General features: G+C 47.7%; 1 pseudogene; it reads left to right on the plus strand.

The window, feature by feature from the left end:
• The first annotated feature begins 22,560 nt into the window (after positions 1 to 22,560).
• LOC147101839 (uncharacterized) lies at positions 22,561 to 56,320 on the plus strand (annotated as a pseudogene).
• Positions 56,321 to 72,089: the final 15,769 nt, after the last annotated feature.

Below are 72,089 nucleotides of genomic sequence, written 5' to 3' on the forward strand. Positions count from 1 at the left end.
TAGGTGTGTGGGAAGGAAACAGAAAATAAGAATCAGTTTTGGAGCAAGCAGGAAAATAGAAACTGTGTAAAACCAATCTCCCAGGACAAGGCCTAAATTCAGAACAGGCAAGAAGGGGAAAATGGCCTCCTCCTGTGCTAAAATTATTGTTTTTCTGTTTCAAACAAGCACACTAAAAGTTATACAATTCTGGAAAAGATCACCAATAAATTTAATGTTAAAAAGAAATGCTTGAAAGAAGATTCTTCTACATAGGCCTACCTTGCAGTCTGGATCCTGGGCTTTCATTTAAAAAATTCACCTGCGCCTTCATACTTCCGCAAAAAACTGAATGCCAGGGGCATCATGGGAGTTGTAGTTTTCACATCGCAGCTCTGGAACTAGAATACCAGAGTGTACTGTGAGAATCAGATAAAAGCATTACAAACTAACTACTGTGAAGAACGAGTGGCAGAAATAAATCTCAAAAATAAAACAATTTCATTTTTTTCAGCATTTATACCATTCAAGCCAATAATATTACAACATTACAACACTGACTATACTTCAAAAGTACTTCATTGGCTGTAAAGCACTTTGGGACGTCCTGAGGTCATGAAAGGCGCAATATAAATGTAAGACTTTCTTTATTGCTGAGCTACAGGTATTGCTTAGGATATGTTTGTTTTTCATAATCAACATGAAAAAACAAGCCCAAGCTGTGATTCTAAGCTCTGATTGCCTCCAATCTGTCTACTCAGAGGCTGGAGCAGGGGAGAGATCGGAGGCCAGAGGAATGATTGGAGGCCAGGTCAGGGGAAATCGGAAGGGTCGGGGGAGATCGAAGGGTTCATGGAGGGCATCGGAAGGGTCGGGAGAGATTGGAAGGGTGGGGGGGTCCGATCGTGGGGTGTTAGTGAAGCAGGTAAACTGGATTCAGCAGTTAAGTGGAAAGGAACTTTCCTCCTCAATTAAGCAGCCCTCATCTCCCTTTAGCTGCCGGGTTTCCTGAGGCCTGGAAAACTCGGCCAGCCAGGTTAAATTTAAAATGGTGGTTAAATATTTAAATTGCCAACCTACCACCTGACAGCAGGTTTGTTGCCCCCCCCCACCCCCTGTCCCACCTCTGTTAATACCGGAAATGGGCGGGTTGGGGTCGGAATTCAGATTTTTAACATTTTGACATCCCACCTGACCCAAACCCGCCAGTTTTGGGGGGTTAAAATTCCCCCCATAGATACTGAGCATGCAATACTTATAAACAATAAAAATAGAATCAATCCACAGGGGTTTCAAATATCCTTTATACAATCTATTTTTTACACACATGGTAAGTGACAGAACTGTTAGATGAAACAGTCTTTCAAAAACCTTTACAATTCAATGTTGTATGTGGATGATGACATTTCCCACTACAACCATGGAGTGCAAATGTTCAGTTGCATCCAAAGACATGAACAAGCCATACTGAGATTTATGCTATGGGAGTCCTTGCATGTATAGACAACAGACAAAACTATAGTACAACAGTGTGCGAGGTGGGGTATCAATGTCTAGATATTCCACCAACATTTCCCTCGATGGTTTATGTTAAGTCTGTGTGTTATAGTGAGAATTACTACACAGACCACAAGAGTAAATTTTAACAGGTCTTTACTAGTCAAAGGTCAGGGCGGAACTGCCCAATAAATCATTGCACAGCACTTATATACCGGTGTGGTCACCACCGGTATTACAGTATACAGCAGCCAAGATAAAGTAGTGCAACCCTTAAAATAGTTCTCTTAAAGGTGGAACGGTTACATACACTACAATCCTCCCTTTTTAGCTTAACAATATATATTCCCCATTAAACATAACATCATAACATATATACACAACTTCATGTAAAAACAGTTCACAGATTCAGTCTCTGAGGAGGCGCCTCCTGCGCCTCCTGACTCGGTCCGGATAACGCCTCGGTGGTGTAGTAGTTCTCGGTGCTGGGGTGACTCATCTAATAGTCCTTCACTGGACTTAACAGCTTGAACTTTCGTAACTTCAGAACCAGCATTGCTGACTTCTAAAGGCTCGAGTACCTTGGGAAGTTTTTCTACTTCCAGACTGATTTGGCTCAGTTTGGAGGGACCACGTGCGTGACCTGGTAGGGGTGATAATGGTTCAGAAGAGTCATCATCTTCTGCTTCTTCTCTATTGTCTTCTATTTCCTCCATCACTTCAGCTTTTGCCTCTGCCACCAATTCCCTGAGTGGCTTATTACTGCTGACACTGCTCACAAAAGGGTGCTCTTTCTTCTTAGCTTTCAACTGATCGATGAATTTGACATATTCCCTTTCTTGCTCAGCTTTGATTCATTTGGCCTCCTCATGCAGACGGTTTGTGTGTTCCTGCTCCATTTTCTCAATCAGCTGCTTCTGCTGTCTTCCCAGATTCTCCAACTCTGTGTCAAAGAACTTTTTCTTTGCATTCATCTCTTGCTCAAAACGGCGAATCATTTGTTCTAATTGCTGTTGTAGTTTGAGATTGAGTTGAGTTCGAGCCCGGTGTTCCTCAGAAATGTGCATGTCTGTAGACTGGACAGACTCAGAATTCTCTGTCAAACTATGTTGTTGTTGTTCAGTGGAATTCTGTTCTGATACTTTGTTCTCTTCTGAAGCATTTATGCACTCCTTCGTTTTTCCATCATTAGTCTGCAAGTCCATTTTAGACTTGTCTTTTGCACATGGGCTGGTCTTACCATCATCAGTTCCAGAGTCTGAGCTGATTGTCTGCACCGAGTTCTCACTCTCTGCTTTCTCACTGTCACTGCTGCATATGCCCTCATCCAATATTCTGGACAATCGTTCAGGTTTGACATCTTTCTTTTTCCCGGAATCTACCGTTATTGCTTTTAGGGAGTACCAGTCCATATTTATTTTCCTGATCCACTCCTGTCCCAGAAGTGGTGGACCTCCCTCAGGTAGTACATATATGTCCATTCCTTGGTGTGCTTTGCCCTTGTGTACCACTTTGACTTTTATCTTTCTGATGGGGTATACTCTTTGCCCCGTGTATGTCTGCAATACTATCTCCGTATCCCGTAGGGGAATATGTTTGAATAACTTTTTGTAATCTTGCTTATTCATGACCGTCAACGCCGATCCGGTGTCCAATTCCATCTTCACGTGGACTCCTGCTATCTGCAGTGTGACCCAGATAGTTTGTCGGTCAGCTTCCTTACTCACATTGTGAATTCTCAGACTACCCAGTTCCTTGCTGTTGGAGTCTGAATCCGAATTCTGTTCATCCGAACTCTTCTCAGCCACCTTATGTACCTTTCTGCACTTTTCCTGCGGTGACTTTTTGTTGCTGGTCTTCTTTCCTGACCGGCATACTTTAGCTATGTGACCAAGCTTGCCACATTTTCTACATTCCTGGTTTTTAAACCAGCATTGATTCTGATCGTGTGTTGTCTTTCCACAACGATAACATTTCGTTGTACCCAAAGCCATTTGATCTACGCTGAGTACCGCTGCCTTCAGCTGCATTTCCGTAGTGCCTCTCGCTGCGGCTTCGTGCGATGCTGCAATAGTGACAGCCTTATCAAGTGTAAGATCATTCTCTTCAAGCAACCGCTTTTGTGTTCCTTCTTTCGACAATCCACACACGAATTTGTCTCTCAGTGCCTCTGTCAGTCTTTCCCCAAACTGACAGTATTTCGCTAACTTACGCAGTTCAATTAAATACTCTACGTTGCTTTCCTCTTTCAGTTGCGTTCTCGCATAAAATTTAAATCGTTCCGCTAACATCAGCGGTGTGGGGTTCAAATGATTCTTCAGGACAGCAACAATATTAGCGAAAGTCTGATCCGCCGGTTTAGCTGGTGATAGAAGATGCTTCAATAGCCCGTATGTCTTCGCACCCATTGAGTTTAGTAAGGTTAGTGCTTTATCTTCATTTGATATTTTATTTGCCTTACAATATATCTCTATGCGTTCTACATACGTGGCCCAATCTTCAACATCGGGATCGAAATCGTTGATGTTACCACGCTTAGGCATCCTCGCAATCTTCTTGAGAAACAAAAAGAAATTTTTCTTTAACTTTTTTTTTCAAAATGGCGGTTTCCCGCGCTTGTCTTCTTCCCCGCCTACGAAAGTGGTGGCTTCCCACGTTTGCCTTTCTCCCCCGCTGGCTGTAATGGCGATTGCCATATTGCTGCGTTCGCCCTCCCCAGCGGTTTCTCGAATCGTGCCTCCCAGCCCCTCTTGCAGTCCGGTCCTTTCCCCCCGGCTGCGGCTGAGTTCTCCGCGGTTTTTTTATTTTCTCCCGCGCCTTACGCTGTCCCTGTCGCTGAGCCTCGCGGCCTCGGTAGCTGCCCGGCCTTTTTCACCGGTCGCGGTCGAGCTCTCTCTCGACGCTGTTGCGTCTCCCAGCCCGCTTGCAGCCCGGTCTTTCGCACCGGCTGCGTTTGCATTCACCACGGCTCCCGTGCCTTACGCTGCCCCAGTCTCAGCGCCTCTGGCCCCGACTTCTGTCCGGCTCTTTTCCCCGGCCGTGGTCGAGTTCTCCACCCTTATATCCTCCGTTTTTTTTCCCTCCCCTACTTCACAGCCAACGTGGCCGACTTGCTTCTCGTCGCTGATCGGCTTACCCACCACCGTGATAGAAGGGATGATCACTGCCTGTTGCTGATGGAAGGCTTCGTGTCAGAATTCTTCCTTTGCTCTGCAGACCCGAGTCTTTTCTCAGCAGAATGATGAGGGCGGATGCCTCTTCTCGACACCCGTTAAACTGCCTTGGATATATCTCAGCCGCAGGGTAAGATCGTACTCGTCGCCACTGTTAAGTCTGTGTGTTATAGTGAGAATTACTACACAGACCACAAGAGTAAATTTTAACAGGTCTTTACTAGTCGAAGGTCAGGGCGGGACTGCCCAATAAATCATTGCACAGCACTTATATACCGGTGTGGTCACCACCGGTATTACAGTATACAGCAGCCAAGATAAAGTAGTGCAACCCTTAAAATAGTTCTCTTAAAGGTGGAACGGTTACATACACTACAGTTTAGCAATCAGAGAAGTTAGGTTTGCCACAATCTGTCAATACAAAAAAACAGATTATTTGAAATGTCGCCTGACACTACTTGAAACCACAACTTTGACTCATTGGCATGAGCTGGAGTTAACTCCTAAAATACCCATTGTCCTTCAAAAGACCAACAATTTAATTAGTGTGGCTTGAAAGGCTAGTAGGATTTTGGGACAGACACCCCATATTATTTTTTGTTAAAGGATGACAACTTTCATTTCAACTCTAGTTATTTTTGAAAACTATTTGAAATAAAGATACAGATTTCCCAACATGTTACAAAATTAACATTCTGCTTCATCAGTGACTACAATGCCCTTCTCCTAAGCACATAACAGAAGCCTATACTGTTCAAAAAACAAATGACTAGTATTTAAGCCAAGGCATAAATGAGACAAGTAACAGTTCAGAACATGAAACTCATCAACTCATCAAGCCTGCTCCTTCCACAGACCATGTTCATTTTTCCCAATGCTGGAATCAACACATTAAACCTTCACAAGATGTGATAAGTCTGGTGATCTGTGTTTAACAAACTTGATTGAGTTCTTCGATTAAATAGTGGAGAGAGTTGATGAAGATAATGCAGTTGATGTTGTGTATATGATATTTTAAAAGATGTTTGATAAATTGTCGATATGGAGTATATGGAAGATCAAGTTTCTTAGGAACATAGGAACAGCAGTAGGCCATTCATCCCCTTGAGCCTGTTCCGCCATTCAATGAGATCATGGCTGATCGAAATCTTAACTCCATCCACCTGCCTTGGCTCCATATGACTAGCAAAACTGTATTGATCTCAGATTTAACATTATTAATTGAGCTAGCGACCTCCCTTAGCAGAGAGGTCAATAACCAGGGGGCATAGATTGAAAGCAATTGGTAGAAGGATTAGAGGAGAGTTGAGGAGAACTTTCTTCACCCAGAGGGTGGTGGGGCTCTGGAACTCACTGCCTGAAAGGGTGGTAGAGGCAGAAACCCTCATCACGTTTAAAAAGTAGTTGGATATGCACTTGAAGTGTTGTAACCTACAAGGCTACAGACCAAGAGCTGGAAAGTGGGATTAGGCTGGATAGCTCTTTCGGCTGGCACAGAGACGATGGGCCGAATGGCCTACTTCTGTGCTGTAAATTTCTATGATTCTATGATTCTAGCATCTACTGCTTTTTGTGGGAGAGAGCTCCATACTTCTACCACCCTTTGCGTTAAGAAGTGCTTCCTAACTTCTTTCCTGAATGGGCTAGTTCTGATTTTAAGGTTATATCCCTTTGTCCTAGACTCCCCTACCAGCGGAAAAAGTTTCTCTCGGCCTACCCTATCAATTTCTTTCAAAATCCTAAAAACCTCAATCAAATCATGCCTTAATCTTCTACATTCTAGAAATACAAGCCTAGTTTATGTAATCTCTCCCCATAATCTAACCCTTGGAGCCCTGGTAACATTCTGGTAGGTCTGCGCTGCACTCCTTCCAAGGCCAATATATACTTTCGAAGGTGCGGTGCCCAGAAATGTACACAGTACTCCAGATGTGGTCTAACCACGGCTTTGTATAGCTGTAGCAAAACTTCCTCCCTTTGTGTTCTGGCCATCTAGTTATAAAGGCTTACATTACATTAGTCTTTTTGATTCTTTTTTGTACCTGACTACTACGTTTTAGTGATCGGTGTAAATGGACCCCTAAATCTCTTTGGACTTCGACTGTTCCTAGCTTTTCACTATTTAAATAATACTTGGATCTATCCTTTTTTGGTCCAAAAAGGACCAACGTTTCAAGTGCATGCCACCCTATTGATTGCTATGGTGCCTTGGCGTGCACTAGAACTGTAAATGTCTATGTCTGCAAGTCCACTTGCTAAAATAGATGGTTTCTAGAGGTGGGTAGCATTAACCTTAACTGACTTTCTAGTGATTATTGAGCAAGTATCACAGGAACCATTAACACATGGAGGTATACTTCAATAAACTTCCAGTAATTAAGGAATGCAGATAAAGCGTTCTTGTGGTTATCCACCAAAATGTTTTTTTTTAATTCTGGGTCTTAGAGCCACCAGATAATAACACGTTGCACGCTAAGAATTAAACAGAGACTAGGGTAACATTTGGGGAGTAACAATGATAGCAGGAACGTCCAAATGTTCAAGATCAACTGATCATGAAGACATTACGAAAATATAAACTTCATCCATTCAGTTTGGGTGCGGTCTCTTATCCTGCCAAACCGCCTTGAATTGTAGATCAGTAAGGGATGGAAGGGTTGAATTCAAAATCTAATTGACCATAGTGAATGAGAAGAATAGCTCTCATTAAACCGTCTTCAAAAAACATTGCTGCTGTTATCTTGACTATTGGAAAAGGATTAGAATAGATGGCTATTTCTTATATAAGACAATTACAAGAGCATTTTTTGAAAGATATACATTTCCAATCACAAGCCACTTCCCTACCACAGCCTGCTCCCCAGATTATATGCTATTTCCAGGTTGTGAGATTCTGTTTAACTTTGACCATAAGTGGAAGATTTCCTATGATGGTTATTTGTTAGCAACATCATGAACATAGCAGAAAAACTTTTTATGTTCACTATTTATAGCAAAAACACACAAAATAATGTTTACATTTACAAGCTCCATGTATCTATTACTGTCAAAATGAGTTTTCTCTGCATGCACTGCTTACATTCATATGGTTTGTAAGTATATATATTGCTGTGCTTACTATCATGTGAGTCATGTACTTCTACATAAGTATAGTGTTTGTGGCCTTAATCGATGTGATTGCCTAACTGACATAGAAGAAGTGCTGTATTAAATCTTTGCAGAAGAAGGGTTTCTCTGTTTTCCGAACCACCCCTAGATGGCATGAGTGCTGGGCATGGTGCTGGCACAAAGTTTTCACTAACATCACTTCAATCAACTGTTCCTTTGCTTTTGGAAGCCATCTGCTCGGGATCCGTCTCTGACGTTGCTGCAATCTTTCTTTAATGGACTTAATATGCTACATTACGATGGTATGCATTACAGCTATGATTGTGAATGGTGCCAATCCCTCAAAAACAGCAAACATCTCTTCATCCGCTCTTTGATAGGGTCAAGGGGCTTCATCATATCGTTGCAAGATGAAGTCCTCCTTCTCCTCCATTTATATAACACAACAAAATATCTCAGCGTGTTTTACAAAGGATAGGAAGAAAAATAATAAAATAAACAGATGCCAAGCCATAGAGTTAGGAACTGTGACGCTGAAAGCATGATTCAAAAGATAGGTTTTGAGGAGGGGAGATGTGTGGAGTGGTGGATGGGTTTAGAGAAGGAGTTCCACTGAGTAGCATTAAGGCAGCTGATGGCTCTGCCACCAATACTCCTGTGAAGAGTAGATGGGATGCACAAAAGACCAGAATCAGAGGACTAAAGGGTACAGAAGAAGATGCATAGCTGGAGGAGATGGCAGAGATAGGGTCATGGAGGGACTTGAAGATGAAGACAAGGATTTTAAATGCAATGCACTAGGGGGCAAGGAGCCAATGTAGCTCAGCAAGCGTGGATGATGATGGGTCAGCAAGGGGGACAATAGATAATCAAGTCTAGTCGTGGCAAATGCAAGGATAAGGGTTTCAGCAATAATGGGACTACGGTAAGGACAGAGGTGAGCAATATTGTGGACATAACCCAGCTTGGTGAAGGATAGGATGTGGGATTTGAAGATCAGCCTAGTTTGAACAGAATGTCAAGATTTTGTATGGCTGAGGTTCAGCTTTTATGAGTAGCTATGGAGGGGGATGAATTCAATGGCAAGAAAGCAGAGTTGATGTTGAACAAGTAATATGACATCAAAGAGGTGTTCAGGGGGTTGAATGAAGTGGTGAATAGGTAGAGTTGGTTATTATCATAATACATATGGAAGGCAGCCTTATGCCTGAAGATGATGCCACCGAGGGGCAGCATGTACATGAGGACTTGCCTCCACTATGTCCATGTTAAAGAAGAGCAACACCCTTTATTCAACGACTGCCAGAGTTTACTGAATAAAGTGACCCTCTCCAGTGGTAGTCCGGTCCCTCAAATTTAAATTTTTCTGGAAAAGTGACAAGTTGAGTCAACACAATGTGAGATGTGAAAAACTTAACTTCTCTGTACTGTGTTAGCAGGCAACATCCTTGCTTCTACAGTTCACAACAACATGTTTCTAGTAAGCATGAGACACTTGATAGTGTAGTATACAGAAGAGACTTTATTGACACCTAGGATGAGGGATCAACTCAACCTGGATCAAAGAGTGGCTTTTCGGCTTCAAGTTCTATCTTTTGAGCCCTTGGAAGAACTATTCAAAACCATGCTCCTTTACACACCATATATATTTTGCCTACATCAAAGGTACATGTCATAGATAAGACATCATGACGTATCTATTCATGTAAACAGTTGTAAATGTTTACTCCAAAGCTACTTCCCTCAGACAAGACTTCCCGATGTAACTGTTCTTAACCTCTTTGAAGAACAGGTTTTATTAACCGTTATCTTCCTATACTATAGCTAATGAATACCTCTACCTATGTTTATTACCTTAGCCCCTAAAGTTATACTTTAATCACTCATGGGTGACGTCATTACTGTCACTTATTTCCTTACAAAAGCATTTTTCTTATCCGAAGACAAGCTATGCATTTCTCTCATGACACTTCAAAGCCATCCTGTTTATCTTGGTAAGCCTGTTGCTCCAAGATACAAAGAAGTTTGACTGTCAACCCTTAACTCCCCAAGATGTCCAATGTACAACTCTCCAGGATGTCCAACATACTGCCATGGCATGTTCAGTGTAAATATTGTGAGACACCTTGCACATTTCTTAGAACATCTTTACTGTTACATCTGTGAGAGTACAGCACTAAAATTGTCCATCACTAACTTTAGAATGGTTTACCTTCTCAAACATATGTCCTTGCAGTCCAAATTAAGGCAGACAAAATGTGTATTTCCATACTTAAACTTTATATCTTGCATCAAGGCATGGAACATTTTCCCGAAGTTCTACTGAGACTTTGTTTTTTCAGGGTCAGAGATGACATGCTGAAAAATTGACATTGAGGCAGTGGCTGTTGTCATACTTGTTCAGTGGATCAACTTCTTGCCCCAAAATGATAATTTTGCTTCCAAGAACACCCATCAATGACCAGGCCCAGATCATGGCCTAAAAACTGGGTATGCGACCAATGCACACAGTCATTGCTTAAGCTTTCCAATTTCCTCCTAACAGAGCTAGGTTTACAACCATTTCTCAATAAGCACTCCATAAGCAGCTCATTAGTTACGTGGAAAGAGTGAAACTCACTATTGCACTGGTATACAATTTCTCACATGAGAGATTACAAAAGCACAAAACCACCAGCAGAACACCTGGAAGAAGTTTGATTGATGGCCGCTAAATACAAACAGAAAAGTGAGTTCTTTTCTATCTTCATACAGAAAGAGGAAAATATACCCCATGACCATCTGTGTGCGTCTTTAAAACCTTCAGTTCTGTTCTTAATCAAATATTTAGCCAATTCCTTTTAGTAAAGGAGTTAAATCAACACAGAATTAATTTCCCATGATAGCAAGCTATTCCAGATAACTAATGTACTTTGTGGAATAAATTCCTCTTCCAGTCTACCTTGATGATGATGCCAGTTGCATAGCCCATACCACGAACCTGCCTGAGATCAGCTAACACCGTACAGACAAGAGGAATCCTTCATTTTCTGATAGCTGTTATTGTAGATGGTGGTACACCTTGGCCTAGAAATTGAGTTTTGGCTTAGCCAGGGCTTTAGCGCCGGAAGTTAGTGCCGGCGCTAAGTCCCCCTGCGCGTGCCAAAAATTCAGCAGGGCCGCGCCCAAACGGCTGCCGGCGCTACTGAAGGGTCTTTGCGGCGGTAAATCGGCGCTAACTGCCGTTTCGCGCCGCTATTCCGGCGCTGCGGCGCCCGTTGCGGTGCGACAGGTTCGGGAAGTGCAGGCCTCCTCCTTCCCTTAAGGAGGACCTGCCTGCACCCGGCCGCGGCCCGCGAAAATCGTTTTAAAAATGAGCCCGGCACCTCGGACAAGTGCTGGGCTTCCTTCTGTTCCGTGGGGGGGAAGTCCGGGGAGTGAGCTGCGGCCAGGCGGGCGGCGGGAAAGCGGCCGGCCGCCGCGGGGCCTTTAATGCGCCGGCGCAAACTTGTGCAAGGCACCTCCGACAGAACGTTGCTTGCGGCTGCCACGGGCGAGGCGGCCGCAAGTCAATTTCGGCGCTGGGGCCCGTTACCATGGCAACCGGGACGCTGCGCACACCGATGACGTCATCGGTGCCGGCGCAGCGCTACCGGTCTACCGCGGCGGAAGGGCCCCAGGCAATTTCGGCGCCGGCGCCAATTGCAGCGCTAGGCCCTCTAGCGCCGCAAAATCGGCGCTAAGGGCACTGAATTTCTAGGCCAAAGACTTGTATTTATACAGTGCCTTTTTATGACCACCGGACGTCCCAAAGCGCTTTACAGTCAATGAAGTACATTTGAAGTGGAGTCACTGTTGTAATGTAGGAAACGCTGCAGCCAATTTGCGCTCAGCAAGCTCCCACAACCAGCAATGTGAAAATGACCAGATAATCTGTTTTTGTGATGTTGATTGAGGGATAAATATTGGCCAGGTCACCAGGGATAACTCCCCTGCTCTTCTTCGAAATAATGCCATGGGATCTTTTACGTCCACCTGAGAGAGCAGACGGGGCCTCGGTTTAATGTCTCATCCAAAAGATGGCACCTCTGACAGTGCAGCACTCCCTCAGCACTGCACTGGAGTGTCAGCCAAGCATTATGTGCTCAAGTCTCTGGAGTGGTACTTGAACCCAGAGCCTTCTGACTCAGAAGTGAGGGTGCTACCAACTGAGCTACAGCTGACACTTACATTTGCATTTCTCTCTTTACTTTTAACATTATTTTGTCCTACTAATTGGCCAACAGGAACCATTTGTTCTTCACTGCTAACTACCAGAATCGCTCTTTTCCCTGCAAGTCTAGGTTCAGAGTAATCCTCAGCTGCGTGGACCAGTTAAACTGCGTATTTAAGTTCCCTACATTTTGAAGTCTAGTTTCCATTCAGACAGTCAGTTGTGAATATTCTCTGAAGAAACTGGAAAATAGTTACCCTGTCACAGGCATTGAAATTTGCCAAAAATACTTATCTCCAGACAGTGAATAAATAACTCTGAAAATGAAGAGATCCTTCAGTGAGCAATGGATTATGAGTCACATTATATACTCTATTATTGCCTTTTAAAGAGGGTCAGCTGACAAATTCCCCAAACTATTCCAAAACACACAGTATTTGTCAAAGTAGTTGACCACCCACCCTCTCAGATGTCAGCTAAAGCATACTGATAGGGTAGCCAGACTGTGGATCTGAATGAGAGAACGGGTTGGGGGGGGGGGGTGAGGCGGGGCGGTGTGGGGGGAGGGGGAGAAAAACAGTAATTTCCTCCTAAAAGGAAAGTTGAACAATTTGACAATTGGTAGATATCAATGTCTGATTGATATTGTTAGTTAAGTTAGAATCATTGCTGCAACAGTTGAAATTAAGTCCCTGCTTTTCATGCTAACGCCAGACATAATGAGTTCTTATAAATCTTGCACACAACATGGATGCACATTACAAGTTTGCGTTACATACAGCACTCTAAGAGTTAAAAATGTGCCAGAAATTCACGCACCAAATGTAGCAGTGAACCTTTGAGAGAAACTTAACAAAACAGTTCAAAGGATTAAAGAAAGACTTGCATTTATATAGCGCCTTTCACGACCACCAGACATCTCAAAGCGCTTTACAGCCAATGAAGTACTTTTGAAGTGTAGTCACTGTTGTAATGTGGGAAACGCGGCAGCTAATTTGCGCACAGCAAGCTCCCACAAACAGCAATGTGATAATGACCAGATAAACAGTTTTTGTTATGTTGACTGAGGGATAAATATTGGTCATGAGATTATCATAATTCCTTTTCAAGGAAAAAAATCAGGAAAAGAATGAAACCGTATATTAAATATCATTCACTAGATGTATCACAACATTTATTGGGAAAGCAAACAGAGAGGAACATGATACAGCATCACACAAATTCCTTTAAAAACCATATGATCACAATTGCTTCTTTCTGGGTTTTTTAAAAAGTTACTTGGCATCCCCAATGTTTTCTTTAATAACATGTGTAGGAATCTCACTGCATTGTTACAAAGGATAGGGTTTAGATTAATTAGCAGCAGATAAGATGTTGATTTTAAAAATCCAATCCACTCCGTATAAACACAATAGCAGATGGGATAATCCATTACAAAGACATGGTGCCACACAGCCAAAAGTGCTGTGCAGTCAGAAGTGCTATGCAGCAATAATACACTACACTATAAATAAAGAACATGGGGCTAGATTTTCAGTATAGACAGTTTTGGGGCGCTAACCTTAGCGCCCGCCCGAAGTTAGCGCCCGCCCCAAAGTAGCGCCCCGTTGCCGGAAATTCAGTGGCTTCGCCCTAAGAGGTTGGTGGAGCGCTAAAAGAGGCGTTCCACTACTATCTTTAGGCGCTAAGCCGGCGGTGCAGAGCGCAACACCCGAGCTCGGGCGCAGCGCACGGCAGACACTCTGGTGCCAGTGAGCTCTTAAAGGGGAAGGGTGCATGTGTTTTTTTCAAAGGCAGACTCTGGGGGGGGGGGAAACAGGAGGAGGAGGAGGAGGGGGAGGGGGAGGGGGAGGAGGAGGAGGAGGAGGAGGAGGAGGAGGAGGAGGAGGCCGGAAACATAAATACACCATTCACAACAACACACTGGATCCTTCCACACAACACATGCAGACCGCCTTTTATAGTGCAGGAGGAGTGCCCTTTAATTTGCGCTCCCCAGGGTGTGTTGCGTTCCATTTTACAAACGCTCTGGACGCCAGCCGCACAATGGGGCGGTCCGACTGAAGTTTGGATTCGGGGCGGCCAAAGGGCGTTGCACGAGGATGTGACGTCATTTTCTGCGTGCGCATCCGGGCGGCCGCTAAACTTTGCGCCGGCGCTAACGGGCAACTTAATTTGGGGCGGGGCACAAACTGCGCTGCGCCCGGGCGCTACACGCATAGCGCCCGAAAATCACTTCTCTTAAGGCACTAACTGCTGGCGCAAGCAACTGAAAATCTAGCCCATAATGTGTGAAGCCTTGTAAAACAAAAATCTCTTCTTGGAGTCTCATTTGGTGGGAATCTCAAAGCATTTCACCAGATTCTAATAACTTTCAGGTTCTATTCCACATGTTTTTCTGTGTCACTTTAAAAAGTCACCACGTTAAACACTAAACGAATAGTACAATAGGAAAATACAGCAGCAGGAGCAACTCTTGCTGGTCCCAAGTTTTATTACTTCAATAATAATTTTTTTATGCAACCTACTGCTTCACCTTGTGGGACATAATTGGGAGAAAATAGCTCCTGCCCCCTTACAACAAGATTGGAGCATCTTCTGAAAACCTCCTCAAAGGAAGTTGGGTTTTCTGTGACCCAAATTATACAGTTTCATTGCTTAAGGGAAGGCACATCCTATTCCAAGTTCAGCACCGCCAATAGCCATAATATTCACTGCACAGATTTTCATTCCATGCCCAGCTTCCCAAGAAGTCACTCATGCTTGACATTATCTGCTCCTACTTTTGTATTCAAGGGGAATAAGGTCAGGTGGTACAACATGATAAGCAATAGCCGGAATATCTATTTATTGGGTGTCTTCACTGCTCATAATAAGCTGCCCCTTTATTAATGATCAACATTCGCCACACCCCCCTCAGCAATCGACCCAGCCCACCCCTTTAGCCCATTGTGGCAGGTTTCATTCTCTACGACAGTTCCCCTGGATTTTGCGCCATCACAAAACAGTTTTGGTCTCCTTACCTAAGGAAGGATATACTTGCCATAGAGGGAGTGCAACGAAGGTTCACCAGACTGGTTCCTGGGATGGGCGGATTGTCCTATGAGGAGAGATTGAGTAGACTAGGCCTATATTCTCTAGAGTTTAGAAGAATGAGAGGTGATCTCATTGAAACATACAAAATTCTTACAGGGTAGATGCAGGGAGGATGTTTCCCCTGGCTGGGGAGTCTAGAACCAGGGGTCACAGTCTCAGAATAAGGGGTCGGCCATTTAGGACTGCGATGAGGAGAAATTTCTTCACTCAGAGGGCGGTGAATCTTTGGAATTCTCTACCCCAGAGGGCTGTGGAGGCTCAGTCGTTGAGTATATTCAAGACAGGGATCAACAACAACAACTTGTATTGATATAGTGTGGCGGAGCCACTGAATGACTCTGGGCAACTGTACATAATTCCCTTTAACGATGTTCTAACACCAGCCTAAGCCTGTACCATGGTGTTAGACATTACTTTATTTTGTATATAGTGTTTGTATGCATGGGGCGCGGCCTCTTTAAGAGCGTGCGAAAACGCGGGCAAACGCCCAGGCAGTCCTCGTGGAATCTCCATCTTGTTAAGACCTGTTTTCGTGGCTCTCCTGTATCAATCTCATCAAACTGTTGGAACTCGTTTAGTCTTACATTAAAGACCTGTTTGATTGATCTCCTGAGTCGAACTCAGTTATTAGTTAGTAATTTGTCAATTCCTACATTGGTGACCCCGTTTTTTGTGAACGTTTTTCACAAAAAGGACACAGCATGGAGGCCAACGCCGTTTCGCTGAAGCTACCGCAGTTCTGGGAGCAGCAAGCGACCTCGTGGTTCATTCAGGTCGAGGCCCAATTCGCCCTGAGGGACATCACTGCAGATCAGATCAAATATCTCTATGTGGTCTCTGCACTCGACAGCTCTACCGCCTCGCGGGTCGTCAGCCTCCTCGAGAACCCTCCAACGGAGCGTAAGTATGAAACCCTCAAGGCGCGGTTGCTGCAAGTTTTTGGGCTCACTAAAGCGGAGCGCGCCCATTGATTGCTCGCTATGCCCGGGCTCGGGGACTCCAAGCCTTCGGAGTTAATGAGCCAAATGCTCACACTCCTTGGCTCCGAACCAGAATGCTTCCTATTCCGTGAAATATTCCTCAGCCAGCTACCGGAACAGGTGCAAGCCGCCCTGGCCAAATCCGAAGTTGAGGACTGCGCAGCACTCGCGGCAGAGGCGGACAAAATTTTCGCCGCCACGAGGCGCCCATCCCCCACAGACGCCGCCCCAGCTTGTCAGCCTGCTGGGCTGTGTTTCTACCACGCGCAGTTCGGCGCGAAAGTGAGACGTTGCCACCCTCCCTGCAGCTTCCCCCCCAAAAAAAACAACTACGACCACCGAGGAATGGGTCTAACGGGCGCCCCGCGGCCGCGATGGCGATTGGCAATGCGGGCAAGTTGCTGTTTATCACCGATACTCTCTCTGGTCATCGTTTTCTGTGCGACACCGGGGCGCAGTGCAGCATTTTACCTGTGTCCGCCCTCAATGTGCAGACCAGGATTCACGGCCTCGCCCTTGAAGCGGCCAATGGCGGAGCAATTTGGACCTTTGGCAGACGGCGGGTGCAGTTGTGTTTCGGGGGCCAACGTTTTTACTTGGAGTTTGTGACGGCCAAGGTTTCGCAACCCATTCTCGGCGCGAATTTCCTGTGTGCCAACAGCCTCCTGGTTGACGTGCGGAACCGGCGGTTGGATCAACGCGGTAACTTTTCATTCTATCCCTTGTTACCGCAGTAACACTACGTTGCGCACCGTCGCCTGTGCTTTTCCGGCTCCGGGTGAGTTCGCTCGCCTGCTCGGCGAATTCCCCAACCTGACAAGACCCATGTTCTCCTCCACAGCCACAAAATATGGTGTGGAACACCACATCACCACCAACGGCCCCCCGGTATACGCGTGGGCCCGGCGCCTGGAACCTGGCAAGCTGGCGGTCGCAAAAGCGGAGTTCGCGACCATGGAACGGTTAGGGATTATTCGCCGGTCGAATAGTCTCTGGTCTTCACCCCTCCACATCGTCCCGAAGCCTGGTGGTGGATGGCGGTCATGCGGCGACTATCGACGCCTAAATCACGCCACCACTCCTGATCAGTACCCGATCCCCCACATCCAGGATTTCTCCGCCCATTTGGCAGGGAACACTGTCTTCTCGAAAGTCGACCTCGTCCGGGGCTACCACCAGGTCCCCGTTCATCCCCAAGACGTCCAGAAGACTGCAGTCATCACCCCATTCGGCCTTTTCGAGTTTTTAAGAATGCCGCTTGGGTTAAAGAACGCCGCCCAGGCTTTCCAACGCCTGATGGATTCCATGCTGCGGGACCTCAAGTTCCTCTTCGTCTACCTGGACGATATTCTCATTGCCAGTCCCACTAAAGAAGAACACATCTGTCACCTTCGCACCCTTTTTCGACGTCTCAGCCAACACGGCCTGATTATCAACCCGGCCAAGTGTCAGTTTGGCCTGCAACAAATTGATTTCATGGGGCATCGCATCACTTCAGAGGGAGCGGTTCATTTACAAGCGAAGGTAGAGGCGGTGACGACTTTTCCACGCCCGCAAACCATTAAGGCCCTGCAGGAATTCCTAGGCATGGTGAACTTTTACCACCGTTTCATGCCTAAGGCAGCACTACTCATGCAGCCCCTGTACGAGGCCCTCAAGGGCAAGACTGGCAAAGATACAGTAGACTGGACAGTTGACATGGCCCGGGCGTTCGCCGACACCAAAAGTGCCTTGGCCAATGCGACTATGCTGGCGCACCCGCTGCCAGGAGCCACCATCGCCCTCACCACCGACGCGTCAGACTACACAATCGGCGCCGTGCAAGAGCAGTGGGTGAACGGGACATGGCAGCCGTTGGCACTCTTTAGCCGTCAACTACGGCGGAACGAGAGAGCGTATAGCACGTTCGACCGGCAGTTGCTCGCTCTTTTTCTGGCCATCCGCCATTTTCGCTTCTTCCTGGAAGGATGTCCCTTCACCGCCTTCGTGGACCATAAGCCGCTCACCTTCACCATGGCCAAGACCGCCAAACCGTGGTCATCCCGACAGCAACGTCAACTGACCTACATATCCGAGTTCACCACGGATATACAGCACGTGGCTGGTAAGGACAACCTGGTGGCCAACTGCCTCTCCCACGCGACCGTCAATACGGTTCATTTAGACATCGATTACGCCCTCATGGCAGCGGATCAACCCTCGGACCCAGAAGTCCAGGCCTACAGAACCACCGTCACTGGCCCCCAGTTGGCCGACGTCAAGTTCCATGCGGCAGGTACCACGCTCTTGTGTGACGTCTCCGTACGGGACCCTTGCCCTGTCGTACCGGCCGTCTGGCACCGCAAAGTGTTCGACGCCATGCATGGGTTGTCACACCCAGGAATGAAGGCCTCTCAGAAGCTGATGTCAGCGAAATTTGTATGGCACGGCATGCATAAGGATGTCCGCAACTGGACCAACACCTGCGTGGTCTGCCAAAAAGCCAAAGTACAGCGTCACATCAAAGCTCCATTGGCCACCTTCACAGTTCCGGAGCGAAGGTTTGACCATGTCAATGAGGACCTGGTGGGTCCACTCCCACCCTCCCATGGTTTTTCACACATCCTGACCATGGTTGGCCGCACCATCAGATGGCCAGAGGCGGTTCCCCTATCATCCACTACTTCGGCGGACATGGCCAGGGCATTCATTTCCACCTGGGTCGCCCGTTTCGGAGTGCCCGCTGATATTTCTTCAGAGAGAGGACCACAGTTTTCCTCTGAACTCTGGAATGCAGTGGCCCAAGGACTCGGTGTCAAATTACATCGCACCACAGCCTACCACCCACAGGCGAATGGTCTCTGTGAACGTTTCCACCGGTCACTGAAAGCCGCCTGAGGGCCAGCCTCCAGGATGCTGGTTGGGCAGACAAGCTACCGTGGGTCCTGTTGGGCCTTCGCACGGCCCCCAAAGAAGACCTTCACTCTTCATCCGCGGGGCTGGTGTACGGTCAACCGCTGCGAGTCCCAGGGGATTTCCTACCAGAATCGACGAAGCCTTGGTCCACGTCTGACCAGCTTACTAGTCACCAAGAGGTGGCCAGATGTTTCGCACCAGTGCCCACTTTGCACCACGGGCTGCAGAGTTCGCACGTTCCAACGGAGCTTCACAAGACAGAATACGTCTTTATTCGCCACGATGCTCATAGGGATCCAGTCAAGGCCCCATATACTGGTCCCTTCCGCGTGTTGGAGGCAGGGGACAAAACCTTCAAGGAAGATGTTGGTGGTAAACCGGACCACATTTCAGTCGATCGAATAAAGCCGGCACATCTGGACCTCGACTGCCCCGTCGAAACAGCACAACCGCCGAGACGAGGTCGGCCACCCGTCGCCGTTACGGCAGACCAAGTGCAACCGCCCGCCAGACCGCCAGCCGACCAGCAGCCTCCGCCTCAGGAGTACAGGAGTCGTTCCGACAGGCTCATCAGACCCCCTCACCGTTTGACTTTGTCCATTAAAGCGAATTCTGGGGGGGGCGCATGTGGCGGAGCCACTGAATGACTCTGGGCAACTGTATATAATTCCCTTTAACGATGTTCTAACACCAGCCTAAGCCTGTACCATTGTGTTAGACATTACTTTGTTTTGTATATAGTGTTTGTATGCATGGGGCGTGGCCCCTTTAAGAGCGTGGGAAAACGCGGACAAACGCAATGACGTCACGTCGCAAGCCACATGACTGCCCAGGCAGTCCTCGTGGAATCTCCATCTTGTTAAGACCTGTTTTCGTGGCTCTCCTGTATCGATCTCATCAAACTTTTTGAACTCTTACATTAAACACCTGTTTGATTGATCTCCTGAGTCGACCTCAGTTATTAGTTAGGAATTCGTCAATTCCTACAATAGCACCTTTAATGTAGTAAAATGTCCCAAGGCGCTTCACAGGAGTATTATAAGACAAAAAATTGACACCGAGCCGCATAAGAAATTAGGGCAGATGACCAAAAGCTTGGTCAAAGAGGTAGGTTTTAAGGAGTGTCTTAAAGGAGGAAAGAGAGGTAGTGAGGCGGAGAAGTTCTAGGGATTGAATTCCAGAGCTTAGGGCCTAGGCAGCTGAAGGCACGGTCACCGATGGTTGAGCAATTATAATCAGGGATGCTCAAGAGGGCAGAATTAGAGGAGTGTGGTGGAGACCACATAGGGACAATAACACAATGTATAGCCAATGCTGTTATATGTACTTAAACACAATTCACTTTGTATAGCAATGTTGTGATATGTACATGCTGGGTTGGGTTATTGGTGCAGGGTCCCTTTAAGAGCGTCGGGAACGTGATGACATCATGACGTCGGTTGCGTGATGACGTCATAGCCCCTGCAAGGGGCTGAGCCTTCAGACCTCGTGGGGATTGATTAAAGTAAGACACGTTTTGTTTTTGCTTAAAGAAAAGTCTCAGTCTGTTGATTTCTGTCGACTCCAACATTGGTGACCCCAGCTGCTCTTTTGGACGATTCCAAAGACCTCATCTGAAATGGCGACGAACGCCGTTTCCATCAAATTACCTGAGTTTTGGGAATAACAGGCTGCCGCTTGGTTCGCCCAGGCCGAGGCTCAATTTGCAATCTGGGACATCACCGCGGACGACACGAGGTACTACTATGTCGTCTCTGCTCTCGGCAGCTCCACCGCGGCCAGAGTCGTGAACCTGCTCGAAAACCCCCCGGAGCTCAACAAATACGGTACGCTGAAGGCGCACCTCTTACGAACTTTCGGACTCACCGAAGTCAAACGCGCACGCCGGCTTCTCTCTCTACCCGGGTTGGGTGACTCCAAGCCCTCGGAGCTGATGGACCACATGCTGGCCCTCCTGGACACACACACGCCATGCTTCCTCTTCAAGGAACTGTTCCTCCAACAGCTGCCAGGTCAGGTACGGTCGGCGTTAGCCAACTCTTCCACTACCGATTTCTGCGACCTGGCCAAGGAGGCCGACAAATTTTTCTCTGCCGGGCAACAGTACTGCGCTGCCACGCGGAGCCCTGCCCCCACTGATACAGCCCAACGGCGGCAACCCTCAAGCCTCTGCTTCTACCATGCGCAGTTCGGCCCCAAAGCCAGGAAATGCCGGCCACCGTGCAGTTTTCCCACGTCGAAGCAAACTAAAGACCACTCGTCGGCTGCCATGGCTGTCGGCCGTTCAGGCAGTTTGTTGTTTATTACAGACACCGATTCCGGACATCATTTCCTTGCGACACGGGCACCCAGGTGAGCGTCCTGCCCACGTCAACCATAGACATTCAAGGGGGGAACCACGGCCCCGTCCTCGAAGCCACCAATGGTAGTTCCATCCGCACATTCAGGAAACGGAACGTGGCGCTTTGTTTTGGCGGGCAATGGTTCACCTGGGACTTTGTCACAGCAAAAGTGTCCACCCCCCTTCTCAGCGCTGACTTCCTCTGCGCCAATGGCCTTTTGGTGGACGTCAAGAACCGACGTCTCATCAACGTGAAAACCTTCAGCTCGCTCCCATGTTCCCTCAGCGGGTCCAGCACGACGCAGTTGTCCAGTGCACTCTCGGCCTCCGACGAGTTTTCCCGCCTCCTCGCCCAGTTCCCGGACCTTACGAAACCCACGTTCTCATCCGCCGCCACCAAACACGGGGTAGAACATCACATTTCGACCACTGGTCCGCCCGTCTATGCCAGCGCTCGGCGCCTCGACCCGGGGAAGCTCGCCATCGCCAAAGCCGAGTTCGACACCATGGAGCGCCTCGGCATCATCCACCGGTCGAACAGTCCGTGGGCTTCGCCCCTCCATATCGCCCCGAAACCAGGCGGCGGGTGGCGCCCATGCAGAGACTACCGGCACCTCAACGACGCGACGACCCCCCGACCGCTATCCGATTCCACACATCCAGGACTTTTCCGCCCGCCTGGCCGGGAAAGTGGCATTCTCAAAAGTGGGCCTCATCCGGGGTTATCACCAGGTCCCGGTCCGGCCGCAGGACGTCCCGAAAACCGCGGTGATCACCCCGTTCGGGCTATTCGAATTTCTCCGCATGCCATTCGGCCTCAAAAACGCCGCAGAGGCTTTTCAACGCCTTATGGACACCGTGTTACGGGACCTGACGTTCCTGTTCGTATACCTGGACGACATCCTCATCGCCAGCGCCTCCAGGACGGAACATGTGTCCCACCTCCGGACTCTTTTCAAACGACTCAGCCAACATGGCCTAATCGTCAACCCGGCGAAGTGCCAGTTCGGGCTGTCCTCAATTGACTTTCTCGGGCACCGCATCACGAAGGACGGGGCGGTGCCACTCCCATCGAAAGTGGAGGCCATGATGGACTTCCCGCGACCCCTCACCGTTAAGGCCCTGCAGGAGTTTTTGAGCATGGTGAACTTTTACTATCGTTTTGTCCCCCGAGCAGCCCAGCTTATGTGGCCCCTTTACGAGGCCCTCAAAGGCAAGCCCGACAAACTCACCGTCAACTGGTCTGATGAGATGGCCAATTCTTTCATGGACACGAAAAGGGCCCTGGCTAACGCGACCATGCTGGTGCATCTGTTGCCCGATGCGCTGATCGCTCTCACCACTGACGCCTTGGACTATGCAGTCGGCGCCGTCCACGAACAGTGGGTCAACGGTGCCTGGCAGCCGCTCGCCTTCTTCAGCCGGCAGCTCCGCCCCAACGAGCGGAAGTACAGTACCTTTGATCACGAGCTTCTCTGCCTCTACCTCGCCGTCCGACACTTCCATTTCTTGCTGGAGGCCCGCCCGTTCATGGCGTTCGTGGACCACAAGCCGTTGACGTTCACCATGGCCAAAGCCTCCGAGCCGTGGTCGGCCCGTCAGCAACGCCAGTTGGCCTTCATCTCGGAGTTTACAACGGACATCCAGCATGTGGCTGGGAAAGACAACCCCGTTGCCGACTGTCTCTCCCGAGCCATCGCCAGCGCCGTGCACCTCGGCATCGACTACACCCGCCTGGCGGCCGACCAGGCCTCCGACCCGGACGTCCAGGCCTACAGGACGGCGGTCACGGGCCTTCAACTAGCAGACGTCGCATTCGACGCTGCCGGCAACACACTCCTGTGCGACGTCTCCGTTGGGCAGCCACGTCCCGTCGTGCCCGAAGGGTGGAGACGGCAAGTATTCAACGCCGTCCATAATCTTTCCCACCCGGGCAGGAAGCCGTCACAGAAGCTGGTGGCAGCCAAGTTCGTCTGGCACAGACTCGGGAAAGACGTTCGCAATTGGGCCAGCACCTGCGTGGTATGCCAACGCTCGAAAGTACATTGCCATACTAAGGCCCCGTTGGCGCCTTTCGCGGTGCCCGAGAGGCGGTTCGACCACATTAACGTGGACCTTGTAAAGTCTGTGGGTTGTATAGCGAAGTAATACACAGACTACAAGAGTAACTTTAACAGGACTTTACTATTCGAAGGTTAGGGCGAATCTGCCCAATAAATTCTGCCACAGCACTTATATACCGGTGTGGTCACCGTCAGTATTACAGTATACAGCAGCCAGGATAAAGTAGTGCCACACCTAAAATAGTTCTCTTAAAGGTGGACGGTTACATACAATAGTTCTCTTAAAGGTAGAACAGTTACATACACTACAATCCTCCCTTTTTAGCTTACAACATACTTATTCCCCATTAAACATAACCTCCTAACATATATCCAACTTTATGTTAAAACAGTTCACAGATGTAATCTCTGCGGAAACAGTTCACAGATTCAGTCTCTGCGGGAAACAGTTCATAGATTTAGTCTCTGCGGGAAACAGTTCACAGATTCAATCTCGGTGGATGTGCCTTCCGTGCTTCTTGACTCGGTCCTGACAACGCCTCAGTGGTGCAGCAGTTCCCCGTGGTGTAGTCGGTTCATGTTGCTGGAGTGACTCATCCAATAGTCCTTCACTGGACTTAACAGCTTGAACTTCCGTCCTTCTGAACCAGCATTGTTGGCTTGTAAAACTTGAGTACCTTGGGAAGTTTTCTACTTCCAAACTGATTTGGCTCCGTTCGCAGGGACCCCGTGCGTGATCTAATAGTGATGATGATGGTCCAGATGATCATCGTCTTCTGCTTCGTCTTTTCCTTTTCTGCTTCTTGGAGACTCTCGGGGCTCCATTGTCAGCTGCCAGCTGCCTGCACAGTTCCTCCCGTAGTAGCGCCACCATCTCCCGATGTTCCTTAGACTTTTTGTGATTCCTCAAGGTTTCTGCACTTTGGGAGTTTTCATCACAAGCTGGGCAGAACAGGTCCTCGTAATATTCGGTGTCGCTCAACAGGTCATGGTAATATTCGGTGTCGTCCTGAGCTAAGCCAGCGGGAGGGTCTTCTATTTCCTCCTTGCCCAGCTGAACATTAGCCGACTTTTGTTCTAAATCCCGACATCTGTCCTGAAGAGACTTCATCATGCGTTCAGCTTCATCCCGCTTTTTCTGGGCTTCCTGCAAGTCTTTTACTAATGACCTCATTTGTGATTTCAATACTTCAACTTCATTCGGAGATTGATTGATCGGACCATTCAATCCCTCTACTGAAGTAGCTGTTTCAGCATTCTGTTGTTCTGCATTGACGTGAGGCAGCGTACTTTCGGCATCCAAGAGCGGCTCTGCTGCAGTCTTCTCAGTCTGTGTTGCCACCTCAGCTATTTCAATAACCTTTGAGAGTTCCGAACCCCTTTTCTTTGAAGATTGAGGCTCGTGTTCAAGTTTTTCCCATTTCAGGGTCTTGTCCCTCAGCATATGAAGAAGTTGGCTGACTGTTAACTCTTCTGCCATCATCCGTTTCCCATTAGCTGCAGGGCTGTTTATAAACTTGCCCTGGGGCTCCTTTGCTGTTTCTACTTTGCCATCATCCGCAGCCTCCACCATTCGAATTTCCACAAATGAATCGTCCGGTGATGCTGCACCCAACTTCAGTAGGAGCTCGGAAGTCATGTCGACCAAATCAGCCTTTTCTGCCTGCAACCTGCTAACAAGCGTCTTCAGTTGCTGCACATCTTGTTCCACCAGATTAGAGCACGCACCTTCAGAAACCGAATCAGCTTTGATTCGTTTGGCCTCCTCTCGCAGACGGTTTGTGTGCTCCTGCTCCCTTTTCTCCCTCAGCTGCTTCTGTTGTCTTTCCAGATTCCCCATTCGGTGTCATAGAACTTTTTCATTGCTTTCATCTCTTGTTCGAGACGGCAACTCAATTGCTCTAATTGCTGTCGTAATTTGAAATAAGTTTGAGTTCGAGCTCGGTGTTCCTCAGTAATGTATATGTCTGTAAACTGAACAGACTCAGAATTCTCTGTCAAACTATGTTGTTGTTGTTCAGTGGAGTTCTGTTCTGAAACTTTGTTCTCCTCTGGAGCATAAGCCTTTATGCACGCCTTCGTTTTTCCAACCTTAGTCAGCAAGTCCATTTTAGCCTTGTCTTTCATACTTGGGCTGGACTTATCGTCATCCGTTTCAGAGTCTGAGCTGATTGTCCGCACCGAGTCCTCACTCGTTATTGCTTTTAGGTAGTGCCATTCCATGTCTATTTTCTTGATCCACTCCCATCCTAGAAGTGGTGGTCCTCCCTCAGGTAGTACATATAAGTCCATTCCTGGGTGTTCTTTGCCCCTGTCTCTCACCTTGACTCTTATCTTTCCCATGGGGTATACTTTATGCCCCATGTATGTCTGCAATACGAACTTGGTATCTCTCAAGGGTATATGTGAGAATAGCCGGTTGTAATCCCTTCGATTTATGACTGATAGGGCTGATCCAGTGTCCAACTCCATTTTTACTTGGACTCCAGCTATTTTTAGCATGACCCAGATAGTTTGTAGGTCAGCTTCCTTACTCACATTGTGAATTCTCAGACTACCCAGTTCCTGGCCGTTTGGGTCTGAATCCGAATTCGGTTCATCTGAACTCTTCTCAGCCACCTTGTGTACTTTGTTGTGCTTTTCCTGTGATGGTTTTCTTTGGTTGTTGGTCTTCTTCCCTGACCGGCATACTTTAGCTATGTGACCCAGTTTGCCACATTTTCTACATTCCTGGTTTTTAAACCAGCATTGGTTCTGATCGTGTGTTGTCTTCCCACAACGATAACATTTCGTTGTACCCGAAGTAATTTGATCCACACTGAGTACCGCTGCCTTTAGCTGCATTTCCACAGTTCCTTTCGCTGCGGCTTCGTGTGATGCTGCAATAAGAACAGCCCTCTCAAGTGTAAGGTCGTTCTCTTCGAACAGTCGCTTTTGCGTTCCTTCCTTCGACAACCCGCACACGAACTTGTCTCGCAATGCCTTTGTCAGATTTCCTCCAAACTGGCAGTATTTCGCTAATCTACGCAGTTCGACCAAGTATTCCGCGTTGCTTTCCTCTTTCCGTTGCGTTCTCGCATAAAATTTGAATCGTTCCGCCAACATCAGCGGTGTGGGGTTCAAGTGATCCTTCAGAACAGCAACAATATTATCGAAAGTCTGATCCGCCGGTTTAGCTGGTGATAGAAGATGCTTCAATAACCCGTATGTCTTCACGCCCATCGAGTTTAGCAAGGTTATAGCTTTATCATCATCTTCTATTTTATTGGCCTCACAATATATCTCGATACGTTCTACGTACGTGGCCCAATCTTCCACCTCGGCATCGAAGTTGTTGATGTTACCATGCTTAGGCATCTTCACTATCTCCCACTATCTTTCTGCGAAACAACAGGATTTCTCTTTAACTTTTTAACTTTTTCTTTTTTTTTCCAAAAATGGCGGTTTCCCGCGCTTGTCTTCTTCCCCGCCTACTGGCAAAATGGCGGTTTCCCGCGCTTGTCTTCTTCCCCCCTACTGGCAAAATGGCGGTTTCCCGCTCCTGACTTCTTCCTCTGGTGGGAGGGGTAAGCTTTGCCCTCGGGCGACGACCGCTGGTTTACGGGGTTTGTAGCCTGTGCGCCGGCTTCAGTTTATTCTGAAGCGCGCGCTAGAAAAGCCGATCGCATTCCTTGTTCCCCCCCCCTTCTTCTTTTCAGCAGGGGCAACCGGCGCTGGGGACAACCAGTTGGCGTCGGACAGATCCAGCGCCTGGTCCTTCACGGCAGCTGCTGCAAGCCGCTGGCTGGAACCTCGCTCGGTCTCTCTCTCGGGCTCTGTCTCTCCCGCTCGCGCAGCTCTCGCTCGCTCTCTCTTGGGCTCTGTCTCTCCCGCTCGCTCGGCTCTCGCTCGCTCTCTCTCGGGCTCTGTCTCTCCCGCTCGCGCGGCTCTCCCTCAGCGGCTTTAAACGCCTCTCCCAGACCTCCAGCAGTCCGGTCCTTTCCTCCCCGGCTGCGGCTGATTCTTCGCGGGTTATTTAGTTATTTATTTATTTATTGCCTCCGCGCCTTATGATCCCGGTCGCAGCGCCTCGTGGCCTCGGTAGGTGCCCGGCCTTTTTCGCTCCAATCGTGCCTCCCAACCCTCTCGCAGTCCGGTGCTTTCCTCCCCGGCTGCAGCTGAGTTCTCCGTGGCTTATTTATGTTTATATCTTCCCGCGCCTTACGATCCCGGTAGCAGCGCCTCGTGGTCGCGGTATTTGTCCGGCCTTTTTCGCCGTCGCGGTCTAGTCGTCTCACGACGCTCCCCAGCCCGCTTGTACCGCGGCTTCTGCTCCACGCTGCCCCAGTCTCAGCGCCTCTGGGCCCGACTTCTGTCCGGCTCCTTTCCCCCTCGACCGTGGTCGAGTGCACCGCCCTTATCCTCCGTTTATTTGTTTCTATTTTCCCTTTACTCACAGTCACCGTGGCCGACTTGCTTCCCGTGTTGATCGGCTCACTCACCACCGTGGCAGAAGGGACAATCCGTGCCTGTTGCTGATGGAAGACTTCGTGTTTGAAATCTTCCTCCTTTCTTGGTCTGCAGACTCGAGTTTTCTCTCAGCAAAACGACGAGGGCGGGTGCCTCTTCTCGACGCTCGTTTACTTCTTCAGAAGTATTGTTGCCGCAGGGTAAGATTGAACTCATCGCCACTGTAAAGTCTGTGGGTTGTATAGCGAAGTAATACACAGACTACAAGAGTAACTTTAACAGGACTTTACTATTCGAAGGTCAGGGCGAATCTGCCCAATAAATTCTGCCACAGCACTTATATACCGGTGTGGTCACCATCGGTATTACAGTATACAGCAGCCAGGATAAAGTAGTGCCACACCTAAAATAGTTCTCTTAAAGGTGGACGGTTACATACAATAGTTCTCTTAAAGGTAGAACAGTTACATACACTACAGACCTGGTGGGGCCCCTACCGCCCTCCCGCGGGTTCACCCACCTCCTCACAATGGTCAACAGAACCACCCGATGGCCGGAAGCCGTCCCGCTGTCTTCAACGACGGCCGCCGATGTGGCTCAGGCGTTCATCAGCACTTGGGTCGCCCGGTTCGGCGTCCCATCTGACATTTCCTCCGACCGGGGGCCCCAGTTCACGTCAGAGCTCTGGAACGCTGCCGCCCGAGGCCTCGGGTTGAAACTCCACCGCACCACAGCTTACCACCCTCAGGATAACGGGCTGTGTGAACGGTTTCATAGCTCCATGAAGGCCGCGCTCCAAGCCAGCCTCCGGGACGATGGCTGGATCGACAGACTCCCGTGGGTCATGCTGGGACTCAGGACCGCTCCCAAGGTCGGTCAGTGGTCCGACCTTCTGGACAACACCAAGGTTTTCGCTCCGGTGCCCACGTCGCTGCACGGCCTCCCGCAGTCCCACGTTCCGCTTGACCTTCATGCGGCGGAATACGTTTTCATCTGCCACGACGCCCACCGGGGGCCTCTTCAGCCACCCTAAGATGGACCATTCCGCGTCCTGGAAACCGGGGACAAGGCCTTCATCGTGGATGTCGGCGGTAAGCCGGACTGCATTTCCGTAGACCGTCTCAAGCCTGCCCACCTGGATCTGGACCGACCCGTTGAGTTGGCACAGCCCCCAAGACGGGGCCTATTATGTCCGTGTATAATTGAGACACGGACAGCAGGAGTTGATTATAACAAGTCTTTACTGAATGGAGACAATCGGGAAACTGAAACTACAGAAGGTTGCTAGTGCCTTTTATACAGGGGTGGTCACTCCCGGTACTGCAGTCTGAGACCACTTATTCCCTTAAAGGTACATACACAACAATTCCTCCCCTTTTAGATAAGCAGTACATAACATTCATTTAACAACTAAATAATAACTAATTACAATTACAATTACGGTTGCTAGATACATTGGTTGAGGTTAAGCAATTATAAGTTCAGTCTTTGAGGAGGCTTCCTGATTCTGTATGGATAACGCCTCTTTGGGGTATCAGGTTCTTCTGGTGAGGTTGAGTCGGGATCAATGTCGTTGTTTGGTTCATCTGCTTCCAATATCACCGATTCTGCGGTAGATGCAATTGGTACTTCGGTTTCATCGCCAGGTGTATCAGATCGTGGTGTGGAGTTGACGTTTTCCAGTGACTCTAGAATCTGGTCAGCATGGCGTCTTACAATACTCTCTCCAACGTCCACGGTATACATTAGAGGTCCTTGCCGTGTACAGATTGTTCCTGGCTGCCATTTCTCTGTGCGGTAGTCCCGGGCCAAAATTGGTTGACCTATCTTAAAACTCCTGGTCGGCCTTTCATTCATATTCTGAAACTGCCTGTTCTCCGCATCTCTTCGGACGTTTGGCTTAACCAAATCCAAGCAGCATCGTAGTCTTCGATTGAAGAAAATCATGGCTGGAGTTTGGTTGGTAACCGCATGTGTCGCATTCCGGTAGGCAAACAAGAAGTTATCCACCTTGTGTTGTAGGGGTATATCTTCATTGGACATTGCCTTGATAGCCTTCTTGAATGTTTGAACAAACCTCTCGGCCAATCCATTAGTTGCTGGATGATATGGGGCGGATGTGTAATGCTTAACACCATTGTTCTTTAAGAACCTCAGGAACTCTTCAGACACAAACTGTGGTCCATTGTCAGAGCAAATCTGTTCAGGCAGCCCATTCCTGGTGAATATGGTTCGTAAGACTGTGATAGTTTTTTCTGTGGTGGTTGAGGACATTTTTATTACCTCTGGCCACTTTGAATGTGCATCCACCGCAATTAAAAACATCGAGTCCATGAAGGGACCAGCAAAATCAATGTGCACCCTTTGCCATGGAGATGAGGGCCACTCCCATGGATGTAGAGGAGCTTGTGGTGGGGCGTTTTGGACCTTCTGGCATCCTGTACAGCCCTTGGTTATCTCTTCGATTTCTCTATCGATTCCCGGCCACCACACAAACGCTCTGGCTAAGTTCTTCATTTTTACCCCACCCAGATGACCCTCATGAAGCTCATTGAGCACTCTATCCGTCAATTTGGGTGGAATTGCTACTCTGGATCCACACATCAAGGTCCCTCTGCACACTGACAGCTGTTCTCTTCTCGGCGAGAATGCTGGCAGCAGTGGTTCGCCATGTGCTGGCCATCCCTTCACCGTTAAATCATAGACCCAGGAGAGTGTCGGGTCATTTCGTGTTTCCTTTTCTATGTTTGCATTCGTCACAGGGAGACATTTGACTGTAGTCGAGTGGAATAACTCCACTGGATCCACTGCCAGTTCTTCTTCCACCGTCGGTAACGGTAGGCGCGACAATCCATCAGCATTCCCATGCTGTTTAGTTCCCTTGTACTCGATGTCATATTGGTGTGCCCCTAGGAAAAGGGACCACCTCTGCAGCCATTGTGCCATCATTATCGGTACGCCCTTCTGAGGGTTGAAAATGGAGACGAGAGGTTGATGATCCGTTAGTAGAGTAAATTTCTGACCGTGCAGGTAGTGATTGAACTTCTTCACCCCCCACACCAGGCTGAGGGCCTCTCTGTCAATCTGAGCATAGTTACGCTCGGCTGAAGTTAACGAGCGTGACGCAAAAGCTATCGGCCTCTCTGAACCATCAAGGAATTTATGTGACAGTACCGCCCAAATGCCGTAGGGAGACGCATCACACGCCAGTCTTATCGGTAGTGATGGGTTGTAGTGAGCCAATACTTTTCTTGAAGTGATTAGGTCCTTACTCTCCTGAAAGTCCCGCTTACATTCATCGCTCCATTTCCATGCTACTCCCGTTCGTAGTAGGGCGTTCAGTGGATGCAGAATTGTGGACAAATTCGGCAAAAACTTATGGTAGTAGTTCACCAATCCGAGGAATGACCTCAGTTGCGACACATTTTCAGGCGCCGGAGCCATAACTACCGCTTCAATTTTGTCAGGGGACTTATGCAACCCCTCTTCATCAATCACGTGGCCACAATACGATATCTGTTTCTTAAAAAACTCGCACTTGGGGCGATTGGCTCATAGCCCATGTTCACGTAGTCTAGTGAGCACCTGCTCTAGGTTGGCAAGGTGTTCACTGTTATCTTCACCTGTCACTATGATGTCGTCTAAGTAACACTGAGTCCCCGGAATCCCTTGCAGGACTTGTTCCATCACTCTTTGCCATATCGCCGGAGCTGATGCTACTCCGAATACCAGTCGATTATACTGGTAAAGACCTTTGTGAGTGTTTATCGTGAGATACTTCCTAGAGGATTCTTCAATCTCCATCTGCAAATATGCTTGTGCTAGGTCAATTTTTGTAAAACGCTTCCCTCCAGATAGTGAAGCGAAGATATCTTCTATCCTTGGAAGAGGATATTGTACTGTGTGAAGGACTGGGTTCACCGTCACCTTGAAGTCCCCACAGATGCGAACCTTCCTTGGCTCCTCAGACTTATTGTTTAACGTTTTCTTCATGACAGGAACGATGGGTGTCGCCCACTCGCTCCAGTCTACCTTAGATAACACGCCTGCATTCTCCAGATTCTCCAGCTCTGCCTCGACGGCTGGGCGAATTGCATATGGTACCGGTCTTGCTTTGAAAAACTTGGGAATTGCATTCTCCTCTATTTTTATCGAGGCGGTTACGCCTTTAAGAGTGCCCAGTTCTTGTTGAAATACCTCTTTGGCGTCAGCTAAGATTGTTGACAATCGTCCAGGAGTGACGTCGTCATCCTTTTTACCCGCCACCGTCAGTGCCTGAATGGAGTGCCAGTCTAAACTTATCTTTCTGATCCATTCACATCCCAATAACGGTGGTCCACCATCTTGCAGAAGGTAGAGATACAATTTCCGTATTTTCTTGCCGTTGTATTCGACAGGCACCCTTATTTTTCCTCTGGGGTATACTTTTTGCCCCGTATATGTCCTCAAGACAATGGATGTCTCTCTCAAGGGTATGTGTGAGAATAGCCGCTCGTAGTCTCGTCAATTCATGATGGTTAGAGCTGATCCTGTATCCAATTCCATTTTGACTTGGGACCCTGCTATCGTGAGGGTGACCCAAACGGTTCGGTGATCCTCTTTTGCGATTACGTTGTGAAGTTTGAGACAGCTTAGTCTCTTGTTCCCAGATTCACTATCGCTCATCTGGTCTTCGGAACTACTGTCCGTCATCTTTTGTACTTTCCTGTACGGTTCCTTAGTAGCTTTTTTGTTGTCGTTGGTCTTCTTCCCAGACCTGCAAACTCGTGCAATGTGTCCCATCTTTCCGCATTGCCTGCATATTTTGTCCTTGGACCAGCAGTCTTTCTGGTCATGGTTAGTTCTGCCGCAGCGATAACATTTTGCAAATCTCCGTGTCATTTCGTGGGTGCCGTATTCCTGTGGCTTTTGTTGTATTTCCGCAGCTCCCCTGGCTGCTGCTTCGTATGATACTGCCATGCTGAAAGCCTTATCTAGCATCAGCTCTTTCTCTGAGGGTAACTTCTTCTGTGTTCCTTCACTCAGGAGTCCACAGACAAATTTGTCCGGTAGGGTATCTGCCAGTCCTGCTCCGAACTGGCAGTGCTTTGATAGCTTGCGTAGTTCCGTAAGGTACTCAGCATTGCTCTCATCTTTATGCTGAGCTCTCCTGTGGAATTTAAATCTTTCTGCTATCAGCAGCGGTGCAGGGTTTAGGTGTTCCTGTAGGATAGCAACAATTTCGTTAAAACTCTTCGCCTTCGGTTTGGCTGGAGTAATCAGGTCCCGCAATAGGCCGTACGTTCTTGCGCCCATTAAGTTTAGCAGTACCGATGCCTTTTTCTCATCGGCTATTTCGTTTGCCTCGCAATATACCTCGACTCTTTCCACATACGTGGTCCAGTCCTCTATTGCATTATCAAAGGCAGTGATACAGCCAGTCTGCGGCGTCTTGGAAATCTAAAATGGTGCCTCCCGCGCTTTGCCTTCTTCCCCGATTTAACAAAATGGCACCTCCCGCGCTTTGCCTTCTTCCCCACTGGATTAAGATGGCGCCTCCCGCGCTTTGCCTTCTTCCCCGTTGTTGCTAGCGCTGCTTTCCGCGGTTTCTGTGGCAACCTGCAGCTCCTCGCGGCTTTCTGCGCGTTTAATATTTTTTTTATTTTATTATTTTCCCGTCGTGGAACAACCCTGTGGGACTCTTGCCTCCCTCTTCTCGGGTCTGTACGCTGCCCGGCTTCGTAGCACCGGCCGCGCCCTGTGTGCTCCACCCTCTCTCTCTCTCCTCTTCCTGACAACGCTGCTCGGCCCCGTTGCAAGCCACCCGCTCGAGTTCTAGACCGCCGCAGCCCAGGAAGGATCAGTGTACTACCTGCCACCAGACCGATTAGCTGAAGCACCGTCAACAGGAACCAAGCCCCGCTCTCGACAGCCTCTCCTGCAATCTTCAACTCCGCTGACTCAGGGGCGGATGCCCATGGTCGACGCCCGTTCCCACTGCTTCTTTCTTCCTTCTGGCCTCGACCTCTGCTCACTTCGCTTCAGGAATGGATCCCATGAGGTGGTGCAGACTGTAGGTAAGTTCGTATCTGCTCATCGCCAATATTATGTCCGTGTATAATTGAGACATGGACAGCAGGAGTTGATTATAACAAGTCTTTACTGAATGGAGACAATCGGGAAACTGAAACTACAGAAGGCTGCTAGTGCCTTTTTTATAGGGGTGGGCACTGCCGGTACTGCAGTCTGGGACCAGTTATTCCCTTAAAGGTACATACACAACAGGGCCGACCTCCGGTTTCCACACCCTCAATCCACCACCGAGCGCCCGAGGTCCCTCCGACGAACCCTCCGGTCCCCACCCCGGAATTGAGGAGCCATTCTAACCATGTGATCTGGCCCCCCGAACGACTGACATTGCCAGTACTAGTGAATTCTGGGGGGACGTATGTGGCGGAGACCACATAGGGACAATAACACAATGTATAGACAATGCTGTTATATGTACCTAAATACAATTCACTTTGTATAGCAATGTTGTGATATGTACATGCTGGGTTGAGTTATTGGTGCAGGGTCCCTTTAAGAGCATCGGGAACGTGATGACGCCATGACATCGGTTGCGTGATGACGTCATAGCCCCTGCACAGGGCTGAGCCTTCAGACCTCGTGGGGATTGATTAAAGTAAGACACGTTTTGTTTTTGCTTAAAGAAAAGTCTCAGCCTGTTGATTTCTGTCGACTCCAACAGGAGTGCAGATATCTCGGGGGGTTTTGGGGCTGAATGAGTTTACAGAGATAGGGAGGGGCGAGGCCATGGAGGGATTTGAAAATAAGGATGAGAATTTTGAAATCAAGGCGTTGCTTAACCGGGAGACAATGTAGGTCAGCGAGCACAGGGGTGATGGGTGAATGGGACTTGGTGCGAGTTAGGACACGGGCTGCCGAGTTTTGGATGACCTCAAGTTTACGTAGGGTAGAATGTGGGAGGCCGGCCAGGAGTGCGTTGGAATAGTCAAGTCTAGAGGTAACAAAGGCATGGATGAGGGTTTCAGCAGCAGATGAACTGAGGCAGGGGCAGAGACAGGCAATGTTACGGATGTGGAAATAGGCGGTCTTAGTTATGGCGCGGATATGTGGTCGGAAGCTCATTTCAGATCGATAGATTTTAGGATATTAAGGGAATCAAGAGATATGGGGATTGGGCAGGAAAGTGGAGATGAGGTAGAAGATCAGCCATGATCTTATTGAATGGCAGAGCAGGCTCGAGAGGCCAGATGGCCTACTCCTGCTCCTATTTCTTATGTTCTTAGGTTCTTATTCAGTGCTGGAAATGCATGAACAGCTCGTCAATAAAATGCAAATGAAACCTGACCATCAAAATGGCCTCCCTCTGGCGACATTGGGTGGACGTTCCAATTGCTCCACTGCCCGCCTGCTCCAATAACACTGCAGGTGAAAATTGACCCTTGTGTCTGGACCATATGGATTACTTTCTAATCTAACTAATTTATAAGTTACTTATTTTTTCACATTTCAAATAGGGTTTAACATTCTTTATGGTTACTCTTGGTGATTGTTTTGCTTTGAGAAAGAGGTTTAAATGATTACTGACACCCAGAAGCTTTGGCCCCGCTAATAACTCAGAGGCGCGTTTGGAGTAGGGGCGGCGGCGGGGGGAGCGGAGGGACAGTGGGAAAAGGGGAGGGGTGTGCGATATCAGGAGCGAAACCCAGAAGAATTTTCAGCATGTTGGTCTGTGGCATTTTAACGCAAGTCAAATTGGAACTCCACTCAAAGCACACCCACCGGTTGCCCCCCGCCACCCCCACCCTCAGCCAGTATCCGATATGCTGCCTCCTCCCGCGATTGCCGAGTCTGCCACTGCACAGGTGCAGGTGGAGCAGTCTTTGCTGGGACCCTCACGGGCTCCAAAACCCAGAGGTCATCAGCCAAGGCCGTCTCAACAGTCAGAGCACACATCTGAGCAGCCTGCCTCTACCTCTGCTGAAGCCACAGGGGTTGCACCACTTGGAGCAGTAGGAAAAGGAAGAGTAAAGCTTTGTAGTTCACCAAGGGTATGTACATGGGTGTTTGAGAAAATGTTATGTTGTTAAGTTTCCGTTGTTTGGTACAATCACATAAGATGTATTACTTTGCCCCACTTGCCCGTGTTGTCTATGCTTGGTTGTCGGGTGGCAACTCGCCTTTTCAGTTGCTTGAATGGGCATGAATTGATAGGGACCAATGGGGAAATGTGAAATGGGTGGATGGTTGGTTATAGGACTGCTTTTATCAGTGGGATTGAAGGGGAAGGATGAGATTTGCCGTTGGATGTGGTTGTAACATGGGTATAGTGGTGGTAACTAACTGAATTTTAAAGGAATCCCTGGCATCCCGGGCATCAATGTGAGTGGCTGGTGCTGTGTTGGTGTCATCATCTTCATCCTGCTCGTCCTCTTCCTTGGATTTGTCCGCAGACTATGTGTGCTCTGTGCTTTGTTCCTTCTGCACTGCCAATCCTCACTGCTGCTCAATGTTCTGCAGAGCGCAGCACACCATGATCATTCTGGAGACCCCAGCTGATGAGTACTGAAGACACCTCCAGATCTTACCAGGCACCTGAAGCACATCTTGAGCATGCCGTTGGCTTGCTCAACGACACATTTGGTTGTCATATGGCTGTTGTTGTACCGCTCTTGGGCTCTTGTGCTTCATTGGTGGGGTTTCTCATGGGTTTCACCAGCCAATTTTGAAGGGGATATATTTTGTCTCCTAGCAGCCACCCTTTAAGTCTGCTTGCGGGTCCAAAGAGGTCAGGAAGCTTGGACTGCCACAGAATGAAAGCACCATGGCAGCTTCCTGGGAATCTGGCGCACACCTTTTCTTGTGGTTGATCACCAGCTGAACATTGATGGAATGGAATCCTTTGCAGTTTACAAATACACCTGGGTGATCTGGGGGTGCTCAGATTGCCACTTATGTGCAGTCAATGATGGTCTGCACCTGTGGGAAGCCAGTCAGAGATGCAAACCTGAACACCCGCTCATTCTGGCTAGCATCATCACAGGCAAAGTTAACATAATTGCCGGCCCTGGCAAACAACCCATCAGTGACCAGCAGCCAGCTGGGAGATCCTAGATATGACCTGGAAGGATCCGGTGATATTCACTTTCACAGCCATTGGTAATGTGTGGCCACCAGGTCCAACAGACAGCAGGTCTTCTTCCAGGAGGCTGCAGATATCTGCCACCACCTGATGCGACAACCTGAGCTTCCGGAAGCACTGCTCTTCTGAGAGGTCAAAGAAGCTGAGCCTGTGCCTGTACACCCTGTTACGTAAGTAGTGCCTCCTGTGAGCTCGACCCCGCTGCTGCTTCACTCTCTGCTGAGCACCTGCAGGTCTCTCCAGAGCTGGCTATTGTTGCTGCTGCTGATGGTCATCTTGTTGTATCCGTGTGTTAATGGAGACACGGAATGCAGGAGTTGGTTTAACAGGTGTTTACTGGACAAAGTCTGGAGGTGAACTAACAGATACAAGAGACTATACAGGCTTATATAGCCCGAGTGGCCACTACCGGCATTACAGTACACAGGGGCTCTTAAAGGCACATACACCACAATTCCTCCCCTTTTAGACAACCAGTACATAAAATTTTAAGTAATTGTTATTAACATGTGTACAAGAACAATAATCTACACATTTGCTGCAGTTAATCAATTATAAGTTAGTCTCTCTGGAGGCTTCCTGACTCGATACGGATAACGCCTCGGTGGTGTAGCAGTTTTCGGTGGTGTAGTAGGTTCTTTTGGCAAGGTCGATTCGGCTTGAATGCCAGTGTCGGGTTCATCTGGTTCCAGTATCACCGGATCGGAGGTAGATATTATGGGTATCTCTGCTTCATCATGAGGCGTATAGAGTGGTGGTGTAGGTTGTCCCTTTTCGGATGACTCTATGATCTGGTCAGCATGGCGCCTTATTATGCTTTCTCCAATGTCCACGGTATACATCAGCGGTCCTAGTCGCGTGCAAATAGTTCCAGGCTGCCATTTCTCGGTACGGTAGTCCCGGGCCAAAACTTGTTGACCTATCTGGAAGGTTCTAGTTGGCCTTGCATTCATGCCTTGAAATTGCTGGTTCTCTACGTCCCTTCTGATGTTTGGCTTGATCAAATCCAGCCGGCATCTTAGTCTTCTATTGAAAAACATCATGGCGGGAGTTTGGTTTGTAACCACATGTGTTGCATTCCTGTAGGCAAACAAGAAGTTTCTACCTTATGCTGTAGATTAATGTCTTCATTACCCATAGCCTTTATGGCCTTCTTGAAGGTCTGGACAAACCTTTCAGCCAATCCATTGGTGGCGGGATGGTATGGGGTGGACGTGTAGTTCTTAACCCCATTGTTTTTTAAGAACTTCCTGAATTCTTCAGACACAAATTGTGGTCCATTATCAGAACAGATCTGTTCAGGCAGCCCATTCCTGGCAAATATTGTCCTTAATACTGTGATGGTTTTTTCCGTGGTGGTGGAGGACATCTTTATTACCTCCGGCCACTTGGAGTGTGCATCAACCGCGATTAAGAACATTGAGTCCATAATTGGACCAGCAAAGTCGATGTGTACCCTTTGCCATGGAGATGAGGGCCACTCCCATGGATGTAGAGGGGCTTGTGGTGGGGCGTTTTGGACCTTCTGGCATCCTAGACAGCCCTTGGTCATTTCTTCGATGTCTCCATCGATACCTGGCCACAACACAAATGCTCTGGCTAGGTTCTTCATTTTCACTCCACCCAGATGCCCCTCGTGAAGCTCCTTTAGCACTTTATCCTGGAGTTTGGGTGGAATCACCACTCTGGATCCACACATCAAGGTTCCTCGGCACACTGACAGCTGTTCTCTTCTTTGCGAGAATGCTGGCAACAGTGGTTCGCCATGTGCTGGCCATCCCTTCACCGTTAAATCGTAGACTCGTGAGAGAGTCGGGTCATTTTCTCGTTTCTTTTTCAATGGTAGAATTTGTTACTGGTAGACATTCCACTATGGTTGAGTGGAACATTTCCACTGGGTCTACTCTAGGTGCCTCTTCTACCGTTGGCAACAGTAGACTCGATAAACCGTCAGCATTTCCATGCTGTTTTGATCCTTTGTATTCTATGTCATATTGGTGTGCCCCTAGGAAAAGGGACCACCTCTGTAGCCTTTGCGCTGTCATAATGGGAACGCCCTTTTTAGGGTTGAATATGGAGACGAGGGTTGATGGTCAGTCAAAAAGGTAAATTTTTCTCCGTGTAGGTAATGGTTGAATTTCTTTACTCCCCATACCAGGCTGAGTGCTTCCCTGTCGATCTGGGCATAGTTACGCTCAGCTGAGTTCAATGAGCGTGACGCAAAAGCTATCGGACGCTCCGAGCCATCAGGGAATCTATGCGATAATACCGCTCCTACGCCGTAACGGGATGCATCGCACGCCAGTCTGATTGGCAGTGATGGGTTGTAATGAGCCAAAACTTCCTTGGACGTGATCAAGCCTTTACATTTATGGAAGGCACGTTTACAGTCTTCGCTCCATTTCCAAATTACTCCCGTTTGTAGCAGTTCGTTAAGAGGGTGCAGAACAGTTGACAAGTTCGGTAAAAATTTATGATAGTAATTTATCAATCCCAGGAACGACCTTAATTGTGAGACATTTTCAGGTGCTGGGGCTTTTATGACCGCTTCAATTTTTTCAGGTGACTTATGCAACCCTTCTTCGTTAATTATGTGGCCACAATATGATATTTGTTTCTGAAAAAATGCGCACTTGGGGTGATTTGCTCATAGGCCCCGTTCTCTCAGCCAAGTGAGCACCTGCTCCAAATTGGCAAGGTGCTCATTGTCGTTTTCTCCTGTTACAAGGATGTCGTCTAGGTAGCATTGAGACCTCGGAATCCCTTGCAGGACTTGCTCCATAGCTCTTTGCCAGATAGCTGGAGCTGATGCTACTCCGAAAACCAGTCGATTGTACTGGTACAGGCCTTTGTGTGTGTTTATCATGAGGTACTTTTTAGAGGCCTCCTCAACCTCCATCTGTAGATATGCCTGTGCCAAGGCAATTTTGGAGAAATGTTTCCCTCCGGATAGTGAGGCGAAAATATCTTCTATCCTCGGAAGAGGATACTGTATTGTGTGAAGGACCGGGTTTACAGTCACCTTGAAGTCCCCACAGATGCGAATTTTTCTCTGTTCTTCAGATTTATCATTATTCAACGTTTTCTTCATGACCGGGACGATGGGTGTTGCCCACTCGCTCCAATCTATCTTGGATAACATGCCCGTCTTTTCTAAATTCTCCAGCTCTGCTTCGACTGCTGGACGAATTGTGTATGGTACCGGCCTTGCGTTAAAAAACTTGGGAATTGCCGCATCTTCCACTGTTATTGAGGCGGTGACGCCTTTCAAGGTTCCTAGTTCCTGTTGGAACACTTCTTTGGCGTTAGCCAAGATGTCTTTTAATCGTTCAGGTATGACGTCATCATCATTTTTTTTCTTACTGGTCACCGTCACTGCCTGAATGGAGTGCCAGTCTAAACGTATCTTCCTGATCCATTCACGTCCCAACAGCGGTGGACCACCATCTTGCAGAACGTATAAATACAACTTCTGTATTTCCTTGCCGTTGTATACAACAGGCACCCTTATTTTCCCTCTGGGGTATACTTTCTGCCCCGTATATGTTTTCAAGATAATGGATGTGTCTTTCAAAGGTATATGCGGAAATAGCCGCTCGTAATCCCATCGACTTATGACGGTCAGAGCTGATCCTGTATCTAGCTCCATTTTAACTGGGGACCCCGCTATCGTGAGGGTAACCCAAATGGTCTGGTAATCTTCTTTGGCAATTACATTATGTAATTTGAGACAGCTAATTTCCGGAGTCGCTATCGCTCTTCTGGTCTTCGGAGCTACTGTCCGTCATCATTTGTACCTTTCTGTACTTTTCCTTATTCATTTTTTTTCTGTCAGTGGATTTTTTGTTTCCAGATCGGCATACACGTGCAATGTGTCCCATCTTTCCGCATTGCCTGCATGCTTTGTCCTTGAACCAGCAGTCCCTCTGGTCATGGGTGGATCTGCCGCAGCGATAACATCTCTCGAAACCCTGTGTCATTTCATGGGTGCCGAAGTCCTGTGGCTTTTGCTGTATCTCTGCAGCTCCTCTTGCTGCTGCTTCGTATGATACAGCCACACTGAAAGCCTTGTTCAGTGTTAAATCTTTCTCAGAAAGTAACCTTTTCTGTGTTCCTTCACTTAGGAGACCGCAGACGAATTTGTCTCGAAGAGAATCTGCCAGTCCTGCTCTGAATTGGCAGTGCTTTGACAGCTTCCTTAATTCGGTGAGGTAATCAGCGTTACTTTCATTCTTGTGCTGATTCCTCCTGAAGAATTTGAATTGTTCCGCTATCAGCAGCGGTGTTGGGTTTAAGTGCTCCTGTAGGGTATCAACAATCTCCTTAAAATTCTTGTCCATCGGTTTGGCTGGAGAGATTAAGTTTCGTAACAGCCCGTATGTCTTTGCGCCCATTAGATTTAGAAGTATCGATGCCTTTTTATCATCCTCTATTTCATTCGCTGTGCAATATACCTCCACTCTTTCCACATATGTGGTCCAATCCTCTACATCATTATCGAAAGCAGTAATATTGCCAGTCTTAGGCATCCTGAAAAAAAAATGGCGCCTCCTGCGCTTTCCTTTCTTCCCTGCTGAGAAAAAAAATGGCGCCTCCCGCGCTTTCCCCCCGCTGTCGCTGTTCTCCGCGGTTTTTTATTTATAGAGATATTTTTAATAGTCGGAGACTCGTTCCCGCCGGACTCTCTGGGGCTTTTCCCTCCCTCTACTTGGTCCGAACGCCGACCTGCTTTGCAGAGCTGGCCGTCTCCTGAGTGCTCCACCCTTCGTCTCTGTTTGCCTCCGCCTTCGCTGCTCGGCCCAGCTGCAGAGGCAGCCGATCGAGACCCAGCCCGCCGCCCAGGAAGGATTATTGCAGTACCTACCACCAGCCCGGCTAGCTGGTGAAACCACAGTTTTTTCTTTTTTTTTCTTCTCTTCGACCTTCGTCTGAGGAATCGATAACCTTGAGGTGCTGCCGAATTGCAGGTAAGTCCGTTTCCAATTCGTCGCCACTGTTGTATCCATGTGTTAATGGAGACACGGAATGCAGGAGTTGGTTTAACAGGTGTTTACTGGACAAAGTCTGGAGGTGAACTAACAGATACAAGAGACTATACAGGCTTATATAGCCCGAGTGGCCACTACCGGCATTACAGTACACAGGGGCTCTTGAAGGCACATACACCACACATCTTGCTCCTCGTCTAAGGGCCAATCTAAGGCAACCATGGCGCCACCCATCCTGATCTCAAGTCTCAATACCTCCAAAATGCAGAAGTTAGCCTCTCACCACAAGTACTCTCAACAAACCCTTTCCAAGTGGGAGATAAAGAAAGCAGCTGTGAGCATTGAGCATTTATTCCTATTGTATGCCTGACTTTAATAAGCCCCATGAATTGCTGTTCAGTCTTCTCGCTTTGCTTCCAATTAGTGAGTTTCAGGAAGCTCAGGAAACCCGTGCATACGCTATTAATTGTAAATGTCAGTTAAAATATCATTGTAATACACTGATTAAATGTACAAATCTCTAACCCACTTCTCTGGAGGAGGTTACACAGCCGAAAGTGCCTGAGTTAAACCCGGATATCAGCGCATTGGAGCCGACTACCAGACACGCTGACATTTCCGGCGAATTTAACACCCACCCCGCACCTAAACCCAGGCACTATTCAATGTTAAAACTCCCCCCTTTGTGTCAGCTCTGGCTCAGTGTAGCGTTCTCACCCCTGAACCTCAAGGTCATGGGTTCAAGCCTCACTTCATGAAACTTGAGCATGTAATCCGAGCTGACAGTTCAGTGCGGTGCTGAGAGAGTGTCGCACTGTCATAGGTGCTGCCATTTTGGATGTTACATTAAACCTAGGCCCCATTCACCCTCTCAGGTGGATGTAAAAGATTCCACTATTCATAGAAGATGTGACAAGCTCTTCTGGTGTCTCGGCCAATATTTATCCCTCAAGCAGCATCACTAGAACACTTTGGGGGAGAAATTTGGTATCGTCCCGTTGGGGGCGCAATTACCGGCAAAGTTGAGCACCTGCAGGTCTCGCCACAGCAGTCTGTTCAGCGCAAGGTTTAGCGCCTGGCGCTAATTATCGCCTCCGACTGCAAACTTGGCTTCTATCGCCCCTGGAGGTGATTCAAGTGCTAAATCAGGCGCTACACACCCCTCTTAAGGCGCTAACGCCGAGGAGCGAGGCGCTACCTCAGAGCGCTGGCAAAGCTCATGTGATGTCAGTCAGCAATGGAACACAGACACACGGGCGCCGGCCAGTTCTTAAAGGGGAGGGTCGATCTTGCTCTCCATCCACACCCTGCTCATTGCAGCCTTGAATCTCAGCCTGGAGAGACCTATACATCAAATCTGCTGGAAAGAACAATGGAGAGGCTCAGGGAAAGAGCTCCGAGTGCAGCCCCCACAGTCTTTTCTAAATCGATGCAAGGAAGGTCAAATCAAAATGAACCTGCAAAGTGCTGCTCAGTACCCAAAACTCCTTCACACAGCGTTGAATCTCTCCAGAAGTCTCTCTCTTTCTCTCAGAATGCGTGGTGCAAAAATGTCGCCGACAAAAAAAGGCAGGATGCGGTCGCCTTTAAATAGCGCTGCCCCAGTTCCTTCTCGACTGCAAAACGCTCCCCTCAACCTGTCATTGCTAGAGGCAGGTGGAAAGACAGGGGGCACCACTCAATATCCGGTCCAGGGCGCTACTGGGGCATTGCACGCTCGACTGATGTTACGATCTGTGGGCGCAGGAGATCGTGGCGGTAGTGTTTAGCACCACTGCAAAATGTCTGGTCAATTTCGCGAGCGGTGCAAACATCGCCGCGCACTGGTGCTAGTTGCTTTCCGCCCCATTAGCACCCTCTTAGGGCACTAACGGGAGGCGCAAAGCAACCGAATTTTACCCCCTCGATCTGGTCATTTATCTCATTGCTGTTTGTTGGATCTTGCTGTGTGCAAATTGGCTGCTGCGTTTCTCTACATTACAAGAGTGACTACTGTAGTGTATGTACCTTTAAGAGCCCCTGTGTACTGTGATACCGGTAGTGACCACTCGGGTATATAAGCCTGTATAGCGTCTTGTATCTTTTAGTTCACCTCCAGACTTTGTTCAGTAAACACCTGTTAAACCAACTCCTGCATTCCGTGTCTCTATTAACACACGGATACAACAGTGGCGACGAATTGGAAACGGACTTACCTGCAATTCGGCAGCACCTCAAGGAGATCGATTCCTCAGACGAAGTTCGAAGAAAAAAAAAACTGTGGTTTCACCAGCTAGCCGGGCTGGTGGCAGGTACTGCACTAATCCTTCCTGGGCGGCGGGCTGGGGCTCGATCGGGTGGCTCTGCAGCAGGGCCGAGCAGCGAGTCAGAAGGCGGAGGCAAACAGAGACGGAGGGTGGAGCACTCGGGAGACGGCCGGCGCTGCAAAGCAGGTCGGCGTTCGGACCAAGCAGAGGGAGGGAAAAGTCCCAGAGAGTCCGGCGGGAACGAGTCTCCAACTATTAAAAATATCTGTGCAAATAAAAACCGCGGAGAACAGCGTTGTCAGCAGCGGCAGCGGCGGGAAAGCGCGGGAGGCGCCATTTTTTCTCGGCAGGGAAGAAAGGAAAGCGCGGGAGGCGCCATTTTTGATTTTCAGGAGGCCTAAGACTGGCAATATTACTGCTTTCGATAGTGATATAGAGGATTGGACCACATATGTGGAAAGAGTGGAGGTATATTGCACAGCGAATGAAGTAGAGGATGATAAAAAGGCATCGGTACTTCTAAATCTGATGGGCGCAAGGACATACGGGCTGTTACGAAACTTAATCACTCCAGCCAAACTGATGGACAAGAATTTTAAGGAGATTGTTGATACCCTACAGGAGCACTTAAACCCAACACCGCTGCTGATAGCGGAATGATTCAAATTCTTCAGGAGGAATCAGCACAAGAATGAAAGTAACGCTGATTACCTCACCGAATTAAGAAAGCTGTCAAAGCACTGCCATTGGATCTACAGAAGAATGAGAGGCGATCTTATTGAAACATATAAGATTGTGAAGGGGTTGGATCAGGTGGATGCGGGGAGGATGTTCCCGATGATGGGTGAAACTAGAACTAGTGGGCATAGTCTTAGAATAAGGGGCTGCCCTTTCAAAACTGAGATGAGGAGGAACTACTTCACTCAGAGGGTGGTAGGTCCATGGAATATGCTGCCCCAAAAAGCTGTAGAAGCTACATCATTACATAAATTTAAAACAGAAATAGACAGTTTCCTAGAAGTAAAGGGAATTAAGGGTTACGGGGAGCGGGCAGGAATTTGGACATGAGTCTAGGTTCGGATCGGTCATGGCCCTGTGGGTAGCGGAGCGGGCCCGGGGGCCGTGTAGCCTGATCCTGCTCCTATTTCATGTGTCTAATTCTGGTAGATTCAGGAGATAGTTCTGTGATAGTAGATTGGCGGTTAGGATCAGATCAGCCATGATCTTATTGAATGGCGGAGCAGGCTCGAGGGGCCGATTGGCCTACTCCTGCTCCTATTTCTTATGTTCTTATGTTCTTATGTTCTTATGTATAATTCGGGGCAGGACTGGCAGATTCTCTACGAGACAAATTCGTCTGCGGTCTCCTAAGTGAAGGAACACAGAAAAGGCTACTTTCTGAGAAAGATTTGACACTGGACAAGGCTTTCAGTGTGGCTGTATCATACGAAGCAGCAGCAAGAGGAGCTGCAGAGATACAGCAAAAGCCACAGGACTTCGGCACCCATGAAATGACACGGGGTTTCGAGAGATGTTATCGCTGCGGCAGATCCACCCATGACCAGAGGGACTGCTGGTTCAAGGACAAAGCATGCAGGCAATGCGGAAAGATGGGACACATTGCACGTGTATGCCGATCTGGAAACAAAAAATCCACTGACAGAAAAAAAATCAATAAGGAAATGTACAGAAAGGTACAAATGATGACGGCCAGTAGCTCCGAAGACCAGAAGAGCGATAGCGAATCCGGAAACATGAGACTAAGCTGTCTCAAATTACATAATGTAATTGCCAAAGAAGATTACCAGACCATTTGGGTTACCCTCACGATAGCGGGGTCTCCAATTAAAATGGAGCTAGATACAGGATCAGCTCTGACCATCATAAGTCGACGGGATTACGAGCGGCTATTTCCGCATATGCCTTTGAAAGACACATCCATTATCTTGAAGACATATACGGGGCAGAAAGTATACCCCAGAGGGAAAATAAAGGTGCCTGTTATATACAACGGCAAGGAAATACAGAAGTTGTATTTATACGTTCTGCAAGATGGTGGTCCACCGTTGTTGGGACGTGAATGGATCAGGAAGATACATTTAGACTGGCACTCCATTCAGGCACTGACGGTGACCAGTAAGAAAAAAAATGATGATGACGTCATACCTGAACGATTAAAAGACATCTTGGCTAACGCCAAAGAAGTGTTTCAACAGGAACTAGGAACCTTGAAAGGCGTCACCGCCTCAATAAAAGTGGAAGATGCGGCAATTCCCAAGTTTTTTAAGGCATGGCCAGTGCCATACGCAATTCGTCCAGCAGTCGAGGCAGAGCTGGAGAATTTGGAAAAAGCAGGCGTGTTATCCAAGGTAGATTGGAGTGAGTGGGCAACACCCATCATCCCGGTCATGAAGAAAACGTTGAATAATGATAAATCTGAAGAACAGAGAAAAATTTGCATCTGTGGGGACTTCAAGGTGACTGTAAACCCGGTCCTTCACACGATACAGTATCCTCTTCCAAGGATAGAAGATATTTTCACCTCACTATCCGGAGGGAAACGTTTCACCAAAATTGACTTGGCACAGGCATATCTACAGATGGAGGTTGAGGAGGCCTCTATAAAGTATCTCACAATAAACACACACAAAGGCCTGTACCAGTACAATCGACTGGTTTTCGGAATAGCATCAGCTCCAGCTATCTGGCAAAGAGCTATGGAGCAAGTCCTGCAAGGGATTCCGGGGACTCAATGCTACCTAGACGACATCCTTGTAACAGGAGAAAGCGACAACGAGCACCTTGCCAATTTGGAGCAGGTGCTCACTAGGCTGAGAGAACGGGGCCTACGAGCAAATCACCCCAAGTGCGAATTTCTCCAGAAACAAATATCATATTGTGGCCATATAATTAACGAAGAAGGGTTGCATAAGTCACCTGAAAAAATTGAAGCGGTCATAAAAGCCCCAGCACCTGAAAATGTCTCACAATTAAGGTCGTTCCTGGGATTGATAAATTACTATCATAAATTTTTACCGAACTTGTCAACTGTTCTGCACCCTCTTAACGCACTGCTACAAACGGGAGTAATTTGGAAATGGAGCGAAGACTGTAAACGTGCCTTCCATAAATGCAAAGGCTTGATCACGTCCAAGGAAGTGTTGGCTCATTACAACCCATCACTGCCAATCACACTGGCGTGCGATGCATCCCCTTACGGCGTAGGAGCGGTATTATCGCATAGATTCCCTGATGGCTCGGAGCAGCCGATAGCTTTTGCATCACGCTCATTGAACTCAGCTGAGCGTAACTATGCGCAGATCGACAGGGAAGCACTCAGCCTGGTGTGGGGAGTGAAGAAATTCAACCATTACCTACACGGACAAAAATTTACCTTGTTGACTGACCATCAACCCCTCGTCTCCATATTCAACCCTAAAAAGGGCGTTCCCATTATGACAGCGCAAAGGCTACAGAGGTGGTCCCTTTTCCTAGGGGCACACCAATATGACATAGAATAAAAAGGATCAAAACAGCATGGGAATGCTGACGGTTTATCGCGCCTACCGTTGCCAACAGTAGAAGAGGCACCTACAGTGGACCCAGTGGAGATGTTCCACTCAACCATAGTAGAATGTCTACCAGTAACAAATTCTACCATTGAAAAGGAAACGAGAAATGACCTGACTCTCTCACGAGTCTACGATTTAACGGTGAATGGATGGCCAGCACATGGCTGTTAAGTCCGTGAATGATTGAGACACGGACTAGCAGGAGAGAAACAAAGAGATCTTTACTGGTGAAAGGCATAAACAAAACTAACCAACAGAGGCTCTCTAGCGCCTTTTATACAGGGGTGGTCACTGCCGGTACTGCAGTCTGAGACCAGTTATTCTCTTAAAGGTACATACACAACAATTCCTCCCCTTTTAGATAAACAGTACATAACATTCATTTAACAACTAATGATAACGAATTACAATCACAATTACTGTTGTTAGATACATTGGTTAAGTTTAAGCAATTATAAGTTCAGTCTTTGAGGAGGCTTCCTGATTCTGTCTGGATAACGCCTCTTTGGAGTATCAGGTTCTTCTGGCAATGTTGAGTCGGAATCAATGTCGTTGTTTGGTTCATCTGCTTCCAATATTACCGGTTCTGCGGTAGCTGCAATTGGAACGTCGATTTCATTACCAGGTGTATCAGATCGTGGTGTGGAGTTGACGTTTTCCAGTGACTCTAGAATCTGGTCAGCATGGCGTCTTACAATGCTCTCCCCAACGTCCACAGTATACATGAGAGGTCCTTGTCATGTACAAATCGTTCCTGGCTGCCATTTCTCAGTGCGGTAGTCCCGGGCCAAAACTGGTTGACCTATCTTAAAACTCCTGGTCAGCCTTTCATTCATATTCTGAAACTGCCTGTTCTCCACATCTCTTCGGACGTTTGGCTTAACCAAATCCAAGCGGCATCGTAGTCTTCGATTGAAGAACATCATGGCTGGAGTTTGGTTGGTAACCGCATGTGTCGCATTCTGGTAGGCAAACAAGAAGATGTCCACCTTGTGTTGTAGGGGTATATCTTCATTACACATTGCCTTGATAGCCTTCTTGAATGTTTGGACAAACCTCTCGGCCAATCCATTAGTGGCTGGATGATATGGGGCAGATGTGTAATGCTTAACACCATTGTTCTTTAAGAACCTCAGGAACTCTTCAGACACAAACTGTGGTCCATTGTCAGAGCAAATCTGTGCAGGCAGCCCATTCCTGGCGAATATGGTTCGTAAAACTGCGATAGTTTTTTACGTGGTGGTTGAGGACATTTTTATTACCTCTGGCCACTTGGAATGTGCATCCACTGCAATTAAAAACATCGAGTCCATGAAGGGACCAGCAAAATCAATGTGCACCCTTTGCCATGGAGATGAGGGCCACTCCCATGGATGCAGAGGAGCTTGTGGTGGGGCGTTTTGGACCTTCTGGCATCCTGCACAGCTGTTGGTCATCTCTTCGATTTCTCTATCGATTCCCGGCCACCACACAAACGCTCTGGCTAAGCTGTTCATTTTTACCCCACCCAGATGATCCTCATGAAGCTCATTGAGCGCTCTATCTGTCAACTTAGGTGGAATTACTATTCTGGATCCACATATCAAGGTTCCTCTGCACACTGCCAGCTGTTCTCTTCTTGGCGAAAATGCTGGCAGCAGTGGTTCACCATGTGCTGGCCATCCCTTCACCGTTAAATCATAGACCCGTGATCACGTCGGGTCATTCCGTGTTTCCTTTTCTATGTTTGCATTCGTCACAGGGAGACATTCGACTATGGTCGAGTGGAATAACTCCATTGGATCCACTGCAAGGTCTTCTTCTTCCACCGTCGGCAACGGTAGACGTGACAATCCATCAGCATTTCCATGCTGTTTAGTTCCCCTGCACTCGATGTCATATTGGTGTGCCCCTAGGAAAAGGGACCATCTCTGCAGCCATTGTGCTGTCATTATCGGTACGCCCTTCTGAGGGTTGAAAATGGAGACAAGAGGTTGATGATCGGTTAGTAGAGTAAATTTTTGACCGTGCAGATAGTGATTGAACTTCTTCACCCCCCACACTAGGCTGAGGGCCTCTCTGTCAATCTGGGCGTAGTTACGCTCGGCAGAGGTTAACGAGCGTGACGCAATAGCTATCGGCCTCTCCAAACCATCAAGGAATTTATGTGACAGTACCGCCCCAATGCCGTAGGGAGACGCATCACACGCCAGCCTGATTGGCAGTGCTGGGTTGTAGTGAGCCAATACTTCCTTCGAAGTGATTAAGTCCTTACTCTTCTGAAAAGCACGTTTACAATCATCGCCCCATTTCCATGCTACCCCCGTTCGTAGCAGGACGTTCAGTGGATGCAGAATTGTCGACAAATTCGGCAAAAACTTATGATAGTAATTCACCAACCCGAGGAATGACCTCAGTTGCGACACATTTTCAGGTGCTGGGGCCTTAACAACCGCTTCAATTTTGTCAGGGGACTTATGTAACCCCTCTTCATCGATCACGTGGCCACAATACGATATCTGTTTCTTAAAAAATTCGCACTTGGGGCGGTTGGCTCGCAGCCCATGTTCCCGTAGTCTAGTAAGCACCTGTTCTAGGTTGTTAAGGTGTTCACTGTCATCTTCACCTGTTACAAGGATGTCGTCCAAGTAACACTGAGTCCCCGGAATCCCTTGCAGGACTTGTTCCATCGCTCTTTGGCATATCACCGGAGCCGATGCTACTCCGAATACCAATCGATGATATTGGTAAAGACCTTTGTGAGTGCTTATCGTGAGATACTTCCTAGAGGACTCTTCAACCTCCATCTGCAAATATGCTTGTGCTAGGTCAATTTTTGTAAAACGCTTCCCTCCAGACAGTGAGGCGAAGATGTCTTCTATCCTTGGAAGAGGATATTGTACTGTGTGAAGGACAGGGTTCACCGTCACCTTGAAATCCCCACAGATGCGAATCTTCCTTGGCTCTCCGGACTTATTGCTTAACATTTTCTTCATGACAGGAACGATGGGTGTCGCCCACTCGCTCCAGTCGACCTTAGACAACACGCCCGCCTTCTCCAGATTCTCCAGCTCTGCCTCGATGGCTGGACGAATTGCATATGGTACCGGTCTCGCTTTGAAAAACTTGGGAACTGCATTCTCTTCTATTTTTAATGAGGCGGTTACGCCTTTAAGCGTGCCCAGTTCTTGTTGAAATACCTCTTTGGCGTTAGCTAAGATTGTTGACAATCGTCCAGGAGTGACATCTTCATCTTTTTTACCGTCCACCATCATTGCATGAATGGAATGCCAATCTAAGTTTATCTTCCTGATCCATTCCCGTCCCAATAACGGTGGTCCACCATTTGGCAGTATGTAGAGATACAATTTCCGTATTTTCTTGCCATTGTATTCGACAGGCACCCTTATTTTTCCTCTGGGGTATACTTTTTGCCCCGTATACGTCGTCAAGACGATGGATGTCTCTCTCAAGGGTATGTGTGGAAATAGCCGCTCATAGTCTCGTCGATTCATGACGGTTAGCGCTGATCCTGTATGCAATTCCATTTTAACTTGGGACCCTGCTATCGTGAGGGTGACCCAAATGGTTCGGTGATCCTCTTTTGCGATTACATTGTGAAGTTTGAGACAGCTTAATCTCCTGTTCTCGGATTCACCATCGCTCATCTGGTCTTCGGAACTACTGTCCGTCATCTTTTGTACTTTCTTGTACGGTTCCTTAGTAGCCTTTTTGTTGTCGCTGGTCTTCTACCCAGACCTACAAACTCGTGCAATGTGTCCAATCTTCCCGCATTGTCTGCATATTTTGTCTTTGGACCAGCAGTCCTTCTGGTCATGGTTAGTTCTGCCGCAGCGATAACAATTTGCAAATCCCTGTGTCATTTCGTGGGTCCTGTATTCCTGTGGTTTTTGTTGAATTTCTGCAGCTCCCCTGGCTGCTGCTTCATACGATACTGCCATGCTGAAAGCCTTATCTAGCGTCAGCTCTTTTTCTGCGAGTAACTTCTTCTGTGTTCCTTCACTCAGGGGTCCACAGACAAATTTGTCCCGTAGGGTATCTGCCAGTCCTGCTCCGAACTGGCACTGCTTTGATAGCTTGCGTAGTTCCGTAAGATACTCAGCATTGCTCTCATCTTTGTGCTGAGTTCTCCTGTGGAATTTAAATCTTTCTGCTATCAACAGCGGTGCAGGGTTTAAGTGCTCCTGTAGAACAGCAACAATTTCGTTAAAACTCTTCGCCTTCGGTTTGGCTAGAGTAATCAGATCCCGCAATAGGCCGTACGTTCTAGCGCCGATTACGTTTAGCAATATTGATGCCTTTTTCCCCTCCGCTATTTCATTTGCCTCGAAATATACCTCGACTCTTTCCACATACGTGGTCCAGTCCTCTAATGTATTATCAAAAGCAGTGATACAGCCAGTCTTCGGCATCTTGCAAATCTAAAATGGCGCCTCCCGCGCTTTGCCTTCTTCTCCGATTTAACAAAATGGCGCCTCCCGCGCTTTTCTTTCTTCCCCGCTGTTGTTAGCGCTGCTTTCCACGGTTTCCTGCGCGTTAAATCTTAATTCGTTTTCTTTTATTATCTTCCCGTCGTGGAGCGGACCCTCTGGGACACTTCCCTCCCTCTTCTGAGGTCCGAACGCTGCCCAGCTTCGAAACACCGGCCGCGCCCTGTATGCTCCACCCTCTCTCTCTCTCCTTGCTTCCCGACTCGCTGCCCGGCCCCGTTGCAGCCCAGGAAGGATCAGAGCACTACCTGCCACCAGCCCGATTAGTTGGGAAACCACGGACCGAGGAACCCAGCCTGGCTCTGGACAGTCTCTCTTGCAAGTTTTGAAATCGATGATTGACGGTCGACGCCCGTTTCTCGAGTTTCAATGGCCTATTTTTTTTTTTTTCTTCTTTCTTCTGGCTCCGACCTTCAACACGTCGTCGGAGCTGCTGCTGAGTTGCAGGTAAGTTCGTTTCGAACTTGTCGCCAGTGTTAAGTCCGTGAATGATTGAGACATGGACTAGCAGGAGAGAAACAAAGAGATCTTTACTGGTGAAAGGCATAAACGAAACTAACCAACAGAGGCTCTCTAGCACCTTTTATGCAGGGGTGGTCACTGCCGGTACTGCAGTCTGAGACCAGTTATTCTCTTAAAGGTACATACACAACAATGGCGAACCACTGTTACCAGCATTCTCGCAAAGAAGAGAACAGCTGTCAGTGTGCCGAGGAACCTTGATGTGTGGATCCAGAGTGGTGATTCCACCCAAACTCCAGGATAAAGTGCTAAAGGAGCTTCACGAGGGGCATCTGGGTGGAGTGAAAATGAAGAACCTAGCCAGAGCGTTTGTGTGGTGGCCAGGTATCAATGGAGACATTGAAGAAATGACCAAGAGCTGTCTAGGATGCCAGAAGGTCCAAATTGCCCCACCACAAGCCCCTCTACATCCATGGGAGTGGCCCTCATCTCCATGGCAAAGGGTACATATCGACTTTGCTGGTCCATTTATGGACTCAGTGTTCTTAATCGTGGTTGATGCACACTCCAAGTGGCCGGAGGTAATAAAGATGTCCTCCACCACCACGGAAAAAACCATCACAGTATTAAGGACCATATTTGCCAGGAATGGGCTGCCTGAACAGATCTGTTCTGATAATGGGCCGCAATTTGTGTCCGAAGAATTCAGGAAGTTCTTAAAAAACAATGGGGTTAAGCACTACACGTCCGCCCCATACCATCCCGCCACCAATGGATTAGCTGAAAGGTTTGTCCAGACCTTCAAGAAGGCCATAAAGGCCATGGGTAATGAAGACATAAATCTACAACATAAGGTAGATAACTTCTTGTTTGCATACAGGAATGCAACACATGTGGTTACAAACCAAACTCCCGCCATGATGTTTTTCAATAGAAGACTAAGATGCCGGCTGGATTTGATCAAGCCAAACATCAGAAGGGATGTAGAGAACCGGCAATTTCAAGGCATGAATGAAAGGCCAACTAGAAACTTCCAGATAGGTCAACAAGTTTTGGCCCGGGACTACTGTACCAAGAAATGGCAGCCTGGAACTACTTGCACACGACTAGGACCGCTGATGTATACTGTGGACATTGGTGAAAGCATAATAAGGCGCCATGCTGACCAGATCATAGAGTCATCCGAAAAGGGACAACCTACACCACAACTCTATACGCCTAATGATGAAGCAGAGATACCCATGGTATCTACCTCTGATCCGGTGATACTGGAACCAGATGAACCCGACACTAGCATTCAAGCCGAATCGACCTTGCCAAAAGAACCTACTACACCACCGAAAACTACCGGACCGAGTCAGGAAGCCTCCAGAGAGACTGACTTATAATTGATTAACTGCAGCAAATGTGTAGATTATTGTTCTTGTAAACATGTTAATTAATGATTACTTAAAATGTTATGTACTAATTATCTAAAAGGGGAGGAATTGTAGTGTATGTACCTTTAAGAGCCCCTGTGTACTGTGATACCGGTAGTGACCACTCGGGTATATAAGCCTGTATAGCGACTTGTATCTTTTAGTTCACCTCCAGACTTTGTTCAGTAAACACCTGTTAAACCAACTCCTGCATTCCGTGTCTCTATTAACACACGGATACAACAACTACACTTCAATAGTACCTCATTGAGTGTAAAGCTCTTTGGGATGTCCTAAAATATTAAAGGTGCTGTATTAATCCAAATTTTTTTTTGCTGAATTGAGGCCTACTGATTGTATCCACAGCAATTCAAGGTTTGATAGGGCAGAAATTTTGATCGCTTCTCAAAAACGAAGTCCAAGGCACCGATATTAATGCAAATGCAGATTCTAAGCTGTGGGGGGAGTGGGGGGAAGTGGTGGGTGGGCAATTACGTGTGTGGAATGGGGAAGTAAAGTTAGTGGGTCGGATTCACCCATTTTGCCTTGATTGAATCATTGAATTTTTCCCCCCCTCAATCTGAGCTGGATGTTGCCGGGTTCCAGCCGCACCCAGGGGGTGCGGGCTGATGATGGGGGAGCTTGAGGGGCCGGGAGGAAGTACTCCTGCTCCTCCTGACCCACAAGGATTGCTCTCCAAGGCTGAGGCCACCTCGTTGCAGCCACCAGGAATCCCGAGCCCCGGGATCCCCGGCCGCCTGCAGTAAAACCGGCAAAGCAGGTTAAAGTAGAAGCTTCAGGCCTCATTATCATATTTAAATTGCCAACCCGCCTCTTGGCAGCGGGTTGGCAGCCCTGCAACGCCCCTGTCCCACCCGAGCGAAAGGTGAAAATGGGCAGGTTGGGGTCGGGTTTTACATTTGCACAACTTTCACTTCCCCCCCACGCCTCCAACTCACCCACTCTTACCTCTGAAAATTCCGGCCCCTGTCTTGCCAAGCCTACTCCATCACATCATTCCTCACACCCACTTCAGTTTCAGCACTAGGAAAGGTGAGTACAGTTACACATTCACCTACATCCTACTCTGTGTATCACTCCACCCCCTCACTCTGCCTTGTCAAGCCTACTCCACCACATAACTCCTCACACCTACTTACCTTGCAAGCCCACCCATCCTTCTCTTTCTATGCACTTCCTCATCTCCCCATGTACCCATCTACCGCTGCCACTCACCCCAATCCTTATGTAAGGTGATAACACCTGTCTGATATTCACCCTCACCGAATGCACCCCATCCATCAGGTAACTACGTGAAATTCAGTCACTCACAGGTCTGTCCTTTCGTCCCCTGTCGGAGAAGAAAGCATAAAACGCAAGGGCGAGGAAGTGGACTGGAGGCGGCCCGCCACAAATTGTGCAGCTTACCAATGCAGAGGAGGAGGTCATGGAGATAAGTGGCACATCTGCGTCCCTCTCAGTCGGGGATGAAGAGACTGGGAACGCGCAGTTGCCTGGTGACAGAATTAAAAATATCTCTGACACATAGGCTGACTTTATTTCATCAATGCCTGAACTATGAGAAGCCTATGTATCATGATTGTCAAGATTGTTTTTTTTTTATGCCAGGACTAATTCACATCCTTTTCTTTTGTCTTCCAGGGCCTTCATGCATAGGGCTAGAGTTGGTGTAGATGCATGAGGACGATTCCTCAGAGGACCTCATTCCTTCTGAGGGTGCACCATCACAGGACAGTCAGCCATGCACCAGCACAAATACTCCCACTTCGGTGGGCCCACTTAGACAGTTAGTTGGGTTTTCACCTGATGATTCAGAATTCACAAGTGAGCACGAGCAGACACTGACGGCAGGGAGAGCTGTGGAGAGTCCGCGTCGGGGGGGGCGCAGTCCTCTCCAAGCTCTGCTCAGCTGGACACAGATGCTGAACCCCGGCGGCCATCATTGAGCAGGAGAATGATAGAGGTACAGCAGCAACTTTGCGAGGTACAGACAGACGCGCCGGGCACACTCCCCACAATAGCGGAGAGGATGGAGGAGTCCAACTCGAACAGTAGTGGATTGATGCGTAGTTAATTATGGGAAAGCCTGCCGTGAAGAGAGTGGCCGCCTCCGTGGAACTTCAAGCACAGCTCTCAAATGAGTCTTTGCAGTCTGTGATCACAGCTGTGCAGGAGATGTCTGCCTCCTTAAACAGGATTTAAAAACATAGATTTAAAACATAGAGATAGGAACAGGAGTAGGCCATTCGGCCCTTCGAGCCTGCTCCGCCATTCAATGAGATCATGGCTGATCTTCGTCTGAGATCATAGCTGATCTTACCAGTTCAGTACCCCGTCCCCGCCTTTTCTCCGTAACCCTTAATCCCCTTAGCCTTCAGAAATATATCCAATTCTCTCTTGAAAATATTTATTGAATTAGCCTTCACAGCCCTCTGTGGCAGGGAATTCCACAGGCTCACCACTCTTTGAGTGAAGAAATTCTTCCTCATCTCTGTTTTAAATGATTTGCCCGCTATTTTTAGACTGTGGCCCCTGGTTCTGTGCTCCCCTGCCATTGGAAACATTCTCTCTGAATTCAGCCTGTCCAGGCCTGCCATAATTTTATATGTTTCGATGAGATCCCCTCTCAATCTTCTAAACTCCAGTGAGTACAAGCCCAAACTATTCAATCTCTCCTCGTAGGTCATTCCCGCCATTCCAGGTATCAGCCTGGTGAATCGCCGCTGCACTCTTTCCATGGCAAGAACATCCTTCCGCAGATGGGGCGACCAAAACTGTACACAATACTCCAGATGCGGTCTCACCAGCACCTTGTACAGCTGTAGTAAGGTATCCCTATTCCTATACTCGAACCCCCTTGATATGAAGGCCAACATACCATTTGCCTTCTTAATCGCCTGTTGCACCTGCATGCTCTCCTTCAGTGACTGGTGCACAAGAACACCCAGGTCCCTCTGCACTTCCCCATCTCCCAATCTATTGCCATTTAGATAATAATCCACCCTCCTGTTTTTACCCCCAAAGTGGATAACCTCGCATTTATCCACATTATAGTGCATCTGCCACGTATCCGCCCATTCCCCCAACCTGTCCAAATCGCACTGTAGCCTCCTGACATCCTCATCAGAGCCCACCCCTCCTCCTAGTTTAGTGTCGTCAGCGAATACCTTATCCATGGCCTTACAACACGTCACTGATCTTCACAAACTGCTCTACAGGAGAGTGGTAGGAGTGACGTGGCACTGGCCCAGGGGAGGGATGATGGCAAAAGGGGACATGGAAGTAGAAACTCCACTCAAAACGCTCCCACTTCTCACCTGTTGCCCCCGCCCCCCTCAGCGAGTACCCAACATGCTGCCTCATATCCCGACGGCCAAGCCTGCCTTTGCACAGGTACAGGTGGAGCAGCATTTGGCGGGGCCCTCAGGGGCTCCGAAACACAGGGGTTATAGGCCAAAAGCATCTTAGCAGTCGAGGCAGGGATCTGAGCAGCCTGCCTCTGCTTCTGCTGCAGCCACACGGAATGCACCACATAGAAGCGGTAGGAAGCATAAGTTAAAGAAATTGTAATTCACCAAGGATAAGCACTTTGGTGTATGACAAAATGTTATGTTGTTAAGTTTCCTTTATTTATAACGGCACATTAAATCTATTGATTTAGCACCACCTCCACGACTCTGCCATTATTGCATGCTGAGTGATAACTCACCCTTTCACTTGTATCATGATGAATGTCAATACATGACGGAACCAATTGCGTGGATGTGTATGAGTGTATGTGTGGTTGAAGGATTGCTTTGTACAAAGGGAGGGTGGGGGTTTGCAGTGGTGGTGGTAGTAGGAGTGGGGCGGAGGATTTCATTTTATATCGGCCCAGAAATTCGGGTCCCCACGTGTGAGTACGCGCTGGGTACTCACGCGTAGGCCCAACAAAAGTGCCGGTTTCGTGCATGCACTGCGCATGCGCGGGAAACCGGAACTTCCATTCCCTTGAAAGAAGGGGTTGACAGGTGGAATGCGTGCGCCGGAGAGGCAGCGCGTGCACATCGAACTTACGTTTTTTTTGCAGCTTTTTCCGGGAGGGTAAGTCTCCAGCGGTTACACTTTTAAAAAGCAGGTGCAAGGCCTGCTTTTAACAAGGTAAGTGGTGAATTAATTAAAATTAAAACATTTTTTCCACAGGTTTATTATTTTTAAATACTTTAAAGAAAGGTAAGTTTATTTTTAGCCCTGTTAGAAAATGTAATTATTTTTTTCAAAAATTTAAATTATTGTTTAAAATAGTTATTTCATGTAATTTATAGTTATTTTAAAAATGTGATGTTTTTTTAAAATTTATTTGAAGTTATGTTTTGGGGCTTATAGTATTTATAGGTTTGACAGCTCTTCCTGTCAAATTTATGAATGAAGCATTCCCTGCTACCATTGGCTCTCCATGGCCCACGTGATCCCAGGGGACGCTTCGAACTAACTGCGCTCCTGGGATACGCAAGCACTGCGCGCCGGCAGTTGGAGCAGGCCCAGGATCGGAATCCCACGCGGGCCCACAGCTCAATGGCCGGCGCGCAAGGTAAGTGCAGCTCGGGGGCTTGCACCCGCGGGAAGCCCCCAACCCGAATTTCTGGGCCATTTTTTCCTATCTGAGTCACCACTAGCTGCACCTTCAAGCTATTCAGGCATCCCTGGCATTCCTGGGGAGCAATTTACGCTGCTAGTTTGGTGATGGATGCCCCATGTAGGGGTTCGCAAAAATCCCCTAAATCCCTGAAGATCGGAAAATATTGGTCCACATCGTGGACGAAGAATTGTGTGATTTGAATTGTCTCTGGGTTGGACAATGTTTTAAAAGCATACCCAGAACTCTTGGACAACATCAGGACTTTAAGATTAAAATGGTACCTCTGAGTTTCGAACTGTGTATATTGCAAAGAGGTCTGAAAATGGCCGTCAGAAAAGCATGGCCAAAAATGACAAGAGAAGCAGCTCGAAGTGTCTGTGTAAATGGGAGGGTCACGCAATGGCAGTCAGACCTGTCAATCAAACCAGGGAGTTTCCCTTCTCTACAGAGACAATGTTTATTTATTGAAACTGCAGGTTGTTGACATAAGGGATTAAACCACTTGAGACTGACCACAGGACAAAGGGCTTCTGTTTACACAGAAATCCAACCCCATTCAACACCACTTACACATAATGAGACACATCGAAACTCCGGAAAAGGACTTTTGAAAGAGAACAGTTTGGAATGAATGGGTTTTGAATCACCCATTATTCAGGTGTGTCCCCTTTGGTTAGCCCAGAAACTCCAGATGTTGGTGGGAACACTTCGGCCCCAGAATATAGACACATTCAAACCACATCAAGCTTTATTTGAATCAGCCAATCACAGCCTTTCTCTTGTGTATTCGAACTTTTGGGCGCCAATTTGCACACAGACCCTTTCAGCGCCAAACAGCAGGGGCTGGCAGGATATAAAGATAGCTCCTGAGAAGCTATCTCTCTCTTACTTCCTTGGACCACAGGTGAGCAGGTTTCTGACTCCTCAGCAAGGCAATCTAGTAAGGAGTTAAAGGGGGGGGGGGGTAATTTAAGGGAAATTGCTAAGATTGTTCAATTAACATTGTAGCCATTTATCCCTCATTTTGCCATCTGTCTTCCCCATTTAAGCAATTGTACAGTGATTACTAAAATTGTGTGGTGTAGTTTTCTTTAGTGTAATAAAAGTTGATTTTCTCACATCCAGACCAGTTGTCCGTTTTAATATATCATTAATTATAAGTCCTCCAGTCCGAACTGGAAGGGTGGGTTTAGCGACTCGAAACCACTGTTTGGTATTGGTCTCAGTCTGTAAAACGAAAAGGCTGCTTGACCAGGTAAATTACCGTAAACCGGGTAAAGGCAGGTAAATTACCGTAAACCACAGAAAAGATGCCCCCCTACACCCATCTTCATAATGCTCATCGTCTTCATCCTCCTCCTCCTCCTCTTCTTTGATGTTCTCCTCATCAGAACATGCTTGATGAGCGCCTTGGTCGTCCTCCACCGGGAAACCTCTCTGCTGTGCAATGTTGTGCAGGACGCAACACACCACTACTATTCTGGAGACCCTCGCTGGCGAGTACTGAAGGACGCCTCCAGACCTATCTAGGCACCTGAAGCACATCTTCAACCTTCCGATGGCTTGCTCGATGACATGCCTGGTGGTCATGTGGCTCTCGTTGTAGCGCTCTTGCCCTTCACTGTGGGGTTGGGGGGGCCTCATTCACAGGTGTCATGAGTTAAGTTTGAACAGTGTATCCCTTGTCTCCTACGAGCCAGCCCTTAATATTTTTTCCTGGAAGAAGAGGTTTGGAATGTTGAACTGCCGCAGTATAAAAGCATCATGACAGCTCCCAGGGAATCTGGTGCACACCTGCATGAACCTCTTCTTGTGGTTACACACCAGCTGTACATTGATGGAATGAAATCCCTTGCAGTTGATAAAACCTCCTGGTTGATCTGGTGGTCCTCGTATTGCCATGTGTGTGCAATTGATGGCACTCTGTGTCTGTGGGAAGCCAACCAGAGAAGCGAATCTGAGTGCCCACTCATTCTGACTATTGTCGGCACAGTGGAAGTTGGCAGAAGTCGACTCCCTGGCAAACAATCCATCCATGACTTGTCTTATACATTTATCTGTAGCCAACTGAGAGACCCTCGAGATGTCTTTGGAGACGCACTGGAAAGAGCTAGAGGCAAAGAAATTAAAGGCATTGGTAACTTTCACAGCGACAGGCAATGTGTGGCCACCAGGTCCAGCAGGGAGCAGCTCTTCTTGAAGGATGCAGCAGATGTCTGCGACCAGCCGCCATGTCAATCTTAGCCTGTGGAAGCACTGCTCTTTAGATTGGTCAAGGAAGCTGAGCCTTTCTCTGTAGATCCTCTCACGTGGATAGTGCCTCGTGCGACCTCAGCCACTCTGTTGTTCCACTCTCTGCTGTTTGCCACTCTATTCTTCTCCCTGCTGTTCCCCTCTCTGCTGTTATCCACTCTATTCTTCTCCCTGCTGTTCCCCTCTCTGCTGTTATCCACTCTATTCTTCTCCCTGCTGTTCCCCTCTCTGCTGTTATCCACTCTATTCCTCTCCCTGCTGTTCTCCTCTCTTCTGTTATCCACTCTGTTCCTCTCCCTGCTGTTCTCCTCTCTGCTGTTATCCACTCTGTTCCTCTCCCTGCTGTTCTCCTCTCTGCTGTTATCCACTCTGTTCCTCTCCCTGCTCTTCTCCTCTCTGTTGTTATCCACTCTGTTCCTCTCCCTGCTGTTCACCTCTCTGCTGTTATCCACTCTGTTCCTCTCCCTGCTGTTCTCCTCCCTGCTGTTATCCACTCTGTTCCTCTCCCTGCTGTTCTCCTCCCTGCTGTTATCCACTCTGTTCTACTCCCTGCTATTCTCCATTTTGTTCTGCTCTCTGTTGTTCTCCAGATCTGTGTTGTGCACCTCTCTATTGTGCACCTCTCTCTTGTGCATCTCTCTACTGTGCACCTCTCTCTTGTGCGCCTCTCTCTTGTGCAGCTCTCTCGTGCACCTGCAGATCCCATAACAGTACAATGCCGCTGCCGCAGATGGTGATTGTATTCATCGTCCATTGTCCTATCCCATGGCGCCCCCATCTTGATGTCCACTTGAAAGCCTACAAACTTCAAAAACTTCTATTTTCACAAGAACTCTTTGCAAAAATGTTTGCCCGAGGGAACTGACAAAGCAGCCGTAAGCATTGAGCCTTTATTGATATCGGGCAATCTGAACTTTAAATATCCCCATGAAGTGCCGTTCAGTCTCGTCTCCATTAAACTGCCGAGTTTCCTGAGCCCGGGGAAACTGGAGATGTTAAATTCAAATCCCTGTTGAAATCATTTGAAAATCGCCTCATTATCATGTCCTAATGATCACAACGCCCATCGTAATGATCGATCAGCAGGTCAGGCAGCGTCTGTGGAGAGAGAAATAAAGTTAACGTCTCGGGTCGATGACGAATGAAAGGTTGCTCTCTCCACAGATGCTGCCTGGCCTGCTGAGCATTTCCAGCATTTTCTATTTTTATTTCAGGTTTCCGGCATCCGCAGTATTTTGCTTTTGTGATGATCAATCCGCCTTCAACGAGCGGATTACTCGTGCATGGCCAAACACGCCTCGGTTAAACACGGAAGTTGGCACGTTGACGGCAGGCTGCAGTCGTGCTTGTAATTTCTACTCTTTGTGCTTTCCACCCAACCCCAACCCACTCGTTCTTGGGGTTTATAATTCGCCCCTAAGTTTCTGATTCAATATTTTCAATATCAATGCTCAGAGTTCAGAGGAAATAATATTTTAGGCATGACATGTAGTTAAGTATAGCATGCTTGGGAGGAAGAGGTGACTTATACCTATAACCCCCCAAAGTGTTCTACCAGCTTGTTCTTCCTTGCCTCATGTCTGGGTCTGTTGTAGACTAATTGATAAAGACTGATTGCTATGATTGGTCAACAACCCCATTTTAATTTTATCATGCGACTACCAGGATGGTAGAAGGCAAATTAGATGGACCATGTTCTTTTTTCGTCCAGAAATTTCCATGTTCCTAAGCTCAAATCCCCCAAATCTGCCGATAACACATTACATTGCTATTGAAGAAATAAGAATTATGACAATTGCTCATAATATCTGATTGATGAGATTTGGTTGTCTGGTGAAAATCAAGAACACAAGACTGACAAAGAAAATTTTGACCAGGGCATCAAGATGGAACCCCAAAGGTGCATTCTGAAGTATGATGCAAAATTAATTAAGCTATTCAACCTGAACTGTAACTTGAGTGAGCAGAAAGCTCAGCTGTTTCATGTTTGTAACAAAAGTAGTTTAAAACTAAATCAATTGATTATGATTCCAAGCAATTGTACTGACCATATCACTAACCAGAATATCTATTCTCAAATGAAGCAATAACTCTCATAGAATATTACTGTCTGTTTTACTGAGTTGGTCACCTTATAAGGGATGCTATTTCTATCTATGCTCCATACCCATCCATTAATACCAAGACCAAGAAATGTCCAAACTGCTCTACATCAGATACATTGAGGGGGACTTATGCCTTTACAATAACGTCTATGACCTCTGGCTAGGAGGGGAAAGGATTTCAGACATGACCAAAGGAATCTAAAATTCAGGTTACTGAATTTTTTTAAAATTTGTTTATGGGATGTGGGCGTCCCTAATTGCCCTTGCGAAGATGGTGGTGAGCTGCCTTCTTGAACCGCTGCAGTCCATGTGGTGAGTGTTGTTAGGTGCCGATAAATAAAATACCTACCAATAGTTTGTAATTTAGGTGATATGGAAACTATTTTGTTTTATGACAGGAGGAATTTGTGTGATTCGGTTGAAATTTGAGGTGTGTTTGGCAATCCAATTCTTAGAACAGTACAGTATTTCTAAACTTTGTGGTGCAATGGGATTAAGTTTTGCTTTCCAAATCTTTCCAAACTTCCAGAATAAAGTGCAAGCAAGGAACATGCATATATTTATGCTGCCTTTGGTTGGTGACATCTGTCAGCTGAAGTATATGAAGTCATCAGCTTTCTTTACAATTTCATTACTAAGTGTCAAGCCTTTGATGCATGAGGCATATGTTTAACTTGCTCTAGGTTTAATGCCAGCCCAATCTTGATGGTGGTGTCAGCAAGTTTTATGAGTTGTTCTTGTGCTTCGTCTGGACCATTTTTAAGGAAAGCAACATCATCAAAGATGAGGCCATTCAAAATGTTTGCAAGATACCGCCTCAACTTTTTGGCTGGGATGTTAAACATAGCCTTAGTTAAATAACTTTCCACAATATACAGCTGATGATTGTGATGGCGGAACAGAGCCAAAACATCTCTCTGAAGATTGTTGTAATTCTAAACTCTTCGGCTGTCCTTAAGGATAAACCTGCTTGAGTCAGTGCAGTGTTCTGATTGCATGAAATATTTTCTTGGGATTACTATGATTTTTTGTAATGGAAGGCAATCTGTCTTCATGAATCAAATCAGGAACCTTTGAAAAGAAAAAGGTGATAAATAATTGGAGAAGTTGATTTGTTGCTTTCTTAGTCAGTTAGTATGGAATGTGAATGTAGTCCGTGGAGTTTCTCCTGACACAGAATCCTGCCCATTGTATTTCTCTGTAGAAATGGTTTAATAACAGATTATGTTCTTCTAAAAAGGACTCTATTATAGACATGAACAGCAACATACATGTTCTTTCGTAATGGTGCAATAACTTCTTATTCTGGTCGTAGCTTTCTGTACGAATTATCTACATTTTTCCAATGTGCGAGTCCCTACCTCTTGCGACTTCGCTTAATATTAGTTTCCCAGGTTCTCTTAATTTCATCTTTGGAAATTTCTGTTTAAAATTTCTTTTTAAAGTTCAGAAGAACATAAGAAATAAGAGCTGGAGTAGGCCATTCAAGCCTTCTCCGCCATTCAACAAGATCATGGCTGATCTTTTACCTCAACTCCACCTTATCGCACTCTCCCCATATCCTTTAATTCCTTTAATTCCCAAAAGTTTATCGACCTCTGTCTTGAATATACTCAATGACTGAGCATCCACAGCTCTCTGGGGTAGAGAATTCCAAAGATTCACAATCCTTTGAGTGAAGAAATTTCTCCTCATCTCAGTCATAAATGACCGACCCCCTTATTCTGAGGCTGTGACCATGTGTTCTAGATTCCCCATTTTCTCACCATTAACCCTGTCAAACCCCTTAAGAATTTTAGATGTTTCAATTAGATCACCTCTCATTCTTCTAAACTCTAGGGAATATAGGCCTAGTCTACTCAATCTCTCCTCATAGGGCAATCCCCTCATCCCAGGAACCAGACTAGTGAACATTCGTTGCACTCCAAGGCAAATATGTCTTTCCTTAGTTAAAGGAGACCAGAACTGTACACAGTACTCCAGGCGTGGCCTCACCAATGCCCGTATAATTGTAGTAAGACTTCTTCACTCTTATACTCTAAACCCTTTGTAACAAAAGCTAACATACCATTTGTTTTCCTAATTGCTTGCAATAGCTGCATGTTAACTTTCTGTGATTCATGTACAAGGACACTCAGGTCCCTCTGAATGCAAGCATTTCCCATTCGACCTCTGAACCCCTTCCTTTAAGGGAACAGAATTTCCGTTTCCCGCGCATGCGCAGTGCATGCACGAAACCGGCACTTTCGTTGGGCCTACGGGTGAGTACCCAGCGCGTACTCACCCGTGGAGACCCGAATTTCTGAGCCCATGCCTTTAGTGTCAGCTGTGGCTCAGTGGGTAGCACACTCGCATTCTGCATCAAAAGGTTGCAGGTTCAAGCCCCACTCCAGGGACTTGAGCACATAAATCTCGGCTGACACTCCAGTGGAGTGCTGCACTGTTAGAGGTGCTGTCTTTCAGATGAGATGTTAAACTGAGGCCCCATCTGTTCTCTCAGATAGATGTAAAAGATCCCAAGGCACCATTTCAAAGAACAGCAGGGGAGTTATCCCTGGTGTCCTGGCCAATATTTATCCCTCAAAACAAATGATCTGGTCATTATCACATTGCTGTTTGTGGGAGCTTGCTGTGTTGAGCAAATTGGGTGCTGCGTTTCCCACATTACAACAGTTACTACATTACATTACAAAAGTACTTCATTGGCTGTAAAGCGCTTTCAGACACCCGGTGGCCATGAAAGGTGCTATATAAATGCAAGCTTTTCCTTCTTCAGCTTTGACTTTTTTCTATTTTCCTATTACCTTTGTTACTCTCTCTGTCCCTTCCTGACCCACCCTGCTTATTTTTACCCCAAACTCTGCTCTGCTCTAGAGCCTTGACATTTCCCTCGCTGCTTTTAACTTTACTCTTTCCTGAATCCTCCCAACCCCCGTTCATTAGTTTAAAGCCCTATCTACTGCCTCAGTTATTCAATTTGCCAGGACACTAGTTCTAGCCTGGTTTAATTGGAGCCCGTCCCAATGGAACAGCTCCCTCTTTCCCCAGTACTGGTGCCAGTGGCTCATGAAGTGAAACCCCTGCCTCCCACACCACTCTTTCAGCAACGCATTTATCTGCTTATCCCTATGTCAATTGGCGTGTGGCTCAGGTAACAATCCAGAGATTATTACCTTTGAGATTCTGGTTTTTAATTTGGACCCCAACTCCTCAAACTCCCTCAGCAGAACCTCATTCCTAGTTCTACCCATGTCATTGGTTCCTAAGTCGACCATGACAACTGAATCGTCCCCTTCCCACTCCAAGTTCTTCTCCAGCCACGAGGAGCTGTCTTTAACCCTGGCACCGGGCAGGCCACACAGCCTTCGGTACTCCCTGTAGCGGCTGCAGAGAACAGTAACTAACCCCCTGACTATACTGTCGCCTACCACTACCACATTCCTTTTTACTCCCCCCAAGATCCAGACCCACCCCCAATGCTCCCACTAACCCAGCTGCAGGCTCCGTACCTGCTCCTGGCCTGCGGCCTCCTCCGGAGCGTTCCAAATAGGCTGGCTTCCGGGCGGGGAACCTGCTTGGAAAATAAGACGCAAACTCCCCCCTCGCCCCTGCTCACAAAACACCCTAATAAATATCAGGGCCCCTGCTTGTGCTGGGCAGAGGGAGTTACAATTGCCCCATTGAATGTCAAATGTTTCTCAACACTAAAGTAGCGGGGTTGACAAACAATGCATGTCAAAACATTCAGGATGACTTAGTCAGATTAGCAGAATGGGCAGATAGGTTGAAGATGCAATTTAATGTGGATAAGTGTGAGGCAATACATTTGGAAGGAAAAATGAGGAATGGGACTATATATTTAATGGAAAGATCCTGTATGGTGTGGATGAGAAGGAGGAAGGAAGGAAGGAAGGTACTTGCATTAATATAGCATCTTTCACATCCTCAGGACATCCCATAGTGCTTGGCAGCCAATTTGCATACGGCAAGGTCGCACAAACAGCAATGAGATAAATGACCAGATAATGGGCCAGAAATTCAGGTTGGAGGCTTCCCGCGGGCGCAAGCCCCCAACCTACACTTACATAGCATGCCTGCCGTTGTGCTGGGGCCGCGTGGGATTCTGATCCTGGGCCTCTTCCAGCTGCCACTGTGCAGTGCTTGCGTATCCCAGCGGCGAAGTTAGTTCGCAGCGTCCCCTGGGCTCATGTGGGCCATGGGGCGCCAATCAGAGCAGGGAATCTCTATTCATAGATTTGACAGGAAGACCTGTCAAATCTATGAATAGAGATCGGCCCCAAAACCTAACTAAAACTTCAAATAATTTATTTTTTAAATCACATTTTTAAAATAACTATAAATTACATAAAATAACTATTTTAAACAATAATTTAAATTTTTGAAAAAAATAATTAGTTTTTAACGGGACTAAAAATAAACTTACCTTTCTTTAAATATTTAAAAATAATAAACCTGTGGAAAAAATGTTTTAATTTTACTTAATTCACCACTTACCTTGTTAAAAGCAGGCCTTGCGCCTGCTTTTTAAACACACAGCTGCTGGAGACTTACCCTCCCGGAGAAACCTGTAAAAGATATGGAAGTTCCAGGCGTACGCGCTGCCTCTCCGGCGCACGTGTTCAACCTGTGAACCCCTTCCTTCAAGGGAACGGAAGTTCCGGTTTCCAGTGCATGCGCAGTGCATGCACGAAACCCGCACTTTCATTGGCCCTACGTATGAGTACCCAGCGCGTACTCACCCGTGGGGACCTGAATTTCTGGCCCATTATATATGGATTGTGTTGTTTGAGGGAGAAGTGTTGGCCATGACACCAGGAGAACTCCCCTGCTCTTCCTTTTCTCATCCAAAAGATGGCACCTCTGAGAGTGCAGAGCTCCCTCAGTACTACACTGTAATGTCAGCCTTGATTGTGCTTAAGTCCCAAGAGTCAGACTTAAACCCCAATTTTCTGACTCAGAGGTGAGACTGCTACCAGTGAGTCAGCCTGACATGAGGGTGTTCAAATACATAATGGCCAGAAAGTGCAGCTGCAGGTAGATAAAGTCAAAAAAAGCACAACAGTATTTCGGTTTTATAAATAGGGGCATAAAGTACAAGAGTAAAGAAGTACTGTAATGATAAAGTTATACAAAATGTAATTAAAGTACTGTCTGCAGTTTTGGCCACCTCATTACAGAGAGGGCAATAAAGCCATAGAGAGCTTAGATTCGCCAGGATGATGCCAGGAATGGGAAACTGTAGTTACTCATGTAATACTGGGACCATTTCCACTGAAGCAGAAAAAAGCTAAGAAGTGATTTAATAGAGGTTTTTAAACTTATGAAGGATTTTGGTTAGATTGAATAGAGAAAGAATTATGAGGAGTCAGTCACAAGGATTTATCAATTTAAACTTGTCACTAAGAGAGTGAGGAGAAAGGTTAGGGAAATGTTCTTTATGCAGAGTGTTCTTGGAGCATAAATGCTCTGCCACATAAAGGCTGGAATTTCCCTCCCAAATCAGGTCGGGTGTGTGCGGGCTGCGTGATGTGTTGATCAGCCAGCTCTTCAGACCAACATTAGCGTAATGGTCCCTGTTAAGGCAGACATGCGCTTTTCACAGCTCTAGTAAATGGCGCGGGCCTGATGACATCATCAATGACTCATTTCCAGCGGGGATATTTAAAGCAGCCTTGGCCACATGTAGGACTGTGGAGGGAGGATTGGGGAGGAATGTCTTGCTGCGGTGAAATAGAAAAATGACTTCACAGAGACAGAGGGCTGCACCCCGCTTTTTTGATGAATCGCTACATATTCTTGTGGAGGGAGTCAGAGCACGCAGGGAGGTCCTCTTCCCTGTTGATGGGCGGAAGAGACCTCCCCAAGAGACCAAAAGATCGTGGCTCCAAATTGCTGAGGAGGTCAACAGCAGGGATGTTGTATGGTACAGTGGGTGCAGTGCAGGAAGCGATTCAATGATCTGATGAGGTCAGGAAAGGTGAGTGCAAAGTCACACTCACCTTCATCCTGATGTGCCTGTCACCGCATCCTCATCACTCTGCCTTCCCAAGTCTACTCCTGCACGTCATTCCTGGAGGCCCTGGAGGTCTCAAGAGTGGCAGAGCTGCTGGCGGTGGGAGACGGAGAGAGGGGGACATCTCAGCAACCTGGTGACAGAATTACATCTCATACAACCACAAGGCATACAGCAGTCACTCATATGGTGACTGATGGCAGCAGCCAGTGAATGTTCATCATGTACATAATGGTATCGTTACCCATTCTTAATATAATATTTCTCAGTCTTCTCTTTACTCTCCCACAGGTCCATCAAGAGCGCCCCACCATTGTCCAGCCAGAGGAAGAAGACAACTCCTCAGAGGAGCCTCCAGCCTCTGAGGGTGCAGTGTCAGTAGGCCCAAGCGCACCCAGCACCAGCACAGATTGGCACACCTCGGTGGGTCCTGTGGAAGATAGAGTAGTGTTGTCATCTGGTGTCTCACACTTCACAAGTGAGCAAGAGCAGTTGGTGTTGACAGGAACAGCATTGGAGAGTCCTTGCTGGAGGGCGCAGGACGCTCCAAGCTCTGCTGAGCTGCATGCAGACAATGAGCCTCGGGGGCCATCCAGAAAGAGGGTGATCCTTGAGGGGCAGCAAGAAATGCAGGAGGCTCTGGCAGGTTTTACAGCTGCGATGTCTGCAAATGTTCAGAGAATGGAGGAGTCCATCTCCAACATGAGCACCATTGCGTCGCAGGCAATGGCAACAGTAGGCTCTTCCATGGAAAGGGCAGCCACCTGCATGGAGCAGCTAATGCGCCACTCACATGAGCACATGCTAGCTGTGGAGAACAGATGGCGGAGGCTCATAGACCTCCTCTGTAGGAGCAATGTAAACGTCGACTTGGGCCCTCATCGCCCCACTGCTGTGCAGCAGGATGCTCTTCAGCTCCATGCTAGCAGGGAAGTGCAGGTGGCCCATGACAGGGATGATGGTGAGAGGGGACATGGAAGTGGGGGCTCCTCTCAAAGTGCTCCCACTTCTCCCCCGTTACCCCACCCCCTGCCCCCCCAACCAGAGCCCCAGATGATTCCTCGGTCGCGATGGCCAAGTCTGCCCCTGCACAGTTGCAGGAGGAGCAGACTTTGGCGGGGTCCTCACATGCTCCAAATCCCAGAGGCCATCCGCCAAAAGTTTGCAGCAGGGAAGTGAGCAGCCTGCCTCTACCCCTGCTGAAGCCACAGGGGATGCACCTCGTAGAAGCACGTGTTAAAAAACAAATGATGAAGAAGCAGATGCACAAGGGTAAGCACATGGGTTTATAAAGTAGTGTTATTGTTAAGGTTCTGTTACTGATATCAGACATATAAATCTATCTGTTTTCACCACTTTCCGGCCATGCCCATTTTTGTCTGCTACTTTGGAAGTGGCTTTGTGAGTTGGAGTGAATGGTGAGACATAACGTTAGCTCCAGCAATGGGGGTCAGTCTGATAGGATTGGCTTGTTTAGGGATGGTTTATGATGTTGTGGGTGAGGTGAGGAGTTTGGCACAACATGTGGCAGCCATATGGGTGCAATGCAGAAAGTTAAGTAAATCAGGCCATGATGAGGCCATTTCTGGCCTCCCGGGCCGCAGTGTGCTCTGGTGCTGGTGCCATTTGGACTTCAGGTTCCTCCTGCTCCTCCTCCTCTGAAGAGGCTGTGCAGTCTGCACCTTGCTCCTCATGCAGCTCCAATCCTCATTGCTGTGCTGTGTTGTGCAGCGCGCAGCTGTCAACGATGACTCTGGAGACCCTGGATGATGCGTACTGAAGGACTCCTCCCGAAATGTCAAGACATCTAAAGCGCACCTTCAGCATGCCTATTGTTTGCTCTATGACACATCTGGTGGACATCCAGTGAAAATCAAAATGTCTGGTTAAAATCCCTGTTAAGGGTCTCACAACAATGATTTAATGAACTTAATTAGGTCGCCCGCCTCTGCCGTTCGGGTCCGTGGCACACTGGCAAACGCGCCCGAGTTAAAGGCGCGAGGAAGTGGCATGACGGCGCGTTCCCGACGCACTCGCATTTTCTACAATTTCAACTGCTGACCCGCCTCCAAACCCGCACGCACGGCAGTGGAAAAATTCTGGTCAAAGTTGTTGAGGCAAAGACGATTGAATCTGAGAGAATGTGGGATAAATATTTGAAGCAGAATATAATTTAGAGATATAGGGAGAATGTGAAATTTGAAGCGCTCTTCTTTTCTTCTTAAACAATCCCTCGGAGCCGAGGATGACTTGCTTCCACACGATAAATGAGTTCTCAGGTGACTGATGAGTGCAATGCGAGACCTACAGTCTCTGTTACAGCCGAGGCAGACGGTGGTTGAAGGGGCGGGTGGATGGAGTGCTTGGGTTGACGTGCGCTCCTTCCACTGTTTGTGCCTGGCTCCCAGCGAAGAGACTCAAGTTGTTCGGCGCCTTCCCAAATGCTTCTCCTCCACTTTATGCGGTCTTGGGCCAGGAATTCCCAGGTGTCGGTGGGGATGTTGCACTTTTTCAAGGAGGCTTTGATTATCTAGCAAAGCGCTGGCACAGATACGATGGGGACAATGTTCCCTTTAAGCTGCGTCGCCACGCAGTGCTCTTGAGTTCCCGCGCAGCCGGCTCACCGGCTTTTAAATAGGAAATGCACGCTATTTCGAATGGATCTACGCAGCCCGCCCCTTAAAGGGGCCGTGCACACAAAAATAAAATGAAAGGGAACATTGGATGGGGTAACTTTAACTTTGGGCGATAAAATAGGCGATATCCATTCATCTGCCTGTTAAAACATCTCTCCTGATTTTCATTTCCATTGACTTCCAATTGTTTGTACAAGGCTGCCAAAAAGACTGAAAGCTACCCGAACTGGGATGTTCTTTTAGTCTAAATTTGTTTTGATAGGCAGGACACTGCAGCATGTAAACATATGTCTTTCACATGGCAATTATTATGATGACACTGAAG

This window comes from Somniosus microcephalus, chromosome 23 (assembly GCF_052327205.1).
Source record: "Somniosus microcephalus isolate GS21.2 chromosome 23, FLI_Smic_1.0, whole genome shotgun sequence".
Classification (NCBI taxonomy): Eukaryota; Metazoa; Chordata; class Chondrichthyes; order Squaliformes; family Somniosidae; genus Somniosus; species Somniosus microcephalus.